At 38.8% G+C, this 60,948-nt stretch overlaps 1 protein-coding gene and 1 pseudogene across 2 annotated transcripts; one reads left to right on the plus strand and one right to left on the minus strand.

Moving 5' to 3' along the window:
• Positions 1-19,380: 19,380 nt before the first annotated feature.
• On the plus strand, positions 19,381-60,487 carry CCDC81 (coiled-coil domain containing 81). 2 transcript variants are annotated; one of them, XM_041730290.1, is made up of 15 exons: positions 19,381-19,730; positions 25,664-25,725; positions 27,022-27,178; positions 31,031-31,287; positions 34,121-34,200; positions 36,413-36,534; positions 39,305-39,425; positions 42,191-42,284; positions 42,710-42,856; positions 43,581-43,685; positions 47,448-47,620; positions 48,834-48,912; positions 49,142-49,362; positions 57,388-57,513; positions 59,990-60,487. In XM_041730290.1, the coding sequence occupies exons 1-15, from the start codon at positions 19,652-19,654 to the stop codon at positions 60,129-60,131; spliced, it is 1,965 nt and encodes a 654-aa protein (XP_041586224.1). In that variant the 5' UTR covers positions 19,381-19,651; the 3' UTR covers positions 60,132-60,487. The 2 variants fall into 2 exon arrangements, with proteins under 2 accessions (XP_041586224.1, XP_041586225.1); XM_041730291.1 differs by lacking the exon at positions 31,031-31,287 and having other exon boundaries at positions 19,385-19,730; positions 27,022-27,163; positions 34,119-34,200.
• Positions 23,644-23,769, minus strand: LOC121476350 (annotated as a pseudogene).
• Positions 60,488-60,948: the final 461 nt, after the last annotated feature.

Raw genomic sequence — 60,948 nt, forward strand, 5'->3', positions numbered from 1 at the left:
GTTTATTTATTTATTTTAGAGGTGGAGAGAGAGAGAGAGAATGAATGGGAGGGGCAGAAGAAGAGAGAATCTCAAGCGGACTCCATGCAGAGCCTGATGTGGAGCTTGATTTCATGACCCTGAGGTCATGATCTAAGCCAAAACCAAAAGTCAGATACTTAAGCAACTGTGCCACTCGGGTGCCCCAACTTTTCAATTTAAATTAATTAAAAATAAATAAAAATTTTAAATTCAGTTTCCCAGTCACAGTAATCCCATTTCATACCTCACATGAAGCTAGAGGCTACCATTAGAAAGAACAGCTTTAGAGTGATCTAATCTATTCCAATATATTTTGATGACTTCAGATCTCTTTTCTCAACTCCTGAGTTTTATTTCTAGCTATTTCCTGAAAAGCTTCATGTTCTATAGGAACTTAAAAATCAGTAGATAGTTGACCCTTGAATGATACAGGGGTTGGGGCACTAGTCCTTCTACCCCTAAGTCAAAAAGTAAAGAACTTTTAAATTTTGACTTCCTAAAAACTTAACTACTAATAGCCTACAACTGACTAGAGAAGTCTTACTGTTAACAGCTAACACATATTTTGCATGTAATATGTATTATATACTACATTCTTAGTATAAAGTAAGCTGGAGAAAAGAAAATGTCATTAAAGTCATAAGAAAAAATAATCATAAGGAAAATAGATTTACAGCACTGTATTGTATTTATTTTTTTTAAGGGAGGAAGATTTTTTTTTTTTTTAAGATTTTATTTATTCATGAGAGACACACACAGAGAGAGAGAGAGAGAGAGAGGCAGAGACACAGGGTGAGGGAGAAGCAGGCTCCATGCAGGGAGCCCGAGGTGGGACTTGATCCTGGGACTCCAGGATCATGCTCTGAGCCGAAGGCAGACGCTCAACTGCTGAGCCACCCAGGCGTCCCTGTACTGTATTTATTTTTAAAAAAACAAACAAACCCATATATAAATGGACCTGCACAGTTAAAATCTGTGTTGCTCAAGGATCAACTGTATACAAAACAGAACTCATCTCTTTTCTCTGCCTCTCTGTTCCCAGTGTCCCTTATCTCAGGAAATTGCATTAATTTCTATCAGACTTCTATATTCTCATTGATTTCTCTTTCCTCCCTGCCCTGTCTAGTCAATGGTTATGCTAAGTACTATCATATCTTCCTCCAAATAGCTCTTACATGTATTTACTTCCTTATTTTTGTATCTACTATGCGGTTTAGGCCAGTGCTTCTTGAACTCTACTGTACCAACAAATCTTCTGGGGACCTTATAAATGCAGATTCTGATTCAGTAGATCTGGGATGGGTCTGTACTTCCAAGCTTCCAGGTGGTGCTGCTGCTGTTGCTGGTCCATTGACAACATTTTGAATAGAAAGGGTTTAGTCCTTCCATGAAAGTCTTTTAAAGAATTCCTTTGCTGCTTTTAACTCTTCTTTCCTCTAATCTGTTTTCCACACTGCAATCGGAGTGATCTTTATAATATGTAAATCTGATAATCTCAATCCCTAGCTTAAAGCCTTCAATAATTTCTCGATTTCAGAATGAAGTAGGGAATTATTACAGATCATCCTTACCTCTTCAGCTTTATGTCCTAATAATCATCTCCCTCCACCCTAACTTGAAGGGGTCTTTGCATGTGTTCTGCATAGTATGCTCTTCTTCCATTCCCTTTGTTTCCATAATCCCTCCTTAGGTCTCAGCTTTTATTTCACTTTCCCTGAGAAGCTTTCTTTAATTCCTCAAGACTAGATAGTCTTCTTTTTTTTTTTTTCCTTTTTTTTTTCTCTTATAGTATTCTCTGGCATCTAATTATGCTATATTGTTGTTGCCTACTCACTTGCCTTTTTAACTCGACAGTCAACTTGAGGTCAGGGACTATCTTTCTAATTGTCAGCAAATAGATGCTCAATAGATTTTTTTCTGAAAGATTGAACAAGATATGAGGGTGGAATGCTTTGTGTAGATTTAAGCGCTTCCCTGATTAAGTTTCCCTGGTAGCTTCCAACTTTAGAGTTTCAGAAGGATCCACAAAGGAAGAAATTGAGGTATGAGAGCTGTTTTGGGCTTTGTTTTCACTAAGAAATGATACGTTGCAAGACCTTAATTTATTCCCAGTTTCTTGAATATGGCATATGAGTGTCATATGAAATATGAATATGAATTTCTTGAATATTGCATAATATGATGATGTTTTTCAAAATGCATACTATAAAATACTAAGTCTGTTAGATGCTGTGAAGAAAAGCTTCTATGATCCAATAGTTTAAGAAATACAACATAGGGGATCCCTGGGTGGCTTAGCGTTTTAGCACCTGCTTTCAGCCCAGGGAGTGATCCTGGAGACCTTGGATGAGTCTCACATCAGGCTCCCTGCATGGAGCCTGCTTCTCCCTCTGCCTGTGTCTCTGCCTCTTTCTCTCTCTCATTCTCTCTCTGTGTCTCTCATGAATAAATAAAAATTTTTAAAAATAAAATCTTAAAAAAAAGCTAACTAAAAAAAAAATAAGAGAAATATAGCATAATCTTCCTACCTCTTAAAATTCACGGTTCTATGTATTTACATACTAAAGTCTCTGCAAAATCCTCAGTAGAGAAACATATTTAAATTTGTTTAGCTTGATAGTTTTCTAGCTTATTTGACTACAGAACTCCATTTTAATTTCCCTTTGGCAAATGCAGAGATAAAAGAGAAATTTAATTGCCATTGTCCAACAATTAATAAATGTGAAATAAAATTGCTTATACATGTTCTGACTTAAACATTCACTGGAACAGTTTTAGGACCTACTGTTCCTTTTTTTCCATTTAGAACCCATTGTGGACTAATATGTATCAGACATCTGAGCCATCACCAGATTCAACTTTTCTGTATTTAATTGATAAAAAACTGATATTTTCCAACCAGGAACCATAGTTTTCTTAGATATCAATAGCACTAGTCATTGGCTTTCTTTTCCCAAAGACACAAAGTTGTGTTTTTGCTTTTGTTTTGCAAGGATGCATAGAGAACAATAAAACTGAATCATATAAAGTAGTCAAGGTAATGGCCTCTAGAGCCACATAACTGGAATTGAAAACTTGGCTTTATGATTTACTTACTGATGTGTTCTTATCAACTCTCTGTGTCTTAGTTTTCTCAACTGTAAAATGAAATGACAACATTATCTACCTTAGAGGCTCATTTTACGGTATAAATAAGTAGATTTACACAAAACTCGTTTGCTAAAAGTGTTCACTCAAAGTATCAGAAATCAAATTATTAAAATCTAGCAGGTGGCGTATCAGCCAGGGGCACTCATTGATGAAATCATCTACCATCATACACAAATTTTAAAGAACAATCAAATTGTCATACCTTTTGGGCTTCTTTTGAATGCTGAAATGACTGATAACTATTTGAATACCAGGTATGTATTTTATTTCTAAAGGAAAATTGCATAAATAATGAGGTTGCTTAGAATAACTCAAATATGTATTTCTTTTTTTTGTATATTTTTATTGGAGTTTGATTAGCCAACATATAGTATAACACCCAGTGCTCATCCCATCCAGTGCCCCCCTCAGTGCCCGCCCCCAGTCACCCTATCCCCCTGCTCACCTCCCCTTCCACTACCCCTTGTTTGTTTCCCAGAGTTAGGAGTCTCTAATGTTCTATCTCCCTTTCTGATATTTCCCACTCATTTTCTCTCCTTTCCCCTTCATTCCCTTTCACTATTTTTTATATTCCCCAAATGAATGAGACCATATAATGTTTGTCCTTCTCCAATTGACTTACTTCATTCAGCATAATACCCTCCAGTTCCATCCACGTTGAAGCAAATGGTGGGTATTTGTCGTTTCTAATGGCTGAGTACTATTCCATTGTATACACAGACCACATCTTTTTTTTTAGAATTTATTTCTTTATTCATGAGAGATAGAGAGAGAGAGAGAGATAGAGAGAGAGAGGCAGAGACACAGGCAGAGGGAGAAGCAGGCTCCATGCAAGGAGCCCGATGCAGGACTTGATCCTGGGACTCCAGGATCATGCCCTGGCCTGAACGCAGGCAGTAAACCGTTGAGCCACCCAGAGATCCCCACATCTTCTTTAGCCATTCATTTTTCGATGGACACCGAGGCTCCTTCCACAGTGTGGCTATTGTGGACATTGCTGCTATAAACATTGGGGTGCAGGTGTCCTGCCGTTTCACTGCATCTGTATCTTTGGGGTAAATCCCCAGCAGTGCAATTGCTGGGTCATAGGGTAGTTCTATTTTTAACCCTTTGAGGAAACTCCACACAGTTTTCCAGAGTGGCTGGACCAGTTCACATTCCCACCAACAGTGCAGGAGGGTTCCCCTTTCTCCACATCCTCTCCAACATTTGTTGTTTCCTGTCTTGTTAATTTTCCCCATTCTCACTGGTGTGAGGTGGTATCTCATTGTGGTTTTGATTTGTATTTCCCTGATGGCAAGTGATGCGGAGCATTTTCTCATCTGCTTGTTGGTCATGTCTATGTCTTCCTCTGTGAGATTTCTGTTCATGTCTTTTGCCCATTTCATGACTGGATTGTTTGTTTCTTTTCTGTTGAGTTTAATAAGTTCTTTATAGATCTTGGATACTAGCCCTTTATCTGATATGTCATTTGCAAATATCTTCTCCCATTCTGTAGGTTGTCTTGTAGTTTTGTTGACTATTTCTTTTGCTGTGCAGATTTTATCTTGATTAAGTCCCAATAATTCATTTCTGCTTTTGTTTCCCTTGCCTTCATAGATGTATCTTGCAAGAAGTTGCTCTGGCCAAGTTCAAAAAGGGTGTTGCCTGTGTTCTCCTCTAGGATTTTGATGGATTTTTGTCTCACATTTTGATCTTTCATTCATTTTGAGTTTATCTTTGTGTCTGGTGTAAGAGAGTGGCCTAGTTTCATTCTTCTGCATGTGACTGTCCAATTTTCCCAGCACCATTTATTGAAGAGACTTTTTTCCAGTGGATAGTCTTTCCTGCTTTGTCAAATATTAGTTGACTATAGAGTTGAGGGCCCATTTCTGGATTCTCTGTTCTGTGCCATTGATTTATGTGTCTGTTTTTGTGCCAGTACCACACTGTCTTGATGATCACAGCTTTGTAGTACAACTTGAAATCCGGCATTGTGATGCCCCCGGCTCTGGTTTTCTTTTTCAATATTCCCCTGGCTATTCGGGGTCTTTTCTGATTCTATACAAATCTTAAGATTATTTATTCCAACTCTCTGAAGAAAGTCCATGGTATTTTGATAGGGATTGCATTAAATGTGTAAATTGCCCTGGGTAGCATTGACATTTTCACAATATTTATTCTTCCAATCCATGAGCATGGAATATTTTTCCATCCCTTTGTGTCATCCTCAATTTCTTTCAGAAGTGTTCTGTAGTTTTTAGGGTATAGATCCTTTACCTCTTTGGTTAGGTTTATTCCTAGGTATCTTATGCTTTTGGGTGCAATTGTAAATGGGATTGACTCCTTAATTTCACTTTCTTCAGTCTCAGTGTATAGAAATGCCACTGATTTCTGGGCATTGATTTTGTATCCTGCCACACGGCTGAATTGCTGTATGAGTTCGCAATCTTGGGGTGGAGTCTTTTGAGTTTTCTATGTACAGTATCATGTCATCTGCAAAGAAGGAGAGTTTGACTTCTTCTTTGCCAGTTTGAATGCCTTTAATTTCTTTTTGTTGCCTGATTGCTGAGGCTAGGACTTCTAGTACTATGTTGAATAGCAGTGGTGAGAGTGGACATCCCTGTCTTGTTCCTGATCTTAGAGGAAAGGCTCCCAGTGTTTCCCCATTGAGAATGATATTTGCTGTGGGCTTTTTGTAGATGGCTTTTAAGATGCTGAGGAATGTTCCCTCTACCCCTACACTTGGAAGAGTTTTGATAAGGAATGGATGGTGTATTTTGTCAAATGCTTTCTCTCCATCTATTGAGAGGATCATATGGTTCTTGTTTTTTCTCTTGTTGATATGATCTAACACATTGATTGCTGAACCAGCAAGTGTTGAACCAGCCTTGCATCCTGGGGATAAATCCATTTGGTCATGGTGAATAATCTTAATGTACTGTTGGATCCTATTGGCTAGTATCTTGTTGAAAATTTTTGCATCTGTGTTCATCAGGGATATTGGTCTATAATTCTCCTTTTTGGTGGGGTCTTTGTCTGGTTTTGGAATTAAGGTGATGTTGGCCTCATAAAACGAGTTTGGAAGTATTCCATCCCTTTCTATCTTTCGGAACATCTTTAGTAGAATAGATACTGTTTCTTCTTTAAACTTTTGATAGAATTCCCCTGGGAAGCGATCTGGCACGGGACTTTTGTGTCTTGGGAGGTTTTTGATGACTGCTTCCATTTCCTCCCTCGTTATTGGCCTGTTCATGTTTTCTATTTCTTCCCGTTCCACTTTTGGTAGTTTGTGGTTTTCCAGATGCATCCATTTCTTCTAGATTGCCTAATTTATTGGCGTATAGCTGCTCATAATATGTTTTTAAAATTGTTTGTATTTCCTTGGTGTTGGTTGTGATCTCTCATTTTTCATTTGCGATTTTATTAATTTGAGTCTTTTCTCTTTTGTTTTTATAAGGCTGGCTAATGGTTTATCTATCTTATTATTTCTTTCAAAGAACCAACTCCTGGTTTTGTTGATCTGTTCTACAGTTCTTCTGGTCTCTATCTGAGTTCTGCTCGAATCTTTATTAACTCTCTTCTGCTTGGTGTAGGTTTTATTTGCTGTTCTTTCTCCAATTCCTTTAGGTGTGAGGTTAGCTTGTGTATTTGTTTTTTTTCCATTTTTTGGATGGATGCTTGTATTGTGATGTATTTCCCCCTCAGAACTGCTTTTGCTGTATCCCAAAGATTTTGAATGGTTGTATCTTCATTCTCAGTTTCTTTGAATCTTTTAAATTCTTCTCTAATTTCCTGGTTGACCCTTTCATCTTTTAGCAGGATGCTCTTTAACCTCCATGTGTTTGAGTTTCTTCCAAATTTCTTCTTGTGATTGAGTACAAGTTTCAAAGCATTATGGTCTGAAAATATGCAGGGGACAATCCCAATCTTTTGGTATCAGTTGAGACCTGATTCGTGACCTAGTATGTGGTCTATTATGGAGAAAGTTCCATGTGCACTTGAGAAGAATGTGTATTCAGTTGTGTTTGGATATAAAGTTCTGTAAATATCTGTGAAATCCATCCGGTCCAGTGTATCATTTAAAGCTCTTGTTTCATTCATGATGTTGTGCTTAGAAGATATGTCATTTGCAGAAAGCACCGTGTTAGAGTCTCCCAGTATTAGTGTATTATTATCTAAGTATATTTTTACTTTGGTTATTAATATACTTAATTTAGGACCCTGAATATATCCTGTCAGCCTGCCAGGTCTCTGTGGAGAGGTCTGCTGTTAATCTAATATTTCTCCACATATAAGTTAGGGATCTCTTGTCTCTTGCTGCTTTACAGATTTTATCTTTGGAATTTGCAAGTTTCACTATTAAACGTCGAGGTGTTAAAAAAAAATGTCGAAGTGTTGAATGGTTTTTAGTGATTTTTAGGCGGGGAGAACCTCTCTATCTCTTGGATCTGAATACCTGTTTCCCTCCCCAAATTAGGGAAGTTGTCAGCTATGATTTGTTCAAATATGCTTTCTGGTCCTCTGTCCTTCTCAGTGCCCTCTGGAACCCCAATTAAATGTAGATTTTTCCTTCTGAGGCTGTCATTTATTTCCCTTAACCTTTCCTCATGGTCTTTTAATTGTTTTTCTCTCTTTTCCTCAGCTTCCTTCCTTGCCATCAACTTGTCTTCTATGTCACTCACTGTTTCTTCTACCTCATTAACCCTTGTCGTTAGGACCTCCAGTTTGGATTGCATCTCACTTGATTGATTTTTAATTTTGGCCTGATTAGATCTAAATTCTGAGTCATGAAGTCTTTTGAATCCTTTATGCTTTTTTCCAGAGCCACCAGTAGCTTTATAATTATGGTTCCGAATTGGCTTTCTGATACCGAATTGTAATCCAAATTCTGTAACTCTGTGAGAGAGAGTACTGTTTCTGATTCTTTCTTTTGTGGTTAGATCTTTCTAGTCATTTTGCTCAGTGCAGAGTGGCTAAAAACAAGTTGTACTTGTTAGAAGCGCAAACTCTTCTCTCTGTATCATTCCAGCTGTTCTCTCTTTAAATCTCAGGTTGAATTCGTAGGTTTTCAGGATGATTTGAAAGTTATCTAGGTAAGTTGGTGGGGACAGGTGACTTGGGGACCCTACTGCTCCGCCATCTTGCCCCAAGCCCCCCCAAAAATGTATTTCTTGTTTGGAATTTTATTTCCTTCATGTGGTATGTGTACTTGGGTTTTGAGAAAAATGGAAAAGATGGTAGTAGATAAAAGTCCTTCAGAACTTGGGAATCAATTTGGGGAAAATCAAAAGGAAGAATAGACACTCTGTATAGGTCTATATCTATTAAAGAAAGTAAATTAGTAATAATCTTCCAAAACAGAAAGCAGCAGGCCTACATGAGTCACTGGTGAGTTCAACAACAGAATGTTTAATGAAGAAATTATAGATTATCTACAGCCTTTTCTAGAAGACAGAAGCAGAGGGAATACTTCCTAACTCATTTTGAGGCCAGCATTATCCTAACACCAGACAAAGATATTACAAGAAAAGAAACCACACGTCAACATTTCTTATGAACACGGATACAAAAATCCTCAAAAATAAAATATTAACAAATAAACTCAACAATGTATAAAAAGAATTATATGCCATGAGTAAGTGGGATTTAACCCAGGTATTCAAGGCTGGTTCAATATTTGAAAATCAAATTATGTAATCCATCATATCAATAGGTTAAAGAAGAAAAATTATATAATCATTTCAATAGATATAGACAAAATTTGACAAGATTCAACACTTATTTATGATAATAAAATTCTCAGCAAACCAGGAATAGAGGGGGAATATCCTCAACTTGATAAAGGATACTTACAAAAACCCTACAGTTAATACTTAATGGTGAAAAACTAGAAGTTTTCCTGCTAAGATTAGGAACAAAACAAGAATGTCTCCTCTCATGACTCCTTTTTAATTGTACTGGAAATCTTAGTTAATGCAATAAGACAAGAAAAAGAAATAGGGGGACGCCTGGGTGGCTCAGTGGTTGAGCATCTGCCTTTGGCTCAGGTCATAATCCAGGGTCCTGGGATCAAGTCTCATGTAAGGCTCCCTGCAGGAAACCTGCTTCTCCCTCTTCCTATGTCTCTGACTCTCTCTCTGTGTCCTTCATGAATAAGTAAATAAAATACTTTTTTTTTTAAAGAAAAGGAAATAGGATGTTCATAGATAAGATGACACAATGTTGTCAAGATGTTAGTTCTTCCTAACTTGGTCTATTGATTTAATGTAATCCCATTAAAATACCAGGAAGTAATTTTGTGGATATCAACAAATTGATTCTAAAGTCCATATGAAGAGGCAAAAGACCCAAAAGAGCCAATTTAATGTTGAAAAAGAACAAAGTTGGAGGAACAATAGTGCCTAACTCTAAATCTTATTATAAAGCTATAGTAATCAAGACAGTATGAACTTGGCAAAACAATAGACAAGTATATCAGTGAAGCAGAATAGAGAGCCCAGAAATAGACCCACATAAATACAGTCAACTGATCTTTGACAAAGGAGCAAAGGAGATACAATGGAGCAAAGATAGTTTCTTCAACAAATGATGCTGAAACAACTGGTCATTCACACATACATACAGAAAGAATCTAGACACAAACCTTATACCCATCACAAAAATAACCTGAAATGGATAATAGACCTAAATATAAAGTATTAAACTATGAAATTCCTGGAAGACAACATAGGAGAAAATTTCAATGACCTTAGGTGTGGCAATGGCTTTTTAGGTACACCAAAGGAATGATCCATGAAAAAAAAAAAGACTTGATAAGCTGTGAGCAGTCATGGAGTAGGGTTCTCTTTCCCTATACCAAATACATTCTTCTAAGTACACATTAGAACTTTATAGAACTTTACATTGTTCTTTACTCACAAGGTCAATTTACTGTTTTGAAGTCATATGGAGTCCATAGGCAGGGAGCAAGCACTAGGGTTTTCGTCTAATTAACTTTTTCCCTTGCCCTGTATAAAAGCAGAGCTAGACTGCATAAGCCATAAGGTGACAGAGTATCTCAGGAGAGATTCTCCTGGTTTCTTTGTCTTTTGGATAAGTCACTCTTTAACCCACAGAATAAAGAAATTTCAACTCTTAGTTTCTTTTGTGTCTCATAAATTCCTTGCATAATCTACTCATTGGTTATATACACGTGGTCCTTCTTTTCTCCCCCATTTGTCTCTGCAGGGAGAGATGTTCTGTAAGGTGAGGGAGAGCAAGGGGAATCCACTGAGTGCTTCCCAGCTGCAGCTGGTTTTCTTTTAAAATACCTGAAATTAGTATGCTATTTTGAGGATTGATTTCTATTCTAGGACTACCCAATCTAATCTACATTAGAAATGCCTAATCTTCCTACTGGCATTTGCCCCTTTCTTTATCTGGTTTTCATTTCAAAGGACCCTCATGTTAATTGCACATGGCTCTACTTAAGCCACCTAACTAACTAAAGCTAGGATTTAAATGTTTCTCCTGGAATGCTCAGGTTTATTCTCTGATAATGGGATGGGAGGATGTATAGCCTCATATTATGCCCCAACACTAATCTGACTTTTAGTTGTTTGACAAATTTGTAAGCAGACAAGGCCACAGATACTGACTTGAACTATCTTAAGGAGAAGGGAATTATTGAGAGACAATTAGGAAGCATACAGTGTAATCATATCTGGGAGACTGACTTGGAAATGGGCAGGAATCAAGGGGGTTTTGAAGCCCTGGTCATTAGGAATCTTGGCACTTATTATAAGCAGAATAGTGAAGAGGGGACTCCATCCCTGAAGTGCACATCTTCCAGACTTTTCTGTTGTTTCTCTCACTGGCTTAACATTCTGAGTCTAAGAAAGAGCATCTGATAACTGAGCATGTGTCACATGCCTGGTGCCTGGCTCTGCTGAGTCAAGGAGGGCAAGGATCTGTTTCCTTCAGCTTCAGTAATGGAGTGTGGTCACCAGGAATTACTGCCCCACAGAGATTACACACAGTCTGGGTGTGTGAATTTCATTTTAAAAAAGATTTTTATTTATTTATTCATGAGAGACACAGAGAGAGGCAGAGACATAAGCAGAGGGAGAAGCAGGCTCCCTGTGGAGAGCCTGACACCGAACCTGATCCCAGGACCCTGGGATCATGACCTAAGTCGAAGGCAGACACTCAACCACTGAGCCACCCAGGTGTCTCAGTCTATTCTTTTTTTATTTGTTGTGCCATGTTCCAATGTATGAATGTGCCATAGTTTGTTTATACTGTTAATGGATGTTTTAGATTGTTGGCAGTTTTTGGCTACTAGGAATAAAGCTGTTATAAACATTCTTGAACAAATTTTTATAGACACACAAATCAATATGTTATTTTGGGGAGGGTATACTTAGAAGTGGAATTGCTGCATCATAAGATAGATGTATGTTTAGCTTCCTTTTTTGAGAAGTTCTTGTTCAAGAATTTTGCCCATTTTAAAAGCTTTCTTTCTCTCTTTTTTTTTTCTAAGATTTTATTTATTTATTCATGAAAGACACAGAGAGAGGCAGAGACACAGGCAGAGGGAGGAGCAGTGGGACGTGGGACTCAATCCCAGGACTCTAGGATCACGCCCTGGGCCTAAGGGAGGTGTTCAACCACTGAGTCACCCAAGTGTCCCTCTTTGTCATTTCTTAATGGTGTCCTTTAAAGAACAAAACCTTTAAAATTTGGTAAAGTCCCATTTATCACATTTTTAACTTATGTAATTCATGCTTTTGGTGTCCTAAGAAACATTTACTTAACCTAAATATCATAAGATTTCTCTCTTATGTTTTAAAACATGTTTTAAAATCTTCTAGGAGGTTTATAGTTTTTGCTTCTAGATTTAGTTCCATAATCCATTTTAAATTAATCTTTGTGTGATGTGAATTGGCTAACCAAGTTATCACACATTGCCTAAAGTCATTTACATTTAAATTCTTTTCAGAGCTTTCTTATTGACCAGTAGTCTTCACTTAAAAAAAAAAAAAAAAAATCCAGAAGTATTCCTTTGACTATAGAATACACATTTTGTTTTGCTCATGTAGAATGGTATAATATAATAGTGAAATTAGGCAAGTAACTGCAAGTTAAGAATTTTTGGTAACTACGAAATCTTATTTTAGTTTTTCTCATTATTTCTTTTAAAATTTTGGGAATTTCCTCTATTAGTATTTATCATCATTATTCCTGTTTTTATCAATTAAAATTTAAGCTCAGAAATATAATTTTTTTCAGCCATACAAAAGATTTATGCTAATATTAGGTGTTAATGCAGGTTTTCAATGCCAAACTTTTCATCTCAGCACATGTGAAACAGAAAAAAATTACAAAATGTTTATAAGAAGAGCGAGTCAGATTATTATAGCATAAATATCACCTTTCTATTCACAAACAGATGTGATATACATGGGTATTATTATCATATTTATTATTCATTGAGGTCACATCTATTAAACATGGGAAAGTCCTATCGTATGACTTATATCTTATAAATAATCCAGGCAGAATGGTGTGCTACTTATTTCTTGAAATGCTCTGTTTTCAAATAGTCTAATTTGATGAGTTTTGCTATTTTCCTTTTTGGATGATCATTCTATAGCTTAGTCTCAAAATATTCTCATTTGTTACATTAGCTAATTTACCTTTTTTCAGTTGTGTTGTATCTTTGCCATTTCATCCTCAAAAAGCTATAAACAGCTGTCATTGTCAGTGACATTAATCATCCTGTGGCTAGCCTTGCAATGGTTAGCACTTATCCATTTGTTTATTTGTTTATTTTTTAAAGCTTTATTTATTTATTTGAGAGAAAGAGAGTGCATGTGCACACATGAGGGGATGGGGAGCAAAGGAGAGGAAGAGAAGCAGACTCCCCTCTGAGCCAAGAGCCTGATGTGGAGCTTGATCCCAGGACCCTTAGATCATGACCTGAGCTGAAGGGAGCTGCTTCACCGAGTTAGTCACCCAGCACCCCAGCACTTATCCTTTTAATCTGGTGGATTTCCTTCATTTCCCTCAGAAATTTCTCTGATTTTAGTTGCCACCTGAAATATGGATTTTTTTATGCCATGTAGTGAAATATGAGCTTCATCTTAATACGGTACTGGAGAATATAATACTCTGTGGATGATCAGGTCATCATCTTATTCCAAGGTCTTCAGGAACCATCCACAACTTCCAGATAAAGCCCCAAACTCTTTGCTTAGCACTCAGACAAATCATATCAGTTATAAGTAATGTTCCTCTCCTTGTTACTCCATTACATTGTCTTCATACCTCTGACATGAGAGTTAATGTGTCTTTATAACAAAGCTGCAGTGCACAAGCCCTTAATTTATATGACTTCAAATCTAAGTAGAGCAGAAAGAAAATAATTTAAATTTAAACGCTTCAGTTTTAACCACTAGTCCTGAATCCGTTAGTGTAGACAGAGAAGCTGAAGCCCTATGAATGATGAAGCGTATGGGATTGTTATGAGCATTAGCCCTTATGTAATTGTAGGGGCTGCTTCAGCAGCCTGTCTGGTGTTGGGCCTGCAGTCAGCAGGAACAACAGTCAGGAAGGAAAGATGGTCATGAAATGGGGGAGAATAAAAACAGATTGGATTTGGTGAGGATAAGCCAGAAACCACGAGGACAAACTAGAACTTATAAGAACAAATTAGGACTTGCATTAGTCTCTTTTTGTATCTAACTTCAGTGATACATGTGACTTGTAGGATAAGGTGGTGTCTTTGGCCACACTGTTGAACAGGCATTTAGTTTAGGATTCAGAGTAGCTGAGAGAGGAGAGCTGATGGGAGCTGGAGAGCCGTGGCCATGCCCACGTGGTAAGCCAGCAGATCAGTGCCTGGCCCTACAATGATCTTCAGAGCATAAACATATGTTATGTTTTACTTCTGCCTTTCAAATCTCACACAAATTTATCTCTTTACTAACTCTAACCTAGAATCATACAGGGAAGGGAATTCTGGGAAATGCAATTCCATCTTAGCTAAGTTAATGTGGTAGAAAGCCACCAGAAGCCCACTTCTGCCTAAGCCCTTGAGTAAACAAGGGATTGGAGAGATGCATCTGGTATATTTTCAGTCTGTCTCAGTTTCCAAGTACCTATAGTGTAAGCATCTCACTGTGCGGAGTGCAATGCTACTATTTAGTTGAATTTTTCAGACAAGATTGCTTTCCTAATCATAAGCCAATTGCTTCATTACATGCTCACAAGAAAGTGATTTGATCCAAAGCTGGAGGGAAAACTGGCTGGATTGGGTCTATGAACCAAGAGATGCTATGTGGGTCTCTAACATGGTACCTTCCTAAGAAGTTATTTCTAGAGTAACTTGGCTCATTTATTGAATTTTCAATTTACACATTATCTTTGGAACCCAATCCTGGTTTTAGAACTTTTTTCAATAAATATTTGTTAAATGGTGAATGAATGGTATAGGGGTTTCTTTTGTATTCCTCTTACCAACTTGCAAAGTGCTTGATGTGTATTAGATATTTAATAGATGTGAGTTAAATTATTTATTGAAAATTTTTATTGTATTGTGTAATATTAAAACAAGAATATTACAAATATTTTCCTTTTTAATAAGTTGAGAAGTTGCCCTTGGTACAAGCCACTGGATGTTGTGTATGTTTTGAGGTCTGGGTAAAAGTGACTGCCCATTCAATGGTGGTTTTGCAAGGTGAGTTGAAGCTTGTACAAAAGTAAATGTATATTAAAGTACTTTGAAAAACTTTGGCCCAGTTTGTTTCTATCTCTCTCTGTCCTCTGTTGCTCTTGTTTGCAAATTATCTTTAAAATATTACTACTGGGATCCCTGGGTGGCGCAGCGGTTTGGCGCCTGTCTTTGGCCCAGGGCGCGATCCTGGAGACCCGGGATCGAATCCCACATCGGGCTCCCGGTGCATGGAGCCTGCTTCTCCCTCTGCCTGTGTCTCTGCCTCTCTCTCTCTCTCTCTCTCTCTCTGTGACTATCATAAAATAAAAAAAAATAAAATAAATAAAAAAAAATAAAATATTACTACTAAGAGGGGACACCTGGGTGGCTCAGTGGTTGAGCATCTGCCTTCCGCTCAGGTCATGATCCCGGGGTCCTGGTATTGAGTCTCACACTGGGCTCCCAGCAGAGAGTCTGCTTCTCTCTCTGCTTGTGTCTCTGCCTCTCTCTGTGTGTCTCTCATAAATAAATAAATAAAATCTTTAAAAAAATATATTACTGCTAAGATAATCCATGCTCTTGGTAAACAGTAAGTAAAGGAGAAAAGTTAACCTAAAAGTTCTCTGAACTGCTCTCCACACATAATTCCATACTATCCAAAAATAGCCACTGTTAATATTTTTATGTCTTTCCTCAAATATTCTATGAATTTATAAACATATATATGAATACACATATATATTTATATGTATACTTGAAACAAATAGCATATTATTAATACGATTCTGCAAGTTTTCACTTAATATATCTTGAAACTTTTAAAATATCAGCACATAAATGTACAACTTTCTTTTTTTTTTAAGATTTTATTTTTTTATTCATGAGAGACACAGAGAGAGAGAGAGAGAGAGAGAGAGGCAGAGACACAGGCAGAAGGAGAAGCAGGATCCATGTAGGGAGCCCAACGTGGGACTCAATCCCAGGTCTCCAGGATCACACCCTGGGCTGAAGGTGGCGCTAAACCGCTGAGCCTCCCGGGCTGCCCAGCGTACCAGCGTACAACTTTCTTTTAAGCAAACTCTTTTTTTTTTTTTTTAAACACCAGGACACCTACACCCCGATGTTTTGTTTTGTTTAAATTTTTTTAAAGTTTTCATTTATTTATGATAGTCAGAGAGAGAGAGAGAGAGAGAGAGGCAGGCAGAGGGAGAAGCAGGCTCCATGCACCGGGAGCCCGACGTGGGATTCGATCCCGAGTCTCCAGGATCGCGCCCTGGGCCAAAGGCAGGCGCCAAACCGCTGCGCCACCCAGGGATCCCCCTAAGCAAACTCTTAAAATGTATTCCAAAGTACAATTTACAATTTAACTAGTTCCCTGTGATGGTTATCTTAGGTTAATTCTAAGAATTAGCATTACAAACGATGTTTTATATATTTCTTTGTCTGTACCATGCAGGTGTATCCAAAGAGCAAATTCTGTAAGCAGTGGAATTACAAAGTCTGCTTGAGCTTTGTTATCAACTAAAGGGTATGTATTTTCAGGATACATGTTTATAGCTCATTTAAAGTTGCTAGTAAACGCTGAGTCGCATGTATCTCCACAGCTTCTTTTGTCAAGAGACTTTTGGTAAAAGGAAAAGATGTTGAAAGAAAAGTCTTTGCCTTTATCATTTGCAGATCTTCCTTTGGTCATTTATAATTCACTAATAATTAGCAGTCATTCATAACCATTGTTTGAAAGTGAAGACAACTTTTCTGGAGACTAGAAGTGTCATCACCATGTTTAGGTTAATATAATCTATTATTCTAAGAAACTAATATATTTTTTCAACTTCATTATCTTAAGATTGAATAATAATCCTGACATGACCACTAAAAGGTAGCTGGCTCAGCAATTGTCAAGACAGCTGTCACAGAAGAGTTTGCCCATTATTTGTTGCTGGCCCATTCAACAACCTTCCCTGGTTATTTCCCCAAAGAATTTGAGACAGCCTATTCTGCAGACAAGTGCTTGAAGACTAAACAGGATAGACTGCCCTCATAGACTAAGGGCAGAAGGCAGGTCATAAAAGAGAGAGTGGGAGGAAATTATTTTTCCAAGAAACCAGCTTATGAAAGGCCTAAAACCTAGTTCTGAGCTTCTTATTAGAAGGTGGAGAGAGAGAAAGCCTGAGTTATGGAGCTTGTCGTTTTCCAGCACAGAGTTTCTCAGTCCTATTAGATACAACGATTCTTTTTTATAACAAATATTTTGCCTGAGCGCCTTATTACTATCTAAAGTGAAGTTTATGGATAATACAGCTTATTTACCCATACCACTTAAAAATGAATATAAAAGAGACACCTGAGTGGCTCAGTATTTTAAGTATCTCATCTAACTCTTGATCTCAGCTCAGGTCTTCACCTCAGGGTTGTGAATTCAAGCCCCGCCCTGGGCTCCATACTGAACGTGGAGTGTACTTACAAAAAGTGAGTATAAAGTCAGAGCTCTAGTATAATGTAAGTAATGTATAGCAAAATAACATATGGGAGCTGGAGAGCTGTGTGTTCAGGCATGACTATGCTGGAAGGCCAACGAAGTTGCCACATCCTTATACCAACAGGAAGAATCACTATGAATGCCACGGCTACAAATGCAGTGTGGGGGATCCCTGGGTGGCGCAGCGGTTTAGTGCCTGCCTTTGGCCCAGGGCGTGATCCTGGGGACCCGGGATCGAGTCCCATGTCGGGCTCCCGGTGCATGGAGCCTGCTTCTCCTTCTGTCTCTGCCTCTCTCTCTCTCTCTGATGACTATCATAAATAAATAAAAATTAAAAACAAAACAAAACAAAAAAAAAAACAAATGCAGTCTGGCTTAGGTGTGTTGGCTACTCAACTGCCACCAGCCTCATCAACTGTAATGATTATAGTTTTCCTAAATAGTGAAGAATTCTTAAATCCTGAAAAGAAAGGCGTAATCTTTTCTCAGTTTACTTGGATTTTGAATTTCTAGGAAATTAAGTGATATTGAAACTAAGAAAAAACTTCTTCATATTTGCACTTAAAGTGGATTTTTTTTCTAGGTTCATAAGTAGTCTTTTTCTTTTCTTACATAGAAATCTGGTGAGATATTGCAACATAGTACAGAATGTGGAACAGTCTTCACTGTACAGGACTGTAGTGTACATTGCAGGCCATCAGGCACCCCTAATTTCTGTTCACACTAAGTGCCAGAGGTTTCTCCCTCCAACCACCATTGCAATAGTCACTTTGGAAATCTGCTTGGCATTATATGTTAAAATCTGCATTTCCTGTGACCCATAATCTACTCCTAATTGTATACACATCAGAAATGAGTATGGATGTACATCAAAAGTTTTGTTGAAGGATGTTTGCAGCAACATTATTCCTATTAGCCCTCAAATGGAAATAACTCATATGTTCCCTCAGTAATGGAACGGATAAATAAATTGTGTCATATTCATACACAGGAATAATATACAACAGTGAAAACGAACAAATTGCTACCACCGAAACCATGGAGAATCTTACAAACATCATGTTGAGGGACAGAGCCACAAATAAAATAATACATACTATATGATTCCAAAAGTTGAAACACAGATAAAACAAATTTATAGTATTTGTTGGAATAATGGCTGGAGGAGGAGTGAGATGTTTCTGTGGTGCTGACAGAACTTCCCTCCCTCCCTCCCTCCCTCCCTTCCTTTTGTCCTTCCTCCTTCCCTCCCTTCCTTCCTCCTCCCTCCTTTCCTTTTTCCAGTTATCATTTATTTTTATCAACACAAGTTAGTATCCTGTGGAACACACTCTGGGAAAACTCTTTGTGTGACTTTAGTTTTATTAACTCCCAGTTTTCATAGAGAACCTCAGAGGGTAGGGTAGCTTGCCTAATCCTAAGTGAGTAGTGAGTGGTGGATGCCAGAGTTCTATTTCTTGGCCTGGGTGGGGCTTACGTGTGTGTTCACTTTGGGATAATTCATCATCAGCAGAGGGGAGACTATTACAGGTCTGTAGGATGACGTTCGGGCAGTGTACAGGGAATTAAAAAAATGACTGTAATTAAAGAAACGTCCGTTTCTCTCCCCAGCCCTCCGGCTCTCCATTTCCCAGGAAGAGAGCCCAGGGAAAACCAAACGCGAGAAACAAAATCCAGTTCACACTCCAGCCCTCCCGCAGATCTGGAGACGCAAATGTCCACGCCGGGGTTAGAAAGTATTTCCGAACTGGTGCAAGGTGGTTACAGAAGCAACCAAGTCTCTTCGCTGCCCCGGGGAAGAAGGGAAAGGAAAAGATAAACACGAAGTTACTCCGCAGCCTTGCTGTTGGGAGCTCCGGAATCACCCTGGCAACGTGGGCAGCGACGCGGTCCGAGGCCCGGGGTGACACCCTAGCAACGCCGCAAGCCTTTGTCGCGTCTTAGCAACACGTCTCGCCACCCTGCGGCTGGCCTGCCCTCCCTTCCCTGCTCTGGGCTCGCTCCCGCTCACCCTGTCATTGGGCCTCTCGGTGTCCTCTCAGTGTCCCCAAAGGCTTTCACGTGCATCCTGGTGCAGGACAGCCCTCGGGGTTCCTGCAGTGGGAGCCCCTCAGGAGGAACCAGGGCAGTGGGAGGGACAGTGAGAAAGAACACTTAAGAAAGAAGGAAAAAATAAAATCAAGATTTGGTAATTTTTACTTTTAAGAGACATCCCTAGCTCTGTGGAGAAGGGATTGGAGGGTGGGAAAAATCACTTTTGTACAAACTCCATAAAAAGAAGAGACCTGTTGAGGACTGAGCACCGATCCAACTAGAAAGCTGCGATGTTGGACACTATCATCCCTTCCATGCAGGACCTGGGCAGGCAGATGCTGCCTACCCTGCTGTCGCTCAGCCAGGAGGGTAAGTACTTGATAAGGGGTGAGTGCCCTGGGGGCTGGATCTTCACCTGCTGCCAGGAGGAGGTGGAAAACCTCCTTCCCTATCCACTGGAGTGGCTATGTTGTCTTGGAAACGGGCTGGTAATCTCAGCAGGCTCATATTAGATACCCAGAGACAGTTTCTTTATTGACTGCCTTAATGAGGGAAAGTGGCCAACTGAGGATTTTGATAAAAGAGATAATGTATTAACTTGGGGACTAGGGCAAAGTAAGTGCTCAATAAATGTTAGCTAAAAGCAACCACCCCAAATGGCTGCTCTTCAGACATCATGCAAAGAAAACGGGTCAGGTGATGCAGGGCCTAGTAATCATATTAAAGATGGTAGCCTTTATTTTAAGCCTGACTGAAGGCTGTTGAGTGTTTTGCATGGGGCTAAAGGAGGAGTTGAATGACATGATCAAGTTTGTGTTTTGAGAAGATTGCTCTGGATGCAAAGTGGAGAATGAACTGGAGTGTCAAGAATGCCTAGAACAGTAACTTAAGTGAAAGTGAATAGTAGTTTGGTCTAAAATGGTAGCAGCAAAAGTGGAGAGAAGTAGACAGACCGAAAGGCTATTTACAGGTAAACTCTACAGGTAGTGGACTGGATAGGAGGGTGGGAGAGGAAGGAAGTCTCAAGGATGAGTTCTGAGTTCCTGGCTCATATAACTGAATAGATGGTGGTGCCAGTCATTGAGATCAAAACCCTGGCTAACAGCATAAGATTCAAGGGAAGGAAGATCCTGTTTTGAGCACATGAAGTGTCTTTTGTGAGATATCCAAAGAAGCAGTTGGATACACATGTCTAGAACCTGAAAACAGGGAGGGTGTCTGGGCTTCTAAAAAAACACGTGGGAGTCATCAGCATATTGGTAGTCATTAAAGCCCTGGGTATGGATGTGACTGCCTAAACAGAGTCTGGAGTGAAGGCCGAAGGCTGAGGGCTGTACCTTTGAAAATTCCAACACTTAATGGCTGAGTTGAGGAAGATTACCTTACAAAGGAGACAGAGAAGAAATGGCTAGACAGGTAGGAAGAGAACCCAGGAGACAGTAGTGTGGAGCCAATGGAGAGGTGTTTAAAAGAGGAGAGAGCGATCACCAGTGTTAGATAAGACTGAAGGATGGGAGAGGTGAAAATTAAACATATCTATTGAATTTATGGACAAGGGGACCATTGGGGACCTCTCAGCAAGAGCTTTATTGGTTGAACAACAGAAACACAAGTCAAATGACTACTTATTAACGTTCACAAATGAACCATTGTAAGGAGATGAGGATGAACTTTCAATCTCAGCAAAACATATAAATTAACTTTTCATCATTGTATATATCAAGTTCTGTTGCTTCCACGTGTTTCACCAAAGTTTACTATAATGTAATTAGGGTACTTAGAATGCCCAGTCATCATTTAATGGATGAGAACTGTTCAAATTATTGAAGACTACATAAAGCTAGCCATCTGCAGAGGCAGGAAGGCCACACATTGATCTTTCCATTGCAGTGAGCTCTGGGAGTATGTTTCTTTGTTCAAATCACTCTTGAATATTTTGCTTTTTTGTGTCAGTATTTTAATTTTAGAAGAGGTCTTATGAAGTCAGGGAACTTTTATATTTGGTATTAATATCTATTTCAAGCATATATTATCCTATAATTTACATAATGGACACTTAGTTCCTTTTTATAATGATCATATGTAAAATAAGTATTCCTGCTACTTGGCACTGTGTTTAAAAATATGGTTTTGAATGCATAAAACATTTAGAATTGGAAGTCAAATGATGGTTGAACTGAGTATAGAAGGAATGTTCAGGGATTATTTCTTTATAATAGTGATTCTTGGTATTTCAGTATTTGATTAAAATAAATAACCCCAGGTTTCTCTAAAATATAAAAGTTGCATATTCTTTAACTTGTGTTTTAGACTGGATTACAATTTCTATTTTGAGATTTAGTGATGTCCTCTGACTTTGGGATGTCAGAAAAATCAAATTTAAAAATCATAGTTTGTAAGATTTTCAAATCCATCTATTCCAGTTGAAGTGCAGGACCCTAAAGCTTCCTAAAAGAAATGATGTGCAGGTTTTCTTTGTCTTCAGTAAGAAGTAGCAAATTTAAGTTTAGAGTTATAGACTCTCCTCTTACATAATTTTATCCATTAGATTGTATAGCATAAAACAACATGACTTGAATATACCATCCAAGTGAAGACAGATGATCCTCAAATTTCCAGTTAAGCTCCATCAAGTCTTTGCATTAGAGTTTGGTTGCAAGCGATATAGTTTCTCCTGGCTCTAATTAAATCATTTCCTTTTGTAATAGATTGCTTTCCTGAAATTTGAGTTACGTATCATGAGTCTAGGTGAAATGACTTAACAGTTTGGATTTAGTAACTTTGAAAGATCTCTGTGTAAATCCGGGTATGGAGATTTTGTATTATTAGTAATTTAATGACATTTTTGGTCATGATGAAAAATTTTATTTAGTATACAATTGGGATTGGTTGAAAGATCTTCTTAGTTCTTAGCAGCCAGAAGTAGAATTCTTTTGTCTATCGTAGTGGGAAGGAGTGGGGAATACAGTAGGATAGAGCAGGGTAGAGAAAATACTTAGTTATAATAAACTGTGTTTCTGTGATTTAGTGTGAAGGGAAGAATCACTTGGCTTACTGTAGCATGCAGCCCTAGTTTTCTTGGTGGGTAAGTGAATTTCCATCACCCAACTTATTCCTAGATGCCCATGAGAATCACTGGTAATTCTCATTGCCTAACCTATTCCTTTTATGGCATATTAATAAAAATACTTATAACCTTGATATTCTGGAATTAAAAGACTGCAATTTCCCTGCTTTAGGTAGTGGTTTAAGCCATTAGAAATAAAAATTATACCAATAAATCAAGCAGTTTCCAAAGTTGGGAAAGAATTGGTCTTTTGTCACCAACTGTATCCATATTCCAATGTGGCAACCTGGTAAATGTCACTGTTCTTGATCTTTTGTTTGGAGAATTAAAACATAACACTCTTGATTTGCAAAGAGTTCCTCATTGGAAGGTATCTTTTTTTTTTTTAAAGAAAAGTATTTTTTTAAAAGATTTTATTTATTTGAGAGAGAGAAAGAGAGCACATACTTGCCCATGAGCAGGGGGAGAGGCAGAGGGGGAGAGTTAAGCAGATTCCATGCTGAGTGCAGAGCCCAACATGGGGCTCAATCCCACAACCCTGAGATCCTGACCAGAGCCGAAATCAGGAGTCAGATACTAAACCAACTGAGCCACTCAGGCGCCCCTGGAAAGTATCTTTATAAGCTGAAACCCACCTTGGGTTAAACATCCATACCCAGTCCAAGTCCCTGCTCTGCTGTGTCAGGTATCCTTGGACCCAAGGTGGAGCTTCTAAATAAACCCTTGTGTGTTTGGAAAAAAAAAAAAAAGTATCTTTAATACACATAATTAGGTTTGGAATGGAGATGTCAAGACAGACTTCATTTTCTGCATTTCCTTTTTTCCTTTTCTAGGCTTAAATTTTTTATTTGCATATTAAAAAATTGTGTATTCCCATAAATAAAATCATTTGAACAAAAAAATAGCACTCTGATTAAACTGCATTTTATAGCCTGCAGGACACCTCAGACCAGCTTCATTTTTAGATTTTACTGTTCTCCCACCCAGCTTCTTCCATTACCAACATCCAAGTTCTTTTCCTTCCCTGCCAGCCAGCCAGGCAGATGGAAGAGGCAAGTGAGGCTTTCGTTGTCAGTAGTTCTCAATTCTTTGGTGTCAAAAGGGGCAGCATAGTCATTTAAACTTGATCCAACTTCTTTGCATCTGACAAAGTTAAATAGCTAAAAGAAGGCACTACTTGTGGAACGTGTGGTGCATACTGGCATGCATGCCTCATTAAGATTCGCCTGCTTGCTTCTTCTGTTCAGTCGTTTCTTTTGAAAGCAGTGAGTTTTTCTCCTGCGTTTCTGTCTTCTTCAATTTCAACGTATCAAATTTCTCACTCTAAGCCATATTGGGTTTGTCAGACTTGATTGCAGAGGAAGTGGAGCAAGGCGCAGGAGCCAGCAAAGTCTGGTTTGCACAGTGGCCGCTGCCAAGTCTCTGTATTTCTAAATATTAGTTATACCTAGAGTATACCTTCATATCACATATTTAACGCTAGTTATTGGCAACTACTTATTTTTCTACCAGTTTTTCTCTGGGGGGGCGGGTGGGCAGAAACACAGCTCAGAACAAGAAAAACAAAGAAGACCTCTCTCTGATCATTCAAAGCAGAAGTGAGAAGTCTGTGCACTGATTCAAAGTAAAGGCCCTTGGGTCCCGACCCGAAGGTCTTTTGTTAAAAATTATTGTTTTAGACATAATATTAGTATATTTGTTGAAATAAAAAACATAGATCAGAAGCAGTAAATTAGGATTAGGGAGGGGTTCTGCAGAGCACTAGCAGCAGAGAGAGGTGACAGCTGGTAGTCTAAGAGTAACAAATGAGAATGAAAAGTAAGTCAAGGGGTGCCTGGGTGGCTCAGTCAGTTAAGTGTCTACCTTCCGTTCAAGTCATGACCCCGGGGTCCTGGGATTGGGCCCCCTGCTCAGAGGGAGTCTGCTTCTTCCTCTCCCCGTCCTCCACTTGTGCTCCCTTCCTCTCCCTCTCTCTCTAACAAATAGATAAAATAATTTTTAAAAAAGCAAATAAAAAATAAAAATATGGTGATCATTTTGCAATATAACAAATAGCGAATCATGTTGTACACCTGAAACTAACATAAATCTTTTTTAAAAAAGATTTTATTTATTTATTCACGAGAGACACAGAGAAAGAGAGGCAGAGACAGAGGCAGAGGGAGAAGCAGCCTCCCTGCAGGGAGCCGGATGCAGGACTGGGTCCTGGGACCATGCCCTGAGTTGAAGGCAGATGCTTAACTGCTGAGCCACTTAGGCGTCCCTAAATCAACATAATCTTATGTGTCAATAGAATCTCAATTTAAAAAATATATTGTTTTATAGGTTAGTAATTATGTTATATGGGCATAAGACATTTAAAAAATACTGAAAGCTACTACATACTACTCAGTGTTGATAGATTCAGTGCACCAACCAATATAGGTCCCTGCTGTCATGGAATTTATCATATGGGCAAGGTTGTGGAAAAAGATGATAAATGAGTGCGTACACACACATACACACACGTGCAATCTCTATAAAGAGCCCCCGCCCCCGCGAAAAAAGAGAATTAAAAACAGAAGTATAGAGACAGTTAATGTACAGACAACAGCCTTTCATGCCTTAATGGTGCTTGCCTTTATTTCTGTGTTATATAATGGTATAAGAATGAAGGTTTATATTGCTCAGATGCCACAGAGTAGACACTCCTTAAATAATTTTTGAATGGGTCATTAAGAAAAGTTGAGAGTGAAATAAGTAATGGGGATTAAGGGGTGCACTTACGATGAGCACCAGGTGTTGTATGGAAGTGCTGAAACACTAAATTGTACACTGGAAACTAACATTACACTGTATGTTAACTAACTGGAATTTAAATAAAAACTTTAAAAAAGGCTAGATTATACTTGGTTAGCTCTATTTATAGAATAAGAGGAACTCTGTCACACTTTTATAGAATTTATAGAATTTCCTTTATTGAGTAAAAGGAAATGTGTGACAGAGTTTCCTCTATCCTAGAAAGATTTTATTCAAAAGTTTGTTTATTATTATTAAGCACATTTTGGAACTTAAAAGGTGAGCTTTAGTCACTAGGAAAATTAACTTTGGGGAATGACCTTATTTTCTGTTAATTCTGAATTAATTAGGAATTAGTATTATTTGATTCTGCATTTCATATTTACTTTTTTATTTACTAGGACTAGATAGTAGTACATGAGAGCTTAAAATATTTTTTATTTCCTTTGAATTTCAGAAGTCTCTACTATCTGGGCGAATGTTTCAGGATTTGTGGAACGGCAGCTATCCCTACGCAAGGTAAGATTTATACTTCAGGTTTAATGCAAGAGTCCAAAAGGTCTTTCCTCCTTAGTCTTGTATAACATGGATTTTATTCTTAGGTAATGAATTTGTAAAAGTTCTGCTCTTGTAGTGATAGCAAGCAGAACACTGATTAGCCTGGCTATGTGTAGAGGAACTAGATGTATTCTGTTTTTCTGTGACCTGATAGTTCCTGGCATAGCTGTAGAAGGATATGCTGTTTCCTATCTTGTGCCTTTACATGGAATGGGTTTTAACTGAAGTACAAGAAGACAATCAGGGACTGAACTCAACTTGCCAAAAATGAGGAACTTTTCCCAGCTTTGAATTTGGATGTGATAAAACTGGACAGAATCTTGAAGAGTTTGGAGGGAGCTGGGAAATTGTGGAACTTTTACATGCTACCCAGAGGTCCCAATATAACTGATAGCCTTTCGGCTAAATTCATCCTTCAGAATTACTTTGTTTGGTCTGATATTTGAATTAGTCACCACCACCCAAAATTTGGACAGTTTATATGAAATTTTGGATCTGTTTCAATCTTTTCTTGAAAAATCAGCAGATTTAATAATACCGGTTTCCCATTCCTGCACAATGACACTGGGCTGGAGCCAACAATGGGCTCTTGCCTTTGGATAGGGTTTGTACTTTCTGGCTACTGCGTCCTCTGATTGGCTACCTTCATTCCCTTACATTCTTTCATGGCGCCTGTAGGCATTTGTAATCCTTGAGGTATGATATTTCCAGGGAGACAGAGACCTAGTTTGAGAGCCAAAAGCATTTGCTTCTACCCATCAGCCAAGATCACTACACTGCAGCATATGCCTTGGATGCTGGATTGTCTGATTTTAAATAAGAGACAAAACCTAAAAGAGGGAATGAGAAAGCAGAGATTCTTATGGCCTCTTAAATTCCTTCTCTGTATGGCAAATGATTAAAATTTAGAATTTCACACAATTTAGGACAAGAGGAATCTTAAACATAGATTAAAAGTAGCTGCAGCCTCCATACAAACTTTCTTAGTCTTCACAGCCTTTGAATGATAATGGAGATGGGGGATCTGATGTCAGAAGTATTGCAGATCAATATATTATTACATTTATACTTAAATGAAAACTTAGAGTCATAACATACTATAGCTGTAAGAGATTGTAGAGATCATTAACTATTTAAGGCTTAATTCTTTTCATGTTTTTTTGGATAACGGTACAAAGGGTTATTTTTCCTTACCCCTTCAGTGAATTCTGATTGCTGCTCTTTTTTTTTTTTTTTGCCCCCTCCTTTTTCTTTTAGGGGGTTCAGATTCCAGGACTTGGAACTTTCACTTTCACGAGACAAAAACTTGAGGTGGGAAACAACAAGTTTATTCTGATTCAGAGGCCCATGTTTATCATGGCGGAGAAGTTAGTACAGATTCATGGACTCAAACAAAACAAAATATATATTCCTGGTAAATCTCTTCAATATTTAAGACTTTCTCAGAAAATAACTGGCATGGGGATGAAAATGAAAGGGCAAAGTTTGTTCACATGCTGTTTTATCAGTTTCTGATTTGAGGAGCTCACTTTTCAGGTGGTACCTTTGGAGGAGGAAGGGACCAACACAAGAAATGATATACAGTCTTCCTTGCAGGCCATTTTATACCTTAGTAGCTTCAGAGCCAGGCATGGGAAGACTTAATGTGATATCAAGGCAAATTTATATAAATACCTCTTTACAGAGTTGTACAGGCTTTATTCATATTTTTAGGCCTTCAGAAGTTAAAAGTGGCTATAAAGAAAAAGTTAATTAGGGTCTCTGGTTAGAATTACAGTCTGTATTAGCTATGAAAAAGATCACTAACTGTTTTTCTATCATATATAATCTAAATTATTAGAACTTAAAAGTGAGAAGGTTAATAATTCCATAAGGACTTAATGAATACCTTGTATACCTCTCACACCCAAGTCTTCCTTCCTTCTCCCTGATTCTTTCTCCTTCCCTTCCTTTCTTCCCTCTTTCCACAAATATTTACTGAGGACCAACTATGTGTTAGGCCTTGTTCCAAGAGCTTGAGATATAGTGGTAAACAAAACAGACATGACACCTGACACAGGATGCTTGCTTACATTCCACCTTTGGTGTATGGACTTCGTGATAGTTGCCCTGGTTACTTAGGGGCTTTGGGGCTTCCTTCCTGATTTTTGGACTGTGTTCCTTTTGACCTTCCTTATCATCCCTTCTTGCATCAGACTCATACATGGATAAAGAGAGATAGCCTACCCCCAATGTCAGCAGGTGAAAAGGCTAAAACTTGCTTTTATGTTAACTTCCCCAAAAGTTTATTTTCAGAATAACTTCCCACCAAAAAATGAAAGATTGGGAAAACAATACAAACAAATTGTACTTAGAATTCATTATGTACATAAACTATATGGTAGATTTGATGGACTTTTCAGCCAATTCTACCTAGAGTATTATGGACATATAATATCCTAATTCATCAAAACCTCCCAAATAAGGTGAAAATAAGGCCAACTTTTTTTTTTTTTTTTTAACAAAAATATTTGCTCCATAGAATTAGTTTTCCATCTTGGATCTCATAGTATAGTCCAAAAAAAGTAGTTTAGATCCAGGGTGCCTGGGTAGTTCAGTCAGTTAAGCATCTGCCTCCAGCTCAGGTTATGATATCAGGGTCCTGGGATCAAGCTCCATGTCAGGCTCTCTGCTCAGCCAGGAGCCTGCTTCACTTTCTCCCTGTGCCCCTCCCTTGCTTGTGCTTTCTCTCTCTTGTGCTCTCTCTCTCAAATACATAAAATCTTTAAAAAAAAAGATCCATAGTTAATTTTTTTACAGGGTTGCATAATTAATTTTTAATTTTTTTACAAGGTTGAAGGGATTTCAGATTAAACATTTACGCTTGAATTGATTCACAAGAACAATTCTGTCTACAGTTTAGCTTTGGGGTTATGATTTTTCATCATTAATTAACTAGGTAACTAAACATACAGTGATTCTTAAAGATTGTCAAGACAAGATCCTTGCTTTGAAGAGCTCAGAATTTAGCATGGGAAAGAAATATATAAACAAGTGTTGCAACATGATTGAATGCTGTGAAAGCAGCATTGATCAAAACTGGGTCAAGTGCTAGGGGAGCTGAGAGGAGATCATGCCCCAGGCCAAAGGCAGGCGCTAAACCCGCTGAGCCACTCAGTATGCCAGGAAGTCTTAAAGGTTGATAGGACTTTGCTGGCAGAGAAGCTATGGAAAATATTTCAGGAATAATAGGAATAATTCAAGAATAAAAGAAAGAGCAAAACCTATTATGGGTAGTTTTGTGTGGCCAGGGCATATGATTGTTGAGGCAAGTGGAAGATGGTAAGACAAAAATGTTTGGTAGCAGTCAAATTGTAAAAGGCCTTAGGCACTATGATAAGCACTTTGGAATTCATCTTATAGGCAATGAGGAGCCACTGAAAGTTTTTGAGCAGGGAATTATGTTAGTCCAGTTTTTAGTTTAGGAAGATAGCTCTTTTAATTACAGTAGTTTGGTGAAATATAGTAAAAGGCTGAATGAAGGCATTGGAAATCAGGAGGAAGATGAAGAAATCTATTCATGATATATTTCATATGGATTTCACTGCCAGTTGAGAGTGGTGGGTAGCAAGAAGAAGGAAGGTATTAAGCAGGACTTAGATTTCTTGGAAAACAGATGTACATTCTTCTCATTAATGCTATAGAGAATGAAGGAGGAAAGAAGGTTGGGGTGGCAATGAAATAGTGAGTTCACTTTTGGTCATGTTACATTTGAAATTCCTGTAGAGATACTTAGGTGGAGATAATTCCAGATTTTAGGAGAGGGGTGGGGACTAGAAGTCAAGATTTGGATAAAGTTACCTGAGAGAGGATATGAAATAAGGGGAGGAGACGGACAAAGACAAAGTTTTGTCAAAAAAACAAAACAAAACAACAACACAACAATAAAACCCTATCTTATCAGAAGTAGAAGAGAAAGGAAGTCATCAAAGAAGACCAAGGAAGAGGAAATTGGAGAACCAAGAATAGTGCTATGGATACAAGAGCAAAGAGAGGGCATGGTCAACAGAAGTTACAGAAGATCATGAGAGTAAGAGTTGCAATACATTCATTGGCTTGTCCATCATGAGATGATAGTATCCTTACTGAGATACATCGGCTGAAAGACAGATGGAAGAGAGACATTAGATGAATGGGAGGGGACAATCTGGAGGCGGGTAATATAGCATTCTCTTTTAAGAAATTTACAAAAAATAAAGTGGATAGAGGTGGTATAGAATCACCATTAAATCATGCAGAAGACTATGGGCTGATATAGGGAAGCTTGTGTCCTGTAGAGATATTAATCCTTATCAGCCAGCACTATTGGACACTTGAAAAGCTATAAATTAAAGCTTGCTGAATGAATATTTAGAATATAATCCTTTTTTTTAAAAAAAGATTCTATTTATTTATTATGAGAGACAGAGAGGGAGGCAGAGACATAGGCAGACGGAAAAGCAGGCTCCTCACAGGAAGTCCCATGCAGGACTCGATTCCAGAACCCCAGGATCACACCCTGAGCCAAAGACAGATGCTCAACCGCTGAGCCACCCACGCATCCCAGAATGTTCTTCTTTCTATCCTATTCCTCTATTAATGGATCTTGTTTACTGCCTCTTTTGGGATTTATCATTTTGATCATCTTTGTTATTTATCCCCTTTTCTGACTGGTGGTCTGTTGTAGTGGAATAGATTCTGCTTATTTTTATGCTAGATATAACCATATTCCTTCGCAATATCATTTATGGACTCATTAGGGAGGAAAAGCAAGTTATCCAGTCTGAGACCCTCTAATAAAACATACTTTCATTTGAAGGTAACTTCTACTAAAGATGACTATCTTTTCAAATCACTTGACATTTATAGATATTTATAAACATTTAGAAATGGTGTAATAACTGGAGAAGATAGGCAAATATTTCTACAGTATGTCCTGAGAGATAAGGGGGCTGAAAACTTCAGAAAACTCTGATGAAGAGATGGAGTTAGTTATTACTGTGTCTCCGAGAGAAAATAAAAGTTTGTCTGGAGTACTGCTTAGAAAGCTAATTGTTCTTATTTTGAGCAAAAATATACTTTTAGGGAAAATTGTGCTAATTAGTGTCTGTTAATAGGGTACAGCTAAGGGCTTCATGTGGACAATTCTATTTTTGAGTAGTGAGAATCATAATTATTTGTGAGTATATATGATATGTCCTTGTAATTTCCACTTCTTTCCCCCCCACCTTGTCTTTTTCCCCTCTAGGTGATATCCCGGTTGTTCCACTTAATTTTGTCATGATATCCCTGGAGGGTCCATTTAGCAGGGATACAGTGGAAGGATGTGTGAAGGAGACGTTGCTTTTTTTATCACGATCCATTTCCATCAAACAAAATGTGGAATTTACTTTCAAAGGAATTGGGGTCCTTGTGATTAGAGGCAACAAAGTGAAGATGAGATTTTATAAGGACTTCCTTTGTACGATGGATGGAACTGGGGCATTGGCAAAAGCTCTAGCAAATGTAAATTAACGTTTTCCTTCTCTAAACCCCTCTCCCAAGTATAGCTTTGAATTACTGTGTGTCATTATTGAGAGAAATTCAGGTTGAGGTGCACCTGGGTGGCTTAGTCGGTTAAGCAACTGACTTTTAGTTTCAACTCAAGTCATGGGATACTAATCTATTGGGCTTCATGCTCAACAGGGAGTCCGTTTGAGATTCTTTCTCTCTCTCCCTCTGCCCTTCCTCCTGCTCACATGCACGCGTGCTCTCTCTCTCTCAAATAAGTCAATCTTTAAAAAAGAAAAAGAAAATTTCACATTGACATATTTTAAATGGCTCTTACCCCAAATGCAAAGAAGTACTTGTTTATAGATGATTTACTCTTTGACCAAAAGGCTAGAAGGGCAAAGAAACTATAAACTAAATTTTGAATTAATGCCAACTGAAAAATATAAATAGTAATAGAAACTCATAATTCTGAATATTTTATGGTACCTCATAGTTTAAAAATTCCTCCACATATATTATTTCATTTGAGTTTCAAAACAATTGTAAAACTGGTATTATTATCATCCTGATTTTATAAATGAGAAAAATGGGGGCTCAGCTTATGTGGGAAGCCTGAAGTCAGGGTGCTAATAAGTGGTAGAATCAGACTCTCTAAATGCTCTTTTTTGTTATAGTATTTTACTTAAAATTTTTTTCAATGATTTTATTAGAAATAGAGTGCATGCACACACACACACACAAGTGGGGGCGGGGAATGAGGGTCTGGGGGTGGGCAAAGGGAGAGGGACCTGGAGATCATGACCTGAGCTGAAGGCAGATGCTCAACCCACTGAGCCACCCAGGCACCCTGGTTGTAGTATTTAATGTAATAATTTAATGTAGTATTTAAAGCCTACAATAAATCGAGTCATGGAAATGTGTCTTTAGCTTTTAATTTGCCATATTGTGGAACAGATTTCATAACTGACCCCATCATTGTTAACTATTCAGTAGCTGGTAAGGTGGACATAGCAGAGTTTAAGGAGGTGGTGAAACAGTCAATCAACAGAACTAACTGGATGCTTTGTGTGCCCTACGTACATTCCTGGCAACGACAAAGTTGATATAAGCTAATTAGATTATCATAGAATGTTGTATAATCCAAGTCCCATAGAGCAAAAGCCAAAGCCTGAGTTTTAACCAAAAGTATATAAATATGGTCGAATTCTACCCTCAAATTTCTCCTTTCAGAGAGCTCTGGGATGGGGATTTAAGAGTTGCGCATACTGAGGCTTTGGTGTTTTTTCCATGATCTGGCTTCATGCAGGAGAGGAACCAACCCTGTGTGTGTGTGTGTGTGTGTGTGTGTGTGTGTGTGTGTGTGTGAAGTAGACACACACAAGGGTAGACACCCTCTCTTTTTTTCCATTAAAAACACATTGGAAGCAAAGCCAAAACACTGGCCCATCTCTAATCTTCAGGGAGTCTATGAAACTTTGTAGCTTTAATAATGTGTTTAGAAGAGAGGACAGCATTTTAATTGGCCTGCTGTACTCTAAGACATAACTTTTTAGGACCGTTTTCCAGAAGTCGTCCTGAGAGAGATTCTATGAAGAAAGGATCTGGAGGCCAAAGCAGACGGCAAACTGCTACATGTATCACCCTCGTGGACAGAGGAACAAAGCACATAGGCATATTAAAAGGTCTCAGAAGTCAGGCTGGAAAGAAGCCACTTTAACTGAATCATGAATCATGGAACTTTAGTTTAATCCTATATTGATAACATCTATAAAACACATTTTGGAAAATTGCTGTAAAGTGGTGAGAGTGATTGTTTTCCCCTCAGATGTCCCATAACTTAAACCTCAGGGCTGTCTTGCAGAATGGTTCTCTTGGGAAGCTGTGGGTTTATTTCACTGATGCTGCTTTTGCTGGAAACATATTTATTTATTTATTATTTTTTCTTTTTTTTGGAAACATATTTAAAATCTCTTTTTAGAAATTCCCTTTAAGGGGATCCCTGGGTGGCTCGGCGGTTCGGCGCCTGCCTTTGGCCCAGGGCGCGATCCTGGAGTCTTGGGATCGAATCCCAGGTCGGGCTCCCGGCATGGAGCCTGCTTCTCCCTCTGCCTGTGTCTCTGCCTCTCTCTCTCTCTCTTTCTCTCTATCATGAATAAATAAATAAAATCTTTTTTAAAAAAAGAAATTCCCTTTAATATCTTTTGTAAACCATATCATTAATGCCAAAATAATTTTGTATATTCTCCTACACTAGGATGTCATAATGTGATTATTGTATAATGTAATAATAATTATAATAGCTATTTGTTGAGTGCTTATTATGTGCGAGCCACTTATATATAGTACCTCATAAAAATCCTATGAATTAGATCTTATTGTTATCCCCATTTACCCAGGGTCTAAGGCTACATAACTGTTAACAGTATGGGGATGTGAACATGAATCCACCCGACTTCAGGTCCTGCTCTTAACCACCCAATTTCAGAATTATTTGGGTCAAGAGTGAAATTAGCCTCATTTTCCTGATAGTTTCTATAAGTTGGCTCTCCTCTTAACGATGTATAAAAGGAAGCCATAAACTCCAAATGCAATTTCCACAGAGGAGATGGTTTGAGAAAAGGCAGCATCGGTGGAATTGGTATGGGACTACCCAGGGTGATAAATGAGATAATTCCCCATTGGATTTTAAGCTCTAGACTTTAAGCACTCAAAAAAAAGAAACCAAACAACAATAGAGTTCCATGGTAACCTTGCATTTGAGATAGCCTGAAATGTGATTTGTCTGTGTCCTGGACCATCACCCCAGGTGTAACCCTTGTAACCCTTCTCTGTCTCTGTCCTCCAGAGGCCTGATACTGTGGACTCTGTGTTGTCTAGCAGAGAGATCTTAGGGAAGCGACCCAACAGTGTGCTTGCATTTCCAAGGTCAGTGCTTTGCTCCACAGAATCCTTGTTTATTTATTAATGTGATTGGGCCATGTTTCTCACCTTTTCTAGCTCATGCTTCTTTTAATGCGCGCTCTCTCTCTCTCTCTCTCTCTCATGCTCCAGCAAAGAAGGATTTAATGCATACTTTCCGTAGCTAAGTTAGAAAACAATGGACAGTTAGACTATTCCTTTTTTATCTCATTTTTTCCCCTGATGATTTAACAATTCTATACATCACTTGGTGCTCATCATGATAAATGTACTCTTAATCCCCTTTATCTATTTCACCATCTTCCCATTCACCTCCCCTCTGGAAACCACCAGTTTATTCTCCATATTTAAGAGTCTGCTTTTTTGCTTGTCTCTTACTTTATTTGCTTGTTTGTGGAACTCATAAGTTCCACATATGAGTGAAGTGATATGGTATTTGTCTTTCTCTCTCTGACTTATTTTATTTAGCATTGTACCTTCTAGGTCCATCTACACTATTCATTTTTAAAAATACTCTTAGTTCCATGGAAATTCTGATACTATCACCCATCAACTTTAGTCCCTGCAATATTAGTACAATTCTCTTCACCTGCTAAACTTCCTTTTACCTTTCGTCACTTCCTCTGACCTAGCTTCCTCTTTCTGCGGTCTAGCCTATCTCCTGTCTATACTGATTTTTACCACTCAAATGGTTTGAGAGACAGATAGAATAAAGGAGTGCGGTGGGTGTTACTAGTGGCTGCTGCTGACAATGATTATTATAATGATAATGATAATAATAGTTGTCATCTATGAACACTTACCACTGTAGATGTCAGATACTGTTAAGCACTTTCTCAATATTATTGTACTTAATCTGTACTTAATCTTCAGTTACAACTGTTTGAGATATGTATTATAATTTTATCCATTTTATAGAGGTACAAAATTAATTGTAATTTTAGTTATTTTTTTCTTTTAACAAGTGAAACAACATGGTACAATATTAAGAACACTAGAATGGGAGTCAGGAGACTTGGGTTTTATTACTACTTTTATTTCCAGTAAGTGGCCATTCCTCACTTATCGTATGCCCTTAATTATATTCTTAATCTTAATTGCTGTGCCATTAACTACTATGCATTTCAAGTAGAGGAAGTTTGGGGAATAGCAACCAGCTTCCCAGAGGATTATTTTCTCATGGTTTTTGAGTGTGTGACATCCTCCTGTGTTTGTTAGTTGATGTAAGGACTGTATGACATATACCTTAGCAAAATCAGTTTGAGGGCCAGAATATGCATTAGAGATTAGTTAGTCCAGCCTCTTCATCTTGTAGATGAAATGGCCAAATAACCGGCTGGCTAAACCAGAAATAAAACAATGGCTCCTCACTGCTCCGCTGTTCTTTCCACTGCACCATGTTGCTTAACTCATTAAAAATAAGTCAATGGATTAAAATAAGTTTATTTTGATTGTATTTTGGAAGACAAATTTGGCTGCCCCCTTGGACATATTTTGGTTTAAGCATTCCAGGAAGGAAAAAATTGCAGTGAATCAAGAAAAGAGATTGGTAGATTCTCCTGTTGATTAGAGAGCATAGACATGGCTAGGAGGATTCAAATGGTCAAAACAGCTGTAAATGTTTAATTTATGTCAAGTTTGACCACTGAATTTACTGAAAATATCACCTCTCCCCTATTCTCCTCTCCTCTGCTTGCAACTCGAACCCAACACTCCATACTTGAGACCACAGAAAATCTACAACTACACACACCAACTGAACAACTCCATTCCCGCATTGTGCCTTTATAAGTCCCTCACTTTTGCCTGTGGGGAAGAATGGAAATGTGGGGAGGAGAAAGAGGCAGGAGAGGAATGGTTATTTCTCAGCATACTCTACTTAGTAGGCTATGGAACTTTGCCTTTAAGTCATCCAACAGCCACTTTTCACTGCATCACCCCTATGGCATGTGGTTATAGAACTAGAAAAGAGAGAAAGCTTAGATCCCATGAATAATCTATGTAACAGCTGCTTTTGAGCCCCACTTATTGAGGAGGAAGGTCTTGGTCAGCTCCTAGACAACCTCAAAGAGAGCCTCAGCAAGTCAAAGCACTTGCCCCCTTTAGGGAAATCAGCTTGCTTCAGAATCAGAGAGCTTCTGGGTTGCCTCTCAGGATTGAAAGTTCACACAGTCACCTATTCAGGTCCAATGCAGTAAATATCATGGCTTATTTCTAGGATTGATCTCAAGGAGGTGGAGAATAAACCACATATGGAGACCATTGTAGAAGAAGGTAGAAAGAATAGGCAAAGGAAGTACAAGTTAAAAGACCAGCCAGACAAAGAAGAAGGCATCAGAGGTAAACCAATTATTCTGAGTATAATCTGTCATGCTTTACTGCTTATGAGTCCAGCCATATTGCTTAATGACTTCTATGCCCAAAATAAATAAAATTAGATTCATGAATAATCACTGTATTTTTCTTTCTAACAAATATCTTCATGTTGGCAAATCAAACTTAAAAACAAATGAAAAGAAAACAAATGGAAAAGAAAACAAAAAACAAATATCCTCTATTCTTGGAATCTTATATCTCATCCTGACCACTTTCTGACTGTCAAGCTTTTAGACTACGATCTCTTTGCTGGTTCCCCATTACTCAAAGAGGTCAGAATTCAGATGCCTACATGGTCCAGGCAGGTAATGTAACTGCATGAAGAGGGCTTGATGTAACATGATAAGGTGACATATTAGCATAAATGACAATTTTTTATGGAAAATGGAGAACAGTACTTTTACATCTTTGATATTTGGCATAATAGAAGATAGCTGGATTTTTATTTTTTTATTTTTATTTTTTATTTTTTTTAAAATTTATTTATGATAGTCACAGAGAGAGAGAGAGAGAGAGAGAGAGAGAGGCAGAGACATAGGCAGAGGGAGAAGCAGGCTCCATGCACCGGGAGCCCAACATGGGATTTGATCCCAGGTCTCCAGGATCGCGCCGTGGGCCAAAGGCAGGCGCCAAACCGCTGCGCCACCCAGGGATCCCTGGATTTTTATATCTGTGTATTCACTTACTCTGTTATGACATATTGTCTTGGTCAAAGCATATGAAGAAAATCCTAGGACCTTAAAGACGTTTTGAAAGGGTCCTAGGGATTCTTAGGGGTTGCCATACTACCCCACTGAAGACTTCCTCTAGGAGGTTGTTGCTTTGTGAGCAACATACTAATTGCCATTGAAGCAAAAAATGCTTATTGGGCCAAACAAAACATATCAGTGAGTAAACATTGGTTTGTGGATATTGGTTTTGCAACATGTGGCCTATAGGATTACATGTAAACTTTTAGCTTAATATTCACATGTTTTTGTGTCTTTAGCCTCATCTGTCTTTGTTCCCTATAGACTCCTTCTCTGAGCAAAATTGTCTGTTCATATTCTTCTTACATGTCTTGCCCTTCCCTACCTTCGTGCTTTCGTTCACTCTTTTTCTCCTGCCTATAATGTCCTTCCTTTTCTTAGTCTATCCCAATTCTATTCTCCTCTCAGCATCCTTTTTACATCTCATTCCTCCATGAATACTTCCTTCATCACTGACTCTGAAGTATCTCCTCTCTTCTCTGACCACTGCAGACCCTTAAAGATGGCACCATCATTTGGGATTTATTTTTTTCTTTTTTTAAAAAAGATTTTACTTATTGGACAGAGAGAGTGTTCAAGTGTGCCCATGAGCACACAGGTGGAGCGGCAGGCAGAAGGAAGGGAAGAAGCAGGGTCCTTGCTGAGCAGGGATCATGACCTGCCCTGGGATCATGGCCTAAGCTGAAGGTGGATGCTTCACTGACTAAGCCACATAGGTGCCCTATCATTTGGGATTTAGACATTTTATATCATTGTCCTGAGTTGCTATTTATGCAATATATGTAAAGAACTTAGCATTATTGGTATATAATAAGACCTTCACAAATGAGAGCTTTCAGGTTTTTTGTTTATATCTTATTTTTCTCTCCAGCCATAGATCTTCCACAATTTAATGATGGGGTTATATCTAGATTAACCCATTATAATTCAAAACTCTTATATTGATACACCTAACCTCCTGAACATGATAGCTAGCCTATCTTGAATGTGCCATCTAGCCTACATTAGCCTATAATTGGGAAAAATCATCCAACACAAAGCCTATTTTGTAAAGTATTGAATATCTTGGGTAATTTATTGACCACCGAAAGTGAAAGACAGGTTGAATGAGTATAGAATGGCTATAGATGCATTGCTTGTTTACTCTTGTGATTGTGTAGCTGACTGGCAGCTGGAGCTTGCTGTGCTGCCCAGCATCCTAAGAGAGTATTGCACCACATATTGCTAGTCTGGGAAAAGATCACAATTCAAAATTCAAAATACAGTTTCTACTGAATACATATCACTTTTGCACCAACATAAAGTCAAAAAATCCTAAGTCAAACCATTTTAAGGGAACCCTCTGTATAGCTATTGAAAGGTCTTTTTTTAAAAAAATTATTATTTATTTATTCATAAGAGACACAGAGAGAGGCAGAGACAGGCAGAGGGAGAAGTAGGCTCCCTCTGGGGAGCCCAAGGCAGGACTCAATCCCAGATCCCAGGATCACGCCCTGAACTGAAGGCAGATGCTCAACTGGTGAGCCACTCAGGCGTTCCAGTTGAAAGCTCTTTAAGGGCAAAGACTTGCCTCTTTGCATTTTCTAGAGTGACCAGCCAGTGCTTTGCACATAATGAGTATACAAAAATATTTGTTTTAACCACAGGAGGGAAAGGGACAATAATTTAAGATAAGAAATGTATCTTATGGGATGCCTGGATGGCTCAGCAGTTGAGCATCTGCCTTTGGCTCAGGGCATGATCCTGGAGTCCCAGGACGGAGTCCTGCATCGGGCTCCCTGCATGGAGCCTGCTTTTCCCTCTGCCTGTGTCTCTGCCTTTCTCTCTCTGTGTCTCTCATGAATAAATAAATAAAATCTTAAAAAAAAAAGAAATGTATCTTATATAAAAAATTTTCCAGGTAAAATAATGAGTTTAAAAAATCAGTTAAGTATAAAACCATCCATTTAAAGTTGAGAGGAAACTTGGCTTCATTCATTCTACAGAGATCTTATCCAAGAGACTTCAAGATAAACAAGCTATCTCCCCTCCCAAAACGACAAGCGTCAATTTGCTGAACAAGTTAGAGCAGAATGGGGATGGTGGGAAGATTATGAACCCTGAAAGGTAATACATTGGTATTTTATCTGTTGTATGTTACTAAATGTATTTTTCTAATTTTTATTTATTTATGATAGTCACAGAGAGAGAGAGAGGCAGAGACACAGGCAGAGGGAGAAGCAGGCTCCATGCACCGGGAGCCCGACGTGGGATTCGATCCTGGGTCTCCAGGATCGCGCCCTGGGCCAAAGGCAGGCGCCAAACCGCTGCGCCACCCAGGGATCGCGATGCAGGGAATTTAAATGGGTGTTCATTCATTCATTCCTTCATCCAGTGTTCTTGAGTACATTCTACCTGTTAGATGATTAGGATAATAGATTCAGTTAGGGGTCATAATCTAGTGGGAAAGCTAGAGACAGACAGACATAGAGTGATAAATCATGATTCAGTAGGATAAACAGAGGTGGAAACAAAGCACAGAGGAGAGAGCATCTAAATCTCTTGTGGATTTGCAAAACTTCTCTTGTTGTTTTCTGAGTGCTTGGGCACAATATGGCACAGTTTCATATTTAGATCAAATTGGAAAGCAATTTTGCTAAACATGGTTGGCACTCAATAAGCATTCTTCAGATGAATGAATGTGTTACAATTCGTCACGCTCCTGTCTTCTAACAATACTATGTTAAAAGATTTCTATTTTCCTTTTTTCTCTTTGAGTAGGATGCTTTTTAAGACTTCAAATCAGTCAATTATATTCAGGTATTTATTGAGCATCTACTATGTACCTTGCACTGCGCTGTCAACTTTGAATTTATTAATGTGTTGTAATGTATCAGCTATCATATGTGTGATTTATGTACTTTCTGGGATACTAAGACCATGTTCAAAACCCTAGGCACACTTGTTTTGAATAATCTCACTGTTATGAAAGAGAATTGAGAATTAAATGTTTTGTACTGTGGAATTTAGTTCAATGCAACAGACACTGAGCACTACTGTGTGCCAGGTGTTTTAGACACAGAGCTATATGACACAAAGACATATAAACCCACTTTCATGAAAGAGTCTTTTAGGGAGACTGATGTAAAAGAAGTAATATATATGACAAAGACAACAAAACAATGTACAGAAGCTGCAAAGAGGAGAGAATAATTAATTGTTAGGCATTATTAGTGAAGGCTTCCTATTGATGTTGATGAAATAATGGTTTTTGTGCTGATTATTAAATTAATACATGTTTATCACAGAAATTTTGAAAAAATGAGAAAAGCAGGAGATAGAAAAAAATCACTCATAACCTCATAAATAGAGGAAACTTTCTGTTAACATTATGGTGTATATTCCTCATTTTAATGTACATACAATATATACATATTTTTATACTTGAAACACATACATACATTTTAAGTACAAGTAAGATCATATCATAAGAAGCTTTCTTATACTCACAATAAATGATAAACATTTCCCCATGGCTTTAAAGATCCCAGGACATGAACAAATAATTGCACATCCTTTCATTGATTAAACCTTTTGTTTAACCAATCTCCTTTTGGTTTTCTTTTTGTTGTTGTTTTTTTAAAGATTTTATTTATTTATTCATGAGAGACACAGAGAGAGAGTGAGAGAGGCAGAGACACAGGCAGAGGGAGAAGCAGGTTCCATGCTGGGAGCTTGACATGGGACTCGATCCTGGGACTCCAGGATCATGCCCCGGGCCGAAGGCAGGCGCTAAACCCTCTGAGCCACTCAGGGATTCCCCCCAATCTCCTTTTGGATATTTATACTAAGATGACTTTTAGTTTTAAAATATTTTAAACAATACCGTGATAATATAACTACACATAAGTGCACACATCAGAGTATCTATAGTATAAAAACTTAAAATTTTTGAGATAAAAGATGAGCTTATTTTTCATGCCTTTGGTACATGTTATCAATTATTCTCAGGAAGGTTGTATCAAATTACCTTCCCAGTAGTGAGAATATGAGGGATTGCTACCTTCTCCATAGTTTTGTTAATACTAGACATTTTACCCTCCAATAGATTCCCATTCTTGCCCAGGGTAAAAGCCAGAGTCCTTGCCATGGCCTACAAGATCCTGATTTCTGATCTCTCTCCTACTTTTTGTCCATGATCTCATCTCCCTCTGGCCACGCTGAGCACAGACACACTCCCACATCAGGGTCTTTGCACGTATTTACTCCATTAACTCTGCCTGGAGTGCTTTTTCCATCAAATATCTGATTATTATTTTTCTCTCATTTCCTTCAGGTATCTACTCAAATGTTATCTTCTTGGTGGAACTTCCCTGGGCATTCTATTTATGGTTTAAAACTCCATCCCTCCAGCACTGCAGGGCATTTATTACCATCATTACTCATACTATTGAATTCATTCATTTATCTTATCAGCTGGCTGTCAGTTGCCATCAGAATGTTAATTCCATTAGAAATAGGATTCCTTTTTCTTTCTTTTTTTGTATGTTTTGTTCTTCATTGCATCTCCTATGCCTAAAACAATGTACACAGTAAGCACAATATATTTCATAGGATAAATAAATTTTATCCCCATTTCACAGAATTGGTAACTGAGACTGCAGGATGACCCAACTTGCTTAATGGCAGTCAGCTTGTAAGCAAAAAAGCTGGGATTCATACCCAAGTTTGTTTGATACAAAGCATGGGTTCTTAACCTCTATATGTATAGATCCTCTGAAAAACCACACTAAGATATTTTTCTTCCTCTTATATTTATATTTGCCTCTAAAATTATCATTGCTCATGTCAGGCTGTTTTAAATGTTAATTAATGTTGCAGTGTTTTTATAGCTTATCATCTCCAGGTTGTTTGAAAAATGACAGTGAAATGAAGTCTAAACTTTCTCCAGCCCCTGTTTGCCAGGATCATAACAAGGCAGGACAGGTACAGTGGCTTCAAACAAACAAAATCCAATCAGAATCTTCCCTTGACTTCTGTTTCTCAATAAGAGTTATGGGGATTGCTCTTTTTTCAATGTATGGATATGGCTCAAGTACTCAGGACCCAAAATTGGATGATAATAAGTCTATCTACTAGTTAAAGTCTGCTACAGTTAACAGAAGTGGGGTTGGGATATCTTTCTTATTTTCAGTTGCTATAAATACCTCTGAACAAATGAGAGTTCAGTAAATCCTCTTGAATATTTGTGGGACCCAATCTGCAAATCTCATTTTGCTAATTGTCATCAATACATCCTTTTCTAAAGTATGTTGCTTGACATGCTTAGCCTTTGGAGTGCTTGTGAAGAGATTGTGAAGGTAAAGAAGTAAAAGGCAAAAAGTAATTTGTCTTTAAACTTGGTATTGTAGGAAATGTGTTATGTGTGTTTGCAACGTGCACAGCGCAATTCCCCATTGTACTATAGTGAGGAGAGGAAGAGGAGAGAGATAGAAGATGAGCGGCTCATTCAGCAGTATCAAATGCTGAAGGATCAAGAGGCTCTCCTAAAACACCAGGTAGTTCAATACCTCTTTTAAAGAGTGCTTAATATGGGACAGTAGCACATGAATATAAAGTTCCATTTAAAATCTTCCATCAGGGCACCTGGGTGGCTCGGTTGGTTGAATGTCTGACTTTTGATCTCAGCTTCAGTCTTGATCTCAGGGTTGTGAGTTCAAGCCCTACACTGGCTCCAAGCTGGGTGTGGACCCTATGTAGAAAAAAAAAAAATATATATATATATATAATATACATATATATTTGCACCTGTCATTGATTTCTCCCTTACCCCAATCCCCAAGGATTGAGTTTGAAAGGTAAAATTCCTGAATGTATATGGTTTTATTTGTGATTTCTAATGAAATGTAATTGAGTCTTTTTCCCTTCAAATTCATGGCCTATCTATCTAAGCAAGTAAAGAAAGAGTGGCATGTTCACATTTGCACCACTCAGAGTTCTGTGGTCTCCCATAATTGATCCTACTGCTCTTTCTTGCATTTGTTATATCAGGTAGCCACTTGTGAAAGCTTCCATTCCCTCTTACAATCCCCGTAGAGGGGCTGCCTAAAGCTCCAAAACAGGATATTAAAAACCTTCCCTAACTCGCTTTTATAAATCCATGAAGACATCAGAAAGTACCATTACCTCCAAAAGTCACGTTTCTGCCTTGGTTGGATTATTATAATGTAATAGAATTAAAATTTTAAAGGCTCAATGTCAATATGTGATTTTTTTTCAAAGATGAGAAGTTTGGCTAGTAGAGAACAGAATAAAAAAAATGCTGCCTACAATCTCGGAGTTGCTGAAGCTGTAAGAATCTACAAGAATGAGAAACCTGCATTCTATGTGAGACTTTCCAAAATTTCTGTTGCCAATACCTGTCCCATCTGTATTTGGATCTATCCTCTGTACTGTAGGCTGTGCCATTGTTTAAGTGGCAGAGTGAAAGGTGGGTTGTGTAAGGTCGAAGCCTCGTTCTGGGTCAGGAGTTGTCCAGCATCTGTGTCCACACTCTTCATATTTACAACACAGTTCCTATTAGATACTATGGCGCTTGTTAATGATACTAATTCTCAGACAGGCCCTGGGTTGGGCGGTGGAGGGCAGTATACTAAGGCAATGCCCCAGGAGCCACGGATCTAGAGAGCCAGCTTTACTTGGGAGCTTGCTGGCAATGCAGAATCTAGGGCCCCATCCTTCCGGAATGGGAATCTACATTTAAATAAGATCCTCAGGTGATTTGTAGGTGTGTTAAAATTTGAACAGTCCAGCTGCTTTGAATCACTTGCTTCACCACTGATTTCATGTTTTCAATCACTGCGTTCCTACCTTTATTTTGCTTGAATCTTTCTCCTTTCATGCCCACTCTCTGGGTGGTCTGGCACTAGGGACATAAATGTAATAAAATACATTTTCTTTATCACCAAACATTTATTGAACTCCTCTGTGCTGGCCACCGTGCTCATGGTTAGGAGTACAAAGATGTGTAAGACAAGGTCCCTCTTGAAAGAGGTCTCAGACTACTGAAGGAGACAGGTTTATTTTTTATTTTTTTATTTTTTTAAAGATTTATTTATTCATTCATTCAGAGAGAGCGAAGAGAGAGGCAGAGAGAGAAGCAGGCTCCGTGCAGGGAGCCCGATGTGGGACTCGATCCCGGATTGCCAGGATCACACCCCAGGCTGCAGGCGGCGCTAAACCGCTGCGCCACCGGGGCTGCCCAAGGAGACAGGTTTAAAGTGCCACGAGTGTGGTATAATGAATGCTATGATCAGTCTTTGAGCAGGGCACTGTGTGAGCAGAGTTAATTAATCCAGACCAGAGATCTGGGGAGACTTCCTTGTATATAGGAGTTAGGTAAAGGAGGAAATGGAGGAAGAAACTTCCAGGCAAGGGCACCAGGGAGGGAGGGAGGAAGGAGACACGATACTTTTGAGATTTAGGCCTGATTCTTTTCTCTTCTTACATTTAAGTTCCAGACTATGTTTATTACCACCTACTCTGTATATCCTCTTTGATATATCTGCAGACATCTTGAAAGGACCAGAACAGAACTTTTCCTCTTCCTCCTCACCTGTTCTTCTCTTAGCCTCCCAATTTCAGTAAGTGGCATCACCAGGCATACAGTTGCATGAACCTCACACCAAGGAACAATCCCAGATTGCTCCTCCTCTGTCTCTTCCATCCAAGCATCCTCAAGCACAGTTTCCTTTACCACCAACATATATCCAATCTCTTCACATCCCTTCATCTTCAGTGTTAGCGCACCAGTGCAAGCCACATAACAAGGTTCAGCTTCTGAGATACTTCCCTAATTAGGTTTGCTGCTTGCCTTCTTGCCCTTTACAATCTATTGTCTACACTGCGGTCAAGCACTCTTTTAAAGCTTAACCAAAACATACCATTCTCCTGTTTATAACCTGTGATGGTCTCCCACTGAGTTAAAATAAAATCTAAACTCCTTACCTTGACCTATAAGATCTGTATGGCCCTGCCTTCCTCTTTGGGGTCACCTATTTCTTTCCCCTCGCTTACTGTGCCTCAGCCACGGAGAACTTCTTTCTGTTCATTAAACATGCCTAACTTGTTTTCATCTAATGCCTTTGCACTTGCTGTTCCTTGTGTACGGGACACAGGTCACCTGGTATTTGCAGTGGAGGTGATTCAGTCAACTTTACTGAAAAGCTTCCCTGATAAGCAACCACTTTGGCTCATTCCCACCTGCTTGCTATAAGGGCTTCATAGCACTTATCACTATGATGTATCACTTACTTATTTATTATCTCCTGTACCAGAAGGTAGGCTCCATGAGCCAGGCTCTGTGGATCTCTGTCTGTCTAGAATGGCCAGGCCCAGAGCAGGTATTCAGTTCTCCATCTTCCCATGTCTGCTCTGTCCTTGCTCATGCTTTTGCACTCACTCAGAACTCTTTCTTTCTTTCTTTCTTTCTTTCTTTCTTTCTTTCTTTCTTTCTTTCTTTCTTTCTTTCTTTCTTTCCTTTCTTTCTTTCTTCTTTCTTTCTTTCTTCTTTCTTCTTTCTTTCTTTCTTTCTTTCTTTCTTTCTTTCTTCTTTCTTTCTTTTTTTATATAAATTTATTTTTTATTGGTGTTCAATTTGCCAACATATAGAATAACACCCAGTACTCATCCCATCAAGTGCCCCCCTCAGTGCCCGTCACCCAGTCACCCCCCGCCGCCCACCTCCCCTCCCCCCCCTTTTGTTCGTTTCCCAGAGTTAGGAGTCTCTCTCTTTATTTATTTATTTATTTATTTTTATTTTTTATTTTTTTAATAAATTAATTTTTATTGGTGTTCAATTTACCAACATACAGAAAAACACCCAGTGCTCAGCCGTCAAGTGTCCCCCTCAGTGCCCGTCACCCATTCCCCCCCACCCCCCGCCCTCCTCCCCTTCCACCACCCCTAGTTCGTTTCCCAGAGTTAGGAGTCTTCATGTTCTGTCTCCCTTCCTGATATTTCCCACACATTTCTTCTCCCTTCCCTTATATTCCCTTTCACTATTATTTATATTCCCCAAATGAATGAGACCATATAATGTTTGTCCTTCTCCAATTGACTTATTTCACTCAGCATAATACCCTCCAGTTCCATCCACATTGAAGCAAATGGTGGGTATTTGTCGTTTCTAATGGCTGAGTAATATTCCATTGTATACATAGACCACATCTTCTTTATCCATTCATCTTTCGATGGACACCGAGGCTCCTTCCACAGTGTGGCTATTGTGGACATTGCTGCTAGAAACATTGGGGTGCAGGTGTCCCAGTGTTTCATTGCATCTGTATCTTTGGGGTAAATCCCCAGCAGTGCCATTGCTGGGTCATAGGGCAGATCTATTTTTAACTCTTTGAGGAACCTCCACACAGTTTTCCAGAGTGGCCGGACCAGTTCACATTCCCACCAACAGTGCAGGAGGGTTCCCCTTTATCCACATCCTCTCCAACATTTGTGGTTTCCTGCCTTGTTAATTTTCCCCATTCTCACTGGAGTGAGGTGGTATCTCATTGTGGTTTTGATTTGTATTTCCCTGATGGCAAGTGATGCGGAGCATTTTCTCATGTGCTTGTTGGCCGTGTCTGTGTCTTCCTCTGTGAGATTTCTGTTCATGTCTTCTGCCCATTTCATGATTGGATTGTTTCTTTGCTGTTGAGTTTAATAAGTTCTTTAGAGATCTTGGATACTAGCCCTTTATCTGATATGTCATTTGCAAATATCTTCTCCCATTCTGTAGGTTGTCTTGTAGTTTTGTTGACTGTATCTTTTGCTGTGCAAAAGCTTCTTATCTTGATGAAGTCCCAATAAGAACTCCTTCTTTCCATCTCTGTGTTTTTCTAGCTCAGAACCTACTGCACGACATCCTTTTTCATCTCTCTCTCAGATATGGGGTTTTGTCAGTTCTGCTCAGATTCATCCTTGAGCACACTTACATTATTCTGTGGATTGCCTCAATGCTAGCTGGTCAGTATGTTGAGGACTGGGCAAATACTATAAACTAATAATTGATTTTTAGTCTTCTGAGTTACCACCTTTATTCACTGTTGCTTTTTGGTATTTTAGAGTAAATGCATTGATTCTCCTTCATTCCAGAAATCCTTTCTATTTGATAAACGGCCACTCAGTCCTGAGATTAATGCTTTTAAACAAGAAGAATATTCCCAGAGTCTCCTGAAACAAATGGATAACAGACGGGAAAAAGAAATAAAGCAAAGACAAAATAGAGAGTTGATGGACCGTCTAGAACAAGTGCAACTCACAGAGGAGTGAGTCTAGCTTACAAACTCTGAAAAATGGGTTTAGAATTTTCACATGAAGCTTATTTCCATGTGGGATGGAATTAGCATTGGTCGTTTCATTAGCACAACGGTAACCAACCGAGCAAATCAAGTCAACTAGCAGCCAGTACCACAGCATGGCTATTCATTAGAAAAATGAAAAAGCTGTCATTATTACAATGGCCATCACAGTCATGATTACCCATCTATAATTAATTATAGAGTGTCATTTTGTATTTTTTGTGATCACTAATACTGGCAGATGGAGGAAGGTACTCATCTTGAACAAGTATCATTCCCAGCTATTCCCAGTTGATCTCAAGGCAAAGCTGGGGTTTTAAGTAGGGGTGACCCATGGAATCCCAGGGGGCAGAAATGTATGGAGGACCTAATAGGACTAGAACCAGAGACTAAAAAGTCATGTAAAAAATGTTTTCCCTCTGCTCATACCCACAGCTTCTTGGTTGACATCATCTTTTTTTCCAGCTCGAACTTGGGTGAATGTTAGTCTCAATTACAAATTTTAGGAAAGAGTATCTGATTGGTCTTGCTTGGGTCATCTGAGGCGTGGGATAGGGTTAGAGTTCAAACATGCCTGAGGTGGTCACACTTCTACTGAGGTCAGGAGAGCAATTAAAGGGCAACTGTGTTGTGAGATACTCCTAAAACAAATAGTAAGCAAGTTTTTGGGACCAAAACCTTATTTGTTCTATAAAATGTATATGTTCCGTTGTACTCGCTTTATAGATCATGTGGGTTCCCTGTGGGTTGCATATAACAGAATCATCATTTATAATAGGAAAGATTACTTTTCTTAAAAAAGAATCTTATGATGAATCATTTTATAGAATGAATAGACACTTCCTGCTTTCCTAACCAGATTTTTTAAAAAGCACATTGCGGGGGGGATGGGGGGTGCGGAGGGGTACCTGTCTTAGTGGTAGTGACAAAATGGTCAGTCCCCTGCTTATACCTGTCCTGCCTGTCCTGTATTCAACACATTGTCCCCTAGCCTATAGATTTAAGTTACTCCTTTCTTCATTAAAATGAAAGTTACTAGAAGGAAATGTCACATTTTATTTTATTTACCAGTCTCTCACTCCTGTTGATACTTAGGGAATAGGTTTTAGTGCTGTTAGTCTGTATTACTAGAGACAGTAACAAACTGTGCCCCCCACTTCCTCTCATTCTTAACTGCTAGGCTTGCTGCACAAAGAGCCCAATATATAAAAGATAAGATGGAAGAAACGCAGTGTTATAAGAGAGCTTTGGATGCACAGGTAAGGGGACAATTGTCATTTTAAAAATTATGCAGTGCTTCAGTAGCATTCTTAGAATATGTGTAAAAACTGCAAGGTTATGAGTAGCCTTATGTGTTACCCATTTGGTGGCTTTTGTGGTCCTCATTCCTTCCCCTGAGGGATTGGTATTTTACTATGCTACAGTGTTGTGCATAAAGCTTATTGCCTGGTATAAATCTGATAGGCATTACGTGTGTCTCTGTTTCAGATAAAGAACAAGCCCCTGCAACTGCCCATGTTTGAGCCAGACTCTTGTGAGCCCATCTTTGGTAAGGATGAGGGTGAGCTGATGGTGCAAAAGCGAAAGCAAGAACAGAGTTACATGAAGCACCAGCTGGAGGCTGCTGCTAGCCTCAAGAGGAAAGCCATCCTGCAACAGCTAGTGGAACAAAAGCAGGATTTGCAGATGCTTCGGAGGACACAGAAAGAGTAAGAGACCCAAGATCTTTCTTCTTCCTCTCCTGCTCCCCTCTCCAACTTCCCATTTTCTGTCTCTCTTTATCCTACAACAGCACAGAAGCACTCAGAATAGTGAAGATCTTGAGGAGTTACTGTGTGTAAAATACTGTTCGAAGCTCATCACATGCTTCGTCTTGTTTTGTCCTTACAATTCACCCTGGGAAGAAAAGTTACTGATTAAAAAAAAAAAACCAACCAGACTTGATCCTTCCTCTCCCTCCAGTTATCTCTCCATATTTTTCCTTCCCTTTACAGTACAACTTCTTAAAAGAGTTGTCCAGATCAGCACTATCCATTGGAAATACAGTGTGAGCCACAGATGTGCTGTTGGGTTCAACTAGACACAGACAGGAAACTTGGGTTCTTTCTCAATTTCCAATAAACCCCTTTTGTTTAAAGAACTCTTGACATCAAGAGTTGTACTTACAATGGCAGGTGAGGGGATGGTGAAGGTGTCAGGGTAGGTAGAGCAGGACTTGATGTCATATAGGTGAAAATATCTTTAAATTCAAATATCAGACACCAGTCTCTTTCTTTCTGATTTGTTGAGTTTAAACATTATACTATGTTCACCACAAGTGAAGCGAACATGTGTCTGGTTACATTGCTATTATGATATCATTGATCATATTCCTTATGTTGAGCCTTTCATTGCCATGACTTATTTATTTCATAAGTGGAAGCCTGTATGTCCACTCCCTTTCACCCATTTTGCCTGACCCTCTGTTCCCTTCCCTTCTGGCAACCATTCAGCTTGTTCTCTGCTGATTCTGGTTTTTGTTTTTTTAATCAGTTTTTTAGATTCCGCTCATGAGTAGAATCATATGGTATTTGTCTTTCTCAGTCTGACTTATTATTTCACTTACATAAAACCTGTTAGGTCCATCCATGTTGTCCCAAATGGCACAATTTCATGGTGTGCATGTGTGTGTGTATACATATATATAAATGTGATATATGTATCACATTTTTTTTATCTGTTTGTCTATTGATGGGTACTTAGGTTGTTCCATATCTTGGCTATTGTAAACAATGCTGCAACAAATGCAGAGGTGCAGATATCTTTTTGAATTAGTGTTTTCATTTTCTTTGGGTAAATACCCGAAGGTGGAATTATTGGGTCATATGGTAGTTCTATTTTAAATTTTTCTTAGAAACTCCATACTGTTTGCCACAGTGACTGCACAAATTCACATTCCACCAACACTGCATGAAGGTTCCTTTGAATCCACATCTTTGCCAACACTTGTTTCTTGTCATTTTGATTTTAGTCATTCTAACTGGTGTAAAGTGATAGTTCATTGTAGTTTTGATTTGCATTTGTCTGATGATGAGTGATGTTAAACTCTGTCATTTCCAAGCTGTATGACCTGGGCCAAAGCACACATGGGGTCTCTGAGACTTCTTTTCCTCACATGAAAAGTAAGGATAGTATATACCTGTCTTGCCTATCCTTACTGTGAGAAGGATGTGAGCGTATATATTGAGAACATTTTGGAAACTGCGGCGCTCTGAACAAATACAGACTGTGGTATTTACTTTATCTCTCTTGTTGAAGCTCTGGTCACAGACCCCCCCTTTTCTGTATGGGTCAGATCTTTGTCTTCCATTTCCATATGCTGTACTAGTTATTCCATGTTTTCTCACTTATCTTCTCTTTTCCAACTTACTTGTTCATATTAAGATGTCATCTTAGGTCCTCTTATGGCAAGTAGAGGGTCACTTTCAGAGGGATAATTTAGTCAGTGTGATCTAAACAGTCATGGTAAGTATTCTTTTTCTTTCAAGTTTTCTGCTTTTGTTTATAAAAATTAGAACAATTCATGTTCATTAAAATAAATCAACTGGTGGAGAGATTTAAAAACGATAATAATTTCCCCTTATCCTCTATATGTTTTCCTACTCTTTGCAAATATATTCAAATAAAACCCACCTATATATTTTCCTTCTATTTTTGTAAATGGACATAAGACCTATGAGATCTTTTTTTTTTTTTAAGATTTTATTTAATTATTCAAGAGAGACACACACACAGAGAGAGAGGTAGAGACACAGGCAGAGCAAGGAGCAGGCTCCCTACCCAGAGCCCAATGTGGGACTCAATCCCAGATCCTGGGATCACACCCTGAGCCAAAGGCAGGCGCTCAATCACTGAGCCACCCAGGTGTCCCAGACCTATGAGATCTTATACATTACTTTGCAGCCCAACCTTTCTTTAACCTAATAATGCATCATTAATGTATATTTAGGTCAGTACATAGAAACGAAATTCATTCTTCTTTAATGATTGCATAGTATCTACAACATCGATTACTATAATTTACCTTTTGTACTATTGATGAACATTCGCTTTGTTTCCAGATGGTTTGCTATTACAATAATTTTGCACTAAACATTTTTAATTTTAATTTTTTAAAAGGTTTTATTTATTTGAGAGACAGAGAGAGAGCACAAGCAGCGGGGAGGGGCAGAGGGAGAGGAAGAAGTAGGATCCCCCTGAGCAGGGAGTCTGATGTGGGGCTCAATCTCAGGACCCTGAGATCATGACCCGAGCCAAAGGCAGATGCTCAACCAACTGAGCCACCCAGGCGCCCCTAAATATTTTTAATATATATCTTTATACTGGTTATTTTGTTTCTGTTGGATAAAATCCTAAACGTGGAGCTGCTGGATCAAGTGTATGGCATATTTTTAAATATTACCAGATACCAACAGTTTGCTTTCTAAAAAGGTACAGCAATTTGCTTCCACCAGCAGTCTTGTGAGAATCTTCATGGCCTCCCTGCAGCCTTTTCTCACTTGCTTGGCAATCTAAGTTAAATTGACTTTTTAAACTCTCCTTTTACAAAGAATATAATAATAGCCAAAAAGCATATGAAAAGATGCTCAACATCACTAGTCATTAGGGAAATGCACATCAAAACCATAGTGAGGGAGCTGCTTGCTAACAAATGGTCTTCGCACTCTGAAACGTGCATAGGTAAGCCTTCTTCAGCCACCAACTGCCTGCCTTTGTCCTGTTTGGAATAGACACCATTTAGCACTTAACTAGATTTTTGCCTCTTCAAGGCAAGTAGTTCATGTTTTATTGAATGTTTGCTTATCTGAACCTGAGAGGGATTCTCCACCCCAGTGAATAAAGGTAGCAAAGTAGAATGGTGAGATTGCAAATGTAGCTGTGGTTTATATCACACAATTTAATAACTTAATTCCCATCACGTATCTACCCTGGAGTGCCAAGGGCAGTCTGAATGAAGTAAGCAGTTAGTAAACTGTTCTCTCCCCCTTGTAACTTATTTGTGCAGATGTAGGAAAACATCTTTTATTGTTTAAGGTGTATATATATCACTGAAACATAGACAAATAAGGTAGCTATCTTTTACCCCCCCAGGGCTTTATGAAAAGAAAACATAAGCTTGCGGACCACTGTCATAAGGTTTCACAAGTGCAAAGATAAAATGTGCTATCATTTATCTTGTATTATAATATCTGTATTTTGATTCTTTTGTGAAATGTCCAAATCAAGAATAATTATAGATTTTTTATACCACATGCATCATGAAACACTTAACAAGTACTTCCTTTAAACGATTCAAAAGATTAGAAAGGAAGATTCACTGGTAGGCAAAACCATTAAGATGCAATTATGTTGTGAAAGAGAAAGATAAAGAAGAGCAAAAACAACAAGAACAATAAAAAAGAACGATACTACCTCATAACCATTAGGATGGCAACTATCAAAAAAACAGAAAATAATAGGTGTTGGTAAGGATGTGGAGAAATAGAAACCCTGTGCACTGTTGGTAAGAATATAAAATGGTGCAGCTGCCATAGAAAACAGCATGGCAGTTCATCAAAAAATTAAAAATAGAATACCATATGATTTAATAATTGCACTTCTGTGTATATATCTAAAAGATTTGAAAGTAGGATCTTTTAAAATAAATTTTTAAGAGATTTAATTTAATTTAATTAATTTATTTTCATTCCGGGGTAGTTACCATACAATGTTATATTAGTTTCAGATGTACAATATAGTGATCCAGCAATTCTATGCATTACTGAGTGCTTGTTTAAGATAGTCCTCTTTAAAAAAAAAAAAAAAAAGATAATCGTCTTTACCTATTTCATCCATCCCCCACCTGCCTTCCTCTGGTAATCATCTATTTGTTTTTTATAGCTAAGAGTCTATTTTTAGTTTGCTTATTTTAGTTTGTCTCTCCCCTCGCCCTTTGTTCATTTGTTTTGTTTCTTAAGTTCCACATACAAGTGGAATCATCTGGAATTTTCTTTCTCTGGCTGGCTTATTTTGCTTAGAGTTATACTTTCTAGACTCATCTATGTTGTTGTAAATGACAAGATTTTGTTCTTTTTTATGGCTGAATTATATATATATAATATTATATGTATAATATGGAGACATATATACCACATCTTCTTTATCCATTCACCTATCAATGGACACTTGGGCTGTTTCCATAACTTAGCTATTGTAATAACACTGCAGTAAACATAAGGGAACAAAAATCCCTTCAAAGTAGTATTTTTGTATTCTTTGGGTAAATACTCAGTAATGTGATTACTGGATCATATGGTAATTCTGTTTTTAATTTTGTTTTAATTTATATTTTTAATTTTTTGAGGAACCTTCATACTGTCTTCCACAGCAGATGCACCAGTTTGCATTCCCACCAACAGTGCACAAGGGTTCCTTTTTATCCACATTCTCACCAACACTTGTTGTTTCTTTTGTTTTTGATTTTAGCCATTCTGACACGTGTGAGGTGATACCTCATTGTGGTTTTGATTTGCATTTCCCTGATGATGGGTGATGTTGAGCATCTTTTCATGTATCTGTTGGCCATCTGGATGTCTTCTTTGGAAAAATGTCTGTTCATGTCTTCTGCCCATTTTTACTTGGATTATTTGTTTTTTTGATGTTGAGTTGTATAAGCTCTTTATATATTTTTATTGTGGTGTAGTCCCAAAGTTTATTTTTGCTTTTGTTTCCCTTGCCTTAGGAGATATATCTAGAAAGATGTCAGCCACTGTCAGAGAATTACTGCCTGTGCTCTCTTCTAGGATTTTTATGGTTTCAAGTCTCACATTTAAGTCTTTAATCCATTTGGAGTTTATCTTTGTGTATGCTGTACGAAAGTGGTGCAGTTGCATTCTTTTTCATGTTGCTGTTCAGTTTTCCCAATACCATTTGTTGAAGAGACTTTTTCCCATTGGATAGTCTTTCCTCTATGTCAAAGATTAATTGACTATATAGTTATGGGTTTATTTCTGGGCTCTGTATTCTGTTTCACTGATCTATCTATGTATTTATTCTTGTGCTAGTACCATACTGTTTTGATCACTACAGCCTTGTAATATAACTTGAAGTCTAAAATTCTGATGCTTCCAGCTTTATTTTTCTTTTTCAAGACTTCTTTGGCTATTCAGGGTCTTTTGTGGTTCCATAACATTTTAGAATTGTTTGTTCTGGTTCTGTGAAAAATGCTGTTGGTATTTTGATAGGGATTGCATTCAATCTGTAGATTGATTTGGGTAGTAAAGACATTTTAACAATATTTGTTCTTCCAATCCAGGAGCATGAAATATCTTTCCATTTGTTTGTGTTCAATTTCTTTCTTTTTATTTCTTTTAAAAAATTATTTATTTGAGAGAGAAAGAGAGAGAGCATGAGTAGGGGCGGGAGGGTGATGCAGAGGGAGAAGTAGGCTCCCTGCAAAGCAAGGGACAAGGGGCTCGGTCCCAGGACCCTGAGATCATGACCTGAATGGAAGGCAGACATTTAACCAACTGAGCCACCAAGGCACCCCTGTGTTCAATTTCTTTCATCAATTTTTTATAGGTTTCAGAGTACAGATCTTCAACCTCTTTCATTGTTTATTACTAGGTATTTTATTCTTTCTGGTGTAATTGTAAATGGGATTGTCTTTTTTTTCAAGTAGGCTCCATCCCCAGTATGGAGCCCAGTGTGGGGCTTGAACTCACAAAGCTGAGATCAAGACCTAAGTGGAGATCAAGAGTGGGACATTTAATTGACTAAGCCACCCAGGCACCCCAATGAGATTGTTTTTTTAAAATTTCTCTTTCTGCTGCTTCATTATTAGTGTACAGAAATGAAAAAGATGTCTGTACATTGATTTTTGTATCCTGTGACCTTACTGAATTCATTTATCAGTTTTAGTAGTTCTTTTTTTTTTTTTTTGGTGGAGTTGAAAGCAGGATCTTGAGATATTTGCACTCCGTGTTCATAACAGCATTCAGTAGCCAAGAAATGGAAGCAACACAAATATCCAGTCACAGAGGGATGAATAAACAAAATGTGTTATACACATATAATGGAATATTACTCAGCCTCAGAAGGAAGGAAATTATAACACCTGCTACAAAATGGATGAACCTTGATTACATTATGCTAAGTAAAATAAGCAGTCACAATAAGACAAATATTGTATGATTCCATTTATGCTAGGTATTTAGAGTGGTCAAATTCATGGAAACAAAGTAGAATGGTGGTTGTCTGGGGCTAGGGGGAGGGAGGAATAGCGAATTATTTAATGAGTATAGAGTTTTAGTTTTGCTAGATGGAAAGAATTCTAGATATTAGTTGCACAATAATGTAAATATACATAATACTGTGTATCTGTACACTTAGAAATGTTTAAGATGGTCAATTTTATGTTATGTGGTTTTACTTTTTTTTTTAGATTTTATTTATTTATTTGAGGGAGAGCGAGAGCGTACAAGCTGGGCAGGGAGGGGCAGAGGGACAAGTATACTCCCTGCTGAGGGTAGAGCCTGACATGGGGCTCAATCCCTCCACCCTGAGATCATGATCTGAGCTAAAGTCAGACAGTTAACAGACTCAGCCACCCAGCCTCCTTTATATGGTTTATACTATAAAAAAACACAATAAGAAGGAAAAAAGGTTATAAATATAAATATAAATATGTTATATATGGTTATTGAGCTCCCATTGTGTGATGGGCATTGGCACTTTTAGTATTTTATGTCATTTAATCTTTATAATGACTACACAGCAGCTGAATTGTTGAATTAATGCTCACTGAGGAAAATGTGGCTATGCTTTTAGGGCAAGTGAACTAGCAGAGTACATTACCAATTTTTATCAGAGGGTCCTGACACCTAGTGGTGGTTGCTGCCTATAACATAAAACTGCAGAGCGGGCTCAAACAGTGGTCACATTCAGTGAGGTCCTTTCTAGACTTTAATGAAAATTGAAGGTAAGAGTTTCAGTCTGGCAAGAAATAGACACATATAAATAATTTGAACCAGGTTTAAGATGACTCACAACAGCAGTGGCTGAATGTCAGACCACTAATAGAGACACTTACCATTGGAAACTCTGGAACATGGTACTTGAAGAGAGATACAACTGCAATCACTTCTTTGATGTCGTCATGACCTTCACCAAACATTTTCTCCGCCCCCCTCTCTTTTTACCTTCTTCCCAATGTTAGATATTTTCTTGATTTCATTTTATTTTGCCTAGTCACTTCTGTTTCTTTTCCCCTTTCTAGCCAATCATTTGTATTCCTGTCTCCTTTGCCTTGTAACATGCCGGTAGCAATTTGTGGGTTGATTACTGACAGCTGAGAGACTGGAGTTAAAGAAAAGAAACCTAAAATATAGGAAATCCATTTGAGATGATTCTTAAGTTAGCCTCAAAGGAAATTAATGGCTTTAAAGACTGCATTTGTTAATTGGAAAAAGGTTTCAATTCTGCTAATTTAAGCCAGGACTGGAGATAAAAGGTCTAGACCCATAAAGTCTTTGAGAGCTATTATGTTTTTAGTGTTTCTCTTTGTTCAGTGTTCATGCCTTTTAGTATATTTCAAAGAGCAGAGAACAAAACCAGAATGTTTCTGTTTAATCTACCGTAAAGGGCATGGGGCTCCCAAGGTTGTGTGTGCCCTTCCCGGTACTCTGAGTACAAGCAGACTATGCTCTTCTCTCCAGGCACTTGGCAGACAGAAATGCTGAGCTAGAGCGGGTGAACAGAATCAACCAGAGCTTGCAGGAAGACTGGGAAAGCAGTGCTGCAATGAAGAGGCAGCGGGATCTGGAGGAGAAGGCTTTTGAGCGGTAATACCTGATTGGAACCCCAAGTGCTTTGTTCGCGAAGAAACCCCCTCTGCTCCTTCTTGACTTTCCTGGGATCCCGGGATGGCAGACAGGTTTCCAGGGCCAACTTTAGTTCATTAGTCGTGGCTACCTAGAACACCTGGTGGAGAAAAGAATTCTGCTGTGGTGTATTAGAAATACCTGTTATGGATATGGGATTGGAGAATGCTGTCGTTATATGTTCCATACTTGCCATCTCTGCCCTCATCTTCGCTTCCATGTAGGGTAGCTTTATTGTCATTTTGTGGTGGGTAGGGAGGCATGGGGGGAGGAGAGTAGGAATTCTCCTTGGAAATGAAAGTTGGAAATAGGGAGATGGACTTTCCATCTGAATACATCCAAGGCTGACAGAATGGTCATTTAGGAGCAGAGCCAGAGGTTGTGTGTAAGATTGGCAACTGGGAGACCGAGATGCCCATGGTGGAACCAACCAAGAACATCTTCCTGACATATATTAGATCTGTACCCCCTCTCCCCAGCTCTCCATCAACAATCTAGAGTTAGGGAATCTAGTCATAGCTTTGAGAATTAATACTAACTTTGGAGAGGCAGCTAATCTTTTTGTCCTACTTTTTCCTTTTGTAAGATGAGGAAAGTCAACACCTGCCTTACTTAGCTAACATAGGAGTTTTTGTGATCAAATAAAGAGATGGAAAAATATTATACTTAAAAAAAGAAAATACTTTACAAATGTATGATTTCATAGTATGTTAAAAACTTGAACAGACCAAGCCTATACAGTCAAATGTTATTAAGTCATTTAAAAAAATATTTTATTTATTTATTTGAGACAGAGAGAGCATGAACAGGGGCAGAGGAAGAAGGAGAAGTAGGCTCCCCACTGAGCAGGGAGCCCTACATGGGGCTTGATTTCAGGACCCTGAGACCATGACCTGAGCCAAAGGCAGACACTTAACCAACTGAGCTACCCAGGTGTCCCAAATGTCATTTAATCTTGAATATACCAAAATAATATTTTAAATTCCCACTTATCAACTAATTATCATAGATAGAACTTGTCATAATAAATCTTGATCTGTAGCTCCTTTTTCTTTTAAATTTATTTATTCATGAGGGATGGAGAGAGAGAGACAGAGAGAGAGAGAGAGAGAGAAAGAGGCAGAGAGAGATGCAGACTCCATGGAGGGAGCCTGATGAGGGACTCAATCCCAGGTCTCCGGGATCACGCCCTGGGCTGAAGGCAGGTGCTAAACCCCTGAGCCACCCAGGGATCTCCCTGTAGCTCCTTTTTCTTTTAGATTTTCTCATCAGGCATTTCTTATCTGTCTCTCTAATGGGTAGAACCTGTATTTTGTTACAATGGCTGTAAGAGGGATGACATGGCAAATAGGTTCCAAAGTAGCAGTAGGATTGTTTGGCCTGGAGAAGAGAAAGGGGAGCTGGGGGTTCAAGGCATTTTCTCAAGGTTGGGGAAAAACAGGTAAAAGGCAGTGAGATTAATGTCAGGGGAGATTTTGCTGGATTTTGGAAGAATACTTGGCCAACGTGGTGATAAAGGATGGAGGAGACACAGGAAACAACCTTCAATGGCAGGATGACAGGCAACCCTGTCATCTGCAGACTAAGGCCATGTGGTGGGCAGGGCCTCAAGCAGGAGCAGGGAGGAAGAAGGAATTGGTTCGTATCAAAAAGAAAACAAAGCAAAAGCAAAAACAAGCTTTACATGTAAGCAGTTAGCACATGATACTCTGTCCCAGCACCACGGCAAGCCAGGTAGGTCTCCGCCTGCCCATTATTTGTTCTTTTTCCTTGTAAGGCTATCCTTGATGGTCCTTTTTACAGAATTCCACTCGTAATTTTGGTAGAGAAGGGGGACATGCCAGGGGCCGTCTTGCGTTGAGAAAAATTGTTGAGGTGCAAAATCAGCTACTGACGTGGCTTCATCTCTGCTTTGAGCCGCTTTACTCCTCCTCCTCTTTGACTCCACCTCCCCTCCTGCCCTTTAGGCCAGAGGCCTCTGGGCTCCTGGGACTTTTCCTTGCAAGGCTACTCCTAGCTGTCTGCTGGGGCTTAACAGTTAACAAGCAGCTTAATTAATGGCCTGTTTCCCTCTCGGTGCTGTTTCTGAGAGCCCAGGAGGTAAAGGTATCCACATGGCAAAGCTCTGTGTGCTGGCTGTGTGACCTTGGGCAAATTATGTCTTTTCTGAGGGTTTGGGTGGGATGGTTGTGAAGGCACCAGCTCAGAGCCTTTTATTGACTGGCGATGGCAGAGGTTTGGAAGCAGTGATGCCACGCTGGGTTGGGCTGCAGGTGGAGGGGGGCGGAGGCTGTAGGGGAGCCATCACAGGTAGGTGGTAAGCACCTGGGGGGGGGGCAGTTCTGCATCACTTCTACTGCACTGGCTTCTGGACTAGGCCCCCAGCACGGACTCAGGGAATGCCTAATAATGACTGCTTGTCCTCACCTCTCCTCAGGGCGTCAGACAAACTCTTCCTCCTGGACCAGTGTGAGAAGTATCGGCGCTGCAAGCAGTGCCAGAGGCGCACCTCCAATGTGGGCGAGAGCAACCTGTGGCCCCTGAACAAGTATTTGCATGGCTCCCGGTTGCTCGTATAAAACCCAAAGTCTGGATCTACGTTTTCCTGGGGAAGATTTTTATTTTTTAAATGTTTAGGCGTGATGGTGAAACTACCTATTTTTACTTTAGAGGGAAAAAGTTATTGTGCTGCTTTCAGGAGCAGATTGCTTTTCACCCCTTGTAAATTCACATGAGTAGGGTCTCCCCTCTATCTTCCCATTGCTCCCACAGAACCCTGCTGCCCCTGGGGGCTGGGAACAGGGGACCCAGCCTCATTCTGGCTGCGGGAGTGCTTGTGACCCTGCCTTGCCACTTCCTCTGTGACTTTGTGTAAGAGACTTTATCTTTTCTTCATCTGTAATGAATAGTGTCCTAATAAATATTTTCTATATGCCTGACTGTGCATCATGGTAAATTTTACGAGCTCACCCCAGAGAACTGTATATGTGAACATTCCGGAGGAAGATCAGGTTATTTGCCATAAGAGGTCAGAGAAATGCTTTCTGAGTTTTCTTTTCTTTTTTTTTTTTTTAAAGATTTTATTTATTTATTCTTGAGAGATAGAAGGAGAGACAGAGCCAAAGACACAGGCAGAGACAGAGCCAGAGACACAGGCAGAGGGAGAAGCAGGCTCCATGCACCGGGAGCCCGACGTGGGATTCGATCCCGGGTCTCCAGGATCGCGCCCTGGGCCAAAGGCAGGCGCCAAACCGCTGCGCCACCCAGGGATCCCTGCTTTCTGAGTTTTCTAGTTGAAGATACACCTGGGACTTTTTTTTGAACTTCAGGGGATCTTATTATCTTGGCGCCCTTCCTTTTTTTTTTTTTAAATAAAGATTTTATTTATTTATTTGA

This window comes from Vulpes lagopus, chromosome 15, assembly GCF_018345385.1.
Source record: "Vulpes lagopus strain Blue_001 chromosome 15, ASM1834538v1, whole genome shotgun sequence".
Lineage (NCBI taxonomy): Eukaryota > Metazoa > Chordata > Mammalia > Carnivora > Canidae > Vulpes > Vulpes lagopus.

Coding starts and splice junctions, on each gene's coding strand:
- CCDC81 (XM_041730290.1), top strand. CDS start 19,652: ATGTTGGACACTATCATCCCTTCCATGCAGGACCTGGGCAGGCAGATG. Junction 31,288..34,120: donor TGGCAAAAGCTCTAGCAAAT/GTAAATTAACGT, acceptor TCTGTCCTCCAG/AGGCCTGATACTGTGGACTC. Junction 47,621..48,833: donor CAAGTGCAACTCACAGAGGA/GTGAGTCTAGCT, acceptor CTTAACTGCTAG/GCTTGCTGCACAAAGAGCCC.